The 70,973-nt window shown below is 44.8% G+C and overlaps 3 protein-coding genes across 3 annotated transcripts in view; all 3 read right to left on the minus strand.

Moving 5' to 3' along the window:
• Window positions 1–18,094: 18,094 nt before the first annotated feature.
• On the minus strand, window positions 18,095–21,328 carry LOC143497928 (zinc finger MYM-type protein 1). The gene is made up of 6 exons (XM_076993570.1): window positions 21,310–21,328; window positions 20,456–21,130; window positions 19,524–20,064; window positions 19,370–19,479; window positions 18,437–18,523; window positions 18,095–18,380 (listed from the first exon to the last, which is right to left on the minus strand). The coding sequence occupies exons 1-6, from the start codon at window positions 21,326–21,328 to the stop codon at window positions 18,148–18,150; spliced, it is 1,665 nt and encodes a 554-aa protein (XP_076849685.1). The 3' UTR covers window positions 18,095–18,147.
• Window positions 21,329–27,035: 5,707 nt separating this feature from the next.
• LOC143497914 (E3 ubiquitin-protein ligase TRIM35-like) lies at window positions 27,036–43,834 on the minus strand. Its single transcript, XM_076993547.1, has 7 exons — window positions 43,616–43,834; window positions 43,001–43,474; window positions 42,557–42,652; window positions 42,216–42,446; window positions 41,976–41,998; window positions 41,558–41,676; window positions 27,036–29,436 (listed from the first exon to the last, which is right to left on the minus strand). Exons 2-7 carry the CDS (start codon window positions 43,397–43,399, stop codon window positions 28,904–28,906), a joined length of 1,401 nt encoding a protein of 466 aa, XP_076849662.1. The 5' UTR covers window positions 43,400–43,474; window positions 43,616–43,834; the 3' UTR covers window positions 27,036–28,903.
• Window positions 43,835–55,025: 11,191 nt separating this feature from the next.
• LOC143497929 (uncharacterized) overlaps window positions 55,026–70,973 on the minus strand; it is an 18,323-nt gene continuing 2,375 nt past the window's right edge. Inside the window, exons 1-15 of the mRNA XM_076993571.1 lie at window positions 70,838–70,973; window positions 70,217–70,696; window positions 69,785–69,862; window positions 69,426–69,662; window positions 69,054–69,076; window positions 68,797–68,915; window positions 65,726–66,261; window positions 63,186–64,021; window positions 62,997–63,027; window positions 59,648–60,085; window positions 59,206–59,301; window positions 58,867–59,097; window positions 58,650–58,672; window positions 58,231–58,349; window positions 55,026–55,786 (exon numbers count right to left, since the gene is read on the minus strand). The exon at window positions 70,838–70,973 is cut by the window's right edge and continues 2,375 nt beyond it. Of these exons, the coding sequence (XP_076849686.1) occupies window positions 55,239–55,786; window positions 58,231–58,349; window positions 58,650–58,672; window positions 58,867–59,097; window positions 59,206–59,301; window positions 59,648–60,085; window positions 62,997–63,027; window positions 63,186–64,021; window positions 65,726–66,261; window positions 68,797–68,915; window positions 69,054–69,076; window positions 69,426–69,662; window positions 69,785–69,862; window positions 70,217–70,621 (3,720 nt within the window). The 5' untranslated portion in view covers window positions 70,622–70,696; window positions 70,838–70,973 and the 3' untranslated portion in view covers window positions 55,026–55,238. The remainder of the gene's footprint in view (window positions 55,787–58,230; window positions 58,350–58,649; window positions 58,673–58,866; window positions 59,098–59,205; window positions 59,302–59,647; window positions 60,086–62,996; window positions 63,028–63,185; window positions 64,022–65,725; window positions 66,262–68,796; window positions 68,916–69,053; window positions 69,077–69,425; window positions 69,663–69,784; window positions 69,863–70,216; window positions 70,697–70,837) is intronic.

Raw genomic sequence — 70,973 nt, forward strand, 5'->3', positions numbered from 1 at the left:
TTATTAATCACAAAGCATAATAGTTAAAAACATCACAAACAAAGGGGGCAACAGGGTAGGCTAGTGTGTGTGTGTGTGTGTGTGTGTGTGTGTGTGTGTGTGTGTGTGTGTGTGGATGTGTATTCGAGTGCGCGCGGATGCGCGTGCATGTGGACGTGCGTATGGGGGAGGAGATCCTTTGGACAAAGAGAAACTCGATGGCGCGAAAACCAAACCGAGCTCTCACTAGTCACGAACACAACGCAAATTTACTCCAACTGGCCCCTAGTGGAAATGGGCCATAAGGCACGGTTTCGTCAGTCACTATACAGCCCCAACGAGCGTATAGTGGGGCACACGTTTAACACGTTTTAAGTACACGAGGAATCAGTGTGAATAACCGAACAAGTTTAAACAGAATACCTATTTAAGCTTTGAACAGAATATCTCTTTAAGCCTTAAACAGAGTACGGTTTAACATGGACGTGATTATAAACACCACTGCAAACAAGCATTCACAAAATATCGATCTAAGCACACAGAAAAGAGTAAAACAAGATATTGTTCTAAGTCTGCCCAGATGCACAGTCTTACTTTGAGTTGTTCAGTCCGCGGCCCGCGCAGTAGGCCAGGTAGCCTCTTGAGGAGGACTCCTTCGTGCGCTTTTGAGGAGAAGGTTCCGCTGGATCGCGTTGCTCCGTCCAGGGGAAGATGCGGTGGCCGTTCGATCGGCGGTCCCTCGGTGGTCCGTTGCATGGTGTCCCGGGGTAGTTATCGCTGTCGACGTTAAGATGAACTATTATTTGAACTGTAACCTTCAGATTCATAGTTTGTTAATCAAACAATTTGGGCTACGGGAGTTGACCACAATTAGTAGCGACCTTAGTTAAATGAGTTTATATAAAATTTGGGTAAATTTAACACGGTCTGAACTCCCTCCATTTCGTAGGTAATTTTATGAGACTGATTACTAAATAAATTTGGCCAGCACCTACATAATTGGTGCCCCTGCGTGAGGGAGATTTCTGGCTCAACCATATTTGTTTGATATCAACCATATTTTCATATTGCAGGCTTTCAAGCCATTAGAATAAGACCATCTCCAAATTCGCCAGAAGAGGGCGCCAGAGCGCTTCTTAAGTCTTCCTATAGAGGAAAGCTAATTCTTGGTAACTTTAGTTTGGTAATACCTTATTCTAATTTGTTTACTACTATTCACATTCATTGAGCAAATCAACTGAAGATCAGTATATTTACTTTACTTTTAAAATCTCTGATTACTTCAATAGTAATTCAGTTGCTTTAACTTGTGTGCCATCCCACTGATTTCCCCTGTCCTGCAGAAGTATTGGGATAATTATTTAGCACCGTTATCAGACTTCACTGTCTTTGTATAACTTCACTGTTGCAGTCTTTGGTCCAGTGTGCTAGTGGTTAGTTCAGACCAAAATCATCTTTCGCACAACTTTTTTTTCCCAGTTTCAATTTGGCTTGTCTACTTAGGTAATTACCCTTTTTACCTGCACACACATGCTAGACACAAGGTCCTGGCACAATAGCTAAGCCAGATTGTACTGAAGCTGATTTGATTTGGTCCCTTTTGAACTAGTCTATAGGTACACTTAGACTAACCATGGCTTTCCTAAAGCAGAATACTTGTCCATCTCTGGTTGTTCAGCTCCTTCAGATGCTTGAACCAGCTAGAAAGGAAGTTAACAAACCTCTTGTTGTGATTTTCATCTTAATCCCTTCATAGTTTGTTTACATTACAGTATAGAATCAACAGCTTATCATAATTTATATATTTTGACAAGTCAAAGTATTAATCAAATCTCTAATATTAATCACTATATGTTTTGCTTACATTATATTATTGATCAAGTTGTTTATTAGTAAGAATGTCGGTATAAGCGCTTGTGTGCCTTCCAATACTCTATGCGTTTGCAGTAGGCTAAAAATGGGATGTGTGAGAGGAGGCTCACTGAGGCCTTATGTGGTAAGGCCAGGTAGTAAGACCTCGCTTCCAGAATAGAGACAGCTGTAGGTTAAACAATGGAATGTGCAGTTCCTATGTTTAGAAAGGAAAGCATATATAATGGTGAAGAGAGCAGACAGCTTCAGAGCTGCACATGGGGTGACATGATTAGGTAATGTGAGCTCTCCAGAGATCTCTGTATTTAATTAATTAATAGGCCTATGTGTATTTTTTAATAAAAGGATAAAGACAAGACTGGTAATGTTTTCTTTTGCAATCAACGAACACGCTGCGCTAAGGTAAGAGAAGGTTAAGCGCGACATTTTGGTGACCCCGACGTGATTGCAAAATAATTTGGAACTTTTTTCTTTTCATCTAATGACTGACAGTTTGACCGTGCCGGCACAACAATAGTGGTAAAGCAGAACCTGTTAAAACAAATCTGCAAAATTTGAATTGTAACTAAATTGTGGTGAACTGACAGTACTTGGATGATTCTAAATTAAATCCAGTCTTGTCTAAAAAGGTAAAAGTATACTATGGAAAATGGGTTTGAGTCCCATAAAGGTGATTTTAGGGTTCGAGTCCCTACCGGCAAAATGAAAGCTAACAAGTTTTTGTGTAATAATGAAAACTAACAAGTTTTTATTTAAGGTTTATTCCGTGGTGTGGCGGCCGATCCGTTCCTTTGACGAGAGGAACGAGACCTACGCAAGTTCGAGTCTTGCTAGCTAGGTATTGATATTAACCTTTGGATCTTGAGGAGTCCATAAATTAATATTATTTCGATAAAGCAAAAAGCCGGATAATGCACCTGAATTGATTGAGGATGGTAAAACCTCACGGTGTCAGAACGGAACTCTCGTTCTATATTTAGAACTTCTGGGTGAGTATCTGTTTTTATCAACGTATGTAACTGGTGAGGAAAATGCAAGTTTTATAAATGGTTTTAAGTAGAATTAATGTTAGTTTTAAGGGTATGGAATACCTTAGTGGAACAGATGAGTGTGACTAGTAAAGTGATTTATACTATTGAAGAATATCATAAGCAGTGTGATATTTGAAGGGCTGGCTGTTATGTGACAGTATGGGTGACCAACACAGAATCGTGTGTCCTCAGATGTAATTAATTATAAAACATTAGAGTCTCGTATGTAATATGTGACTCCTCCCTCATTCGTATTTAATTTATTCAGGTTTCCCCTTTGGTTTGGTCCTGCATATATTTAGTATCAGCTGTACCTTGTGTCTTTGGCGATTACGTTGAGTATTCATTTGCATAGTAAGTAAGGCGTGCTGTGAGTCATTTTGTATAATTAAGTATATTGCATTTGTTTCTGTTCCATGCATTGCTTGCATATTGTATATAAGTTCTCCTTGTGTCTGGTCGGTAAAGCTTAGTGATCGTGCGTGGATGTTTTCTCGTCCTGAGATTACTTGTGTTTTACTTCCGAGTTAAATTTCTCAATTTTGCACCCTCCCCTAGTCTCAGACTATACTTTGTAGGTTCATATATTGTCATTGTTTGAGTGTTGAATATGTTTCAGGCCAACCCATAGTCTAAAACTATACTTTAGGGATCATAAAACAAGTCCGGTTGTTAATAAGTTCGTGTGTCGTTTATTGTGTTGAATAAGTTGGGTTCGCTATGCTGACGGTCTTTTTTATACTTTAAATGGTTGCTGGGTTTGTCCTGTTAATGACAGTTGTTTCTCTGTATCCCATATATATATTGGCTATAAGTCATCGGATAAATTTCTTCCTTCGTTGTTTAACAAATAGCATAGTATGTGCTTTGTCTGAGGTGTTATAGTTTTGATTGTAAGTGGGTGTATTTAATTTCCTCATAATTTCTTATATCTTAACGCTAGGTTATGTCATTTAGTATTGAAATCAGGATTGTTTGTACACAGTATGGGTTTTGTCCCTCCTCTGTATTTAGTAACTAAGTAATTAATCTTAGTTGAACGTCTAGAGAAATGCCTCAGCGCGCGCACCTGTTGCGTAGGGACAGTGTGCCTAGACAAGCAGACAAGCGAGCAAAAAGTAAAATTTAATTCGTGTATTTGCCTCCGCCTCTTAACCGAGAATTGTTACATCGCCGCAAAATAGACCAACTGGCTAAAGTGCACACGTTTAACTCGTAAAATTATCAAACGCTGAGAAGATTTAGCTCTGTGACACATGTACAAATACTGTTTGCTGGGGGTTGTTCATAATCAACTAGAAGGAGTGGGGTCTACACAGCAGATATTCAGGAAGATACACCACCACCGTATGAGTTAAACTCGGTAATGCCCACTAACTAAGTTATCCAGGAATTAATGTAAAAACAGGAATCGTACAAATAGATAAAAACCGACGACGTGGAGTTTAAAACGCGCGAGTTACCCTTGACACTGGATATTAGTATTTAAAGCTAAAAAAGGGAACGCATGCCGTGGGGTGAAGTGTAAACTGCATTTTAAAAGAGACTTGGATGGAGTAGTTATAAATAGCACACACACACAGCGAAGTGACTGAGTGAGGTAGACATGTCAGTGAAACGGTGAGGTATTTGGATAGCTAAAACTGGACAAGCTGACAGCAGCTAGAGAGCTTGGCTCTGGGACACTTAGAGGAGTGGTGGTAATTATAATAATAATAAAAATAAATACTTGAAATCGTTTACACTGAGGGCCTTAAAAAGATAATCTAGGAAAGTAGCTTTTTGAATTATAATCAATGTTTCTATGTTTTTCTAATTTTGGAATAGGTCTGTATGTTGTCAGTTTAATATGAGAAACCTGATGCCAGTTAAAGTGACTAGGATAGCACCTTTCAAACATACATGCAACTCAAAGTGTTTTATAGAATAGACAAAAAAGAAAAATGTTAAAAGAAATTAAAAATAAAAAGAAATCAAACATAATAAAAGAATGTAATAGAGTGACAAATTATAAAATAATATTGCAATAAAGAAAGTAAGATGGCAATTAGAATAAAGTTGGAGTTTCTTAATTAAAAGCAGATCTAAACAGGAAGGTGTTGAGACTCTTCTTGAAGCTGGGCAGAGATAAAATGTCTCTGAGCAAGCTGTTGCACTCTAAAAGATCTCAGAGCACAGGGGATCTGCCCCAGAGACCTCAATATGTCCCCTAAGTGTATTATTTTATGCAGTAGTATTAACAGTATGGGTTTAACCTAAATTTTAGAAGAAGGGGTTTTGGGAAGGGGCAAGGAAGGTCACAGTGATCCTGGCAACTTCGTTGTGGCAGGTGGGGTGGATGCTTTCTCTTTGTGTTCAGGAGAGTCATTGGGTGAAAGAGAGTCCCCACAGAACCGTAGGATGAAGGAGGGCCAGAAGTCAGAGGTCCAGCACCAAACCCTTCTGCAGTACCAGGGCAATGGCGGGGCCCTGATGAGAACTTGGACAGCAAAGCTACGGCAAACCCTATGTTGTCCCTCACTGGCGGTACTCAAAGACTATCATTTCTGGCTGGAGAATATCAAAGTCTGCACAGAACTGTTCAAATGACTGTACAATGTGGCCAGCAGGCCACTAAACACAGGTTCCTGAGATCAAAGACTGTACCTGTTAACCTGTGGAAGAGACATTACAAATGCACTGTTTACAGACAGCAGACACCTGATGCACCTGAAGTCCACAGACTGGCCTCCACGGTTGCTATCTACAGGGGTTTCCTGAAGTCTCACTCATGAGCCGCGAGGGGCGTCCACTCCCAGTTCATTTCCTGGAAGCCAGATCACTTTGATTGAACCTTTGTCCTGCCACCCGACCCAGTTTATGTTATTTTGTCTTATGACATAGGAGGGGATCCAATTCATGGGAGGAATTTGAAGAACAGCTACAGGATCAGGTAAACTAGGTTACTGGGGCCTGAGGGGCGGCAACCCTGCAAAGCTGAGACATGCGCAACAGTGCTGGTAGATAATGGGAGATTCCGCCACTCCACAAATCTAATTATCTTCACACCCTGGTCACATGGGTAAGGAGTAGGTAAACATGATAGGAAACCAGTACAACAAGGCATCGGGTAACAACTAACTTTCTGAGTGGGAGCTAATTTAAATCTTGTAATAACTAGTGTATTAAAATAACTTCATTTGACTAGTATTTTCCATCTCAAAGAAGGACTTATTTTAAGTTTAAGGACTTAAAGTTTAATTTATTAAACAAAAACAGACATTGGCATAGGCTGTGGACTTAGCAAATTACTGATTAAAACTTATTACTCTTTTTAGAAGTTTCTGAAATACATTCCTGAATGATATTTCAGTAAAGGGGGAGATACACCTGTTAGACAACACCATGCACACAGCATAGGTTGTACGTACAGAGTGACAAGATAACAAAAGGGGGTAAGCTTAGAGACAGAGGCAAATAGGAGCACATTAGATGGTTTGCAAGGCAGACCACAGGACCTAGAGCTATGTAAAGTACAGGAAAATTGACCCCAGAGAAAAAAATTAAGAAATAGAGTACTTAAATAAAATTTTTATTATTAAAATAAAATAGCATTGCTGAGTAAATATGGTAAGAAATAAGGAACTCTGGAAAGGACCAAATGGGAAACTAATTATATAGAATCTATTGATCAAACCAGTGTTAACTGAGGCACACAGGGTAGCATGTGGGTAGAAATAAATTAAGAAAATTTTGGTTAACTGATGGCACCTATACTGACGTAATAGCAGTCTGGACAGAGTAATGTGATATTTGAAACATGCATAACAGCTGTCATGCTTTAAGGAAAGGTCTAAGCAGGCTCCCTGGACCAAAGGAGCTAAGATAGGATATGATAATTCTTTGTTAATCACTCAGTGGGGAAATTTGCATTGTTACAGCAGCAGAGAATTGTGTAAGGAAATACACATATGTGAGGTTCTGTACAAAATGCAATGAAAATAGGAGATGAAGTTCAGATTGACTACATGGGTATGGAAATACCAATACGGGGATTAAGCTATTTGTTAGTGGCTGAGGATAAATTCTCAGGTTGGGTAGAAGCATTTCCACCAGGGCAGATGACTCGAGGTCAGTCTGCAGAATGTTTATAAAAATTACTGGATACTGCACCATTGTATACTAAATTAAGTATGCTTAGATAATGAGATGCACTTTACTAGCTAGGAGCTAAAATTTGTGGAACAAAATTTGGGTTTGAGACACAAATGTGGGTTGGTTTATCATTCTCAATCTCAGGCTAAAATGGAGATTATAAATGGTAAGTATAATGGTAAAGGTAAAGGAAAAGGTATGTGCACAAAGGTATTTATATGGTTGGCCAGAAGATCTTCAGTGAATTTTGTTGCAGGATTCACTTCGTTTGAGCTCATGACAGTGAGAAGTTTTCGGGGGTCCCCCAATGCGCTTGCGAAACCTGACAGGTACACTCGGGGTCGTACAAGGAAGGTTACAGTGAACTAAAAAAGTAATTTGTGAAGCTTATTCTGTCCAGGTACCAGGAGAGGAGTTAGAACCAACGGACCTGCCGGTAACCAAATGGGTCCTGCTTAAGGTCATCAAAAGAAAGTGGTCAGAGCCCAGGTGGACCAGTTCATTCAAGGTCACTAAAGAGAACATCACACTCTGTCCGATTGAAGGGCAAAGGAGAAACGTGGTACCACCTCAGCCGGTGCTGAGCATCAGAACCAGCGCGCCGAGATACGGAGCTCTCAAACGACAGGTCAAAATAACACCTGAGAGCGGAGGTTCAACAATCAGGTAGTCCACCCTGACCTCCTTCGCGGGATAAGAAGATAATCTTGCCTCCAACAGGGCGGAAGAATAGATGATGCTGCAGTAAATGTTTTGTGATGTATTTGGATGTTCAGTAATATTGTCTAATGTTGTTTTACAGGCCTTGTGTAACATTGTTTTTTGTCTATATGTTTTTGTATTATCATTGAAAGTAGTAGCATTGTGATTGTTAGTATTTAACAACATGTTAAAGGACCTTACAGGGGACTGCCCCCTGTGCATATGGATCCATGGTGGGTCAAGGCCAATATTGTTGTAATAGTAGCTGCATAACTGAGATCCCTTGGAGAGTTTCACATAAAGCTTTAGGAGTTGATAATCATACTACTGGCCGGCTGGGACGGCCATTTAGCAATAATAAAGTTCAAAGGTAAGCATTATTGTTCAGAGAGACGCACATCGTACCAAGAACCTAGTTATTCTATCAATAGAATTGGGATGTTTTCATCTGGAGTACTGGCACATCTCTAGTACAGGTCATGTACCGTATATCTAGTAATAGGAGTGGGCCAATCGGGTTAAGACCCCTTAGGCCTAATTAGGATAAACATAGTATGGTTTAGACCTGCCCCAACACTGGGACCATCACTGGAAAATACGTCAGAAATTAAGATATAAGGCATTCATGGATCAGATTATACTAAATGGACACGACAGCAGATAATTGAATTGACTGTCTTATTATGTCTGTGTTAACTTCTGTGGGAATACTTTTGACTTATGATTACAGGTGAATGTTGTTGTCCAATGTAGAAGAAGCTTAGTGGGAAGCTTAATCAGCAGTAAGATTGAGAAGCAGGAACCACAAAGATGTTTGGGTATGATGTCATAGTTGGAGTCAGAAGATGAAAAGGTAGTTTTGGATTAACTTAAAGTTTGATCTATTTAGAGATCAAAAAGGGGGAATTGTTGTGATTTTCATCTTAATCCCTTCATAGTTTGTTTACATTACAGTATAGAATCAACAGCTTATCATAATTTATATATTTTGACAAGTCAAAGTATTAATCAAATCTCTAATATTAATCACTATATGTTTTGCTTACATTATATTATTGATCAAGTTGTTTATTAGTAAGAATGTCGGTATAAGCGCTTGTGTGCCTTCCAATACTCTATGCGTTTGCAGTAGGCTAAAAATGGGATGTGTAAGAGAAGGCTCACTGTGACCTTATGTGGTGAGGCCAGGTAGTAAGACCTCGCTTCCAGAATAGAGACAGCTGTAGGTTGAACAATGGAATGTGCAGTTCCTATGTTTAGGAAGGAAAGCATATATAATGGTGAAGAGAGCAGACAGCTTCAGAGCTGCACATGGGGTGACATGATTAGGTAATGTGAGCTCTCCAGAGATCTCTGTATTTAATTAATTAATAGGCCTATGTGTATTTTTTAATAAAAGGATAAAGACAAGACTGGTAATGTTTTCTTTTGCAATCAACGAACACGCTGCGCTAAGGTAAGAGAAGGTTAAGCGCGACACTCTAAAGGACTCCTTTGAGGAGACCCATACCGTTCCAGATCTAGTTTTTTAAATGTTCCTTCTATGTCAGCAGCAGGCTAGCCTAGAAGTAGAGGCACTACGTAAGGAAAATAGACTCCTCAAACAGGACACTGCTAAACTCAGTTCTGAGGTTGAGAGCCTTCGCCACAACCTTCAACTGACCACTCGTGCGCTGAATGACGTGCTCACCGAAAGTGAACGTCACACGGGCTTAACAGAAACTGCCCGCCTCCAAAGGGAGAGTGAGCTTGCCCGTGCGAGAGCGCAAGACTTCCTTGCAACTAGATCTGACACCTCTAGACCTTCATTAGTTACAGTAGAAAGCCAACATAGACCACACTCCACAGGTGATGATGCACCTGTCGTACACCCTAAGGCCCCGGCTCCAGTCCCCATGAGTCTTAGGTTAGATGTAACTAGTTCTTCGTCAGAGTATCCGTATGATACTACTGACTGTTCAGCTTCTGAAGCTCAAAGTGAAGCCTCTGTGGAGAATCACTCTCCTAGAGCAGATGCCCCGTCTGCATCCTCTTGCTACGAGCCAGCAGAGCCCTCTTATTCGTCCCTAGCTTCTGCCCCCTTACTCTCGAGTAACAAAAAGAGTAATACTAATCCTGCTATGTATTTTGGCCCTCCTTATCCTCTGCATGATGTCCAGACCAGGGACATCTCATTAGGTACCACAGTTAGGAAGCCTTGTATGAATGCTGAGCATCATTCCACTGACCCACGCACAGGCTGGCACGGTGACGTACATGCTCCAGCTATTTCCTCAAGAGGAAATGCAGAAATTTCCCAACTTGAGATGCACAAAGGCTCACTGTTGCCCCCTATGCACACACTCCCGCCTCCTCACACACGCACAAGCGCGCACACATTTACTCCTCCCCTTTTTACACACACACACACACACGCGCACTAGATGCAGAGTCTTCACTGTAAATATACTGATCCTTGTTGATGCTGTTTGTTTTAGAATAGTTGGTTTAAAATAAATGTATCATTTATTTTCACCAAATTGTCTGTGTTGATGTCATTCAAAGGTGGTTGTTGCCAAAACCTCCAAAGAATTCATAGTTAAATCCCTCAGATACCAAACCATTAATTACCTTTAGTTGATAACTAAACTTGTGGTTCTGGTATAATTAGAATATGAGAATGTTTAAGACCTCATCACCACTTTAAGTTGTAATCAGCAACAGATCTTTAACTCACAAAATTATTGTCATTTGCAATTTAATCTTTAAAACACAACCATACAATAGAACTCTGATACAGTATGAAGAAACAAAGGTCAAAAGAATAAATTGAACCAGGGATAGATATACTAAAATATAACTTTGGTCACGACAAGAAACAAGTAACTCTTAGCTATTCATCACCTGGGACAACTTGGTTAAACTGGTGATTAATAAATAACAGTAAACACGGTACTCATGACATGTGCCTCAATGAGTTTGTTTTGCATTCTAATGACTCTTCAGTTTGCATAAACTCTGATATTTTCTTTATGTATAGATCAGTATACATTATCTCATTAACGCTGTGACACTGCTTTTGTGACATTTATGTATAAATGGAGCATCTGTAGCCGCATGTGTAGTATGTTTGTTATTTCACAATAAAAGAGCATCTTCAGAGCGTCAACACCAGCGTCTGTGTCCGAGCTCCCCGCATCGCGGCTACACCGAAGCACCCACCCACTCACCCACTCAATCACCCACTCACTCACCCACTCACTCACTCACCCACCCACTCACTCACCCACTCACTCACCCACTCACTCACCCACTCACTTCTGGCTGTAGGCAGTGACCACCGTGTGTTACAGAACTAAATACTACAGTAGTGCAAGAGTGACTACTGGCTCCACGTTTTGATTCCATAATAAATTGTGGGCCTGATTTCTCCAGCATGGACACTATCCGTTCCAGCAGACTGCAGCTGCACACACACACTTGGGACACTCTCTCTTCAAGATGCTGCCATCTGTGGACCAGCACACACACCACACACAGACAAACTGTTTGAAAATCAGCTTCTTTCCAAAAGCTGTGGACTCATTAACACCTCATTGATAACACTCCACGAGACCTTCACCTCGCACTTTTAACACTACACTCTGCGCCTTTTTTACATCTACTACTACTACTGGGCTTTCTTGGCTGTAGAACTAGTGTTGGCTGGTGTTCTGCTGGTGTTCAGGGTCCAGGTGAGGTTCTCCGCTAAGTGGACACCAAGGAACTTGGTGCTCTTGACGATCTCCACAGAGGACCCGTCGATGTTGAGTGGAGAGTGAGAGTGACGTGCTCTCCTGAAGTCAACAACCGTTTCCTTGGTCTTGTCCACGTTCAGGTGAAGGTTGTTGTCTTTACACCAGTCTGTCAGCCGCTGCACCGCCTCTCTGTACGTTGACTCGTCACCTTTGCTGATGAGACCCAGCACTGTTGTATCATCAGTGAACATAATGATGTGGTTTGAACTGTGTTTTGCTACACAGTCATGAGTCAGCAGGGTGAACAGCAGAGGACTCAGAACACAGCCCTGGGGGACCCCGGTGTTCAGTGTGATGGTGCTGGAGGTGCTGTTCCCGATCCGGACTGACTGGGGCCTTCCAGTCAGGAAGTCCAGGATCCAGTTACAGAGGGGTGTGTTTAAGCCCAGCAGGCTTAGTTTCCCAATGAGTTTATGTGGGATGATGGTGTTGAATGCTGAACTGAAGTCTATGAACAGCATTCTGGCGTAGGTGTCCTTCTTCTCCAGGTGGGTGAGGGAGAGATGAAGGGTGGTGGTGATGGCATCGTCCTTGGAGCGGTTGGGACGATATGCAAATTGCAGGGGGTCTATTGAAGGGGGCAGCTGGGTCTTGATGTTCCTCATGACTAGCCTCTCGAAGCACTTCATGATGATGGGGGTGAGTGCAACGGGACGGTAGTCGTTGAGGCAGGACACTGTGGACTTCTGTGGCACGGGGACGATGGTGGTGGTCTTGAGACACGTTGGGACAGTAGAGCTGCTCAGGGAGATGTTGAAGATGTCCGTGAGAACATCCGTCAGTTGTTCTGCACATTCCCTGAGCACTCTGCTGGGGATGTGGTCTGGTCCTGCAGCTTTTCGTGGGTTGACTCTGCGCAGAGTTCTCCTCACATCCACTGCAGACAGACACAACACCTGTTCGTCTGGCTTGGGTGAGGTCTTCCTTGCCAACGTGTCGTTTTGTGCCTCGAACCGTGCATAGAAGTCATTCAGGGCATCAGGGAGGGAGGCATCACCGTCACAGGATGGTGGTGTTGTCCTGTAGTTGGTGATTGCCTGGATGCCCTGCCACATGCGCCGTGTGTCACCAGTATCTTTGAAGTGGCTGTGGATTCTCTGGGCATGTGCGCGCTTTGCCTCTCTGATGGCTCGTGACAATTTGCCCCTTGCTGTCCTCAGGGCCGCCTTGTCACCCGCTCTGAAGGCTGAGTCGCGGGTCCTCAGCAGTGCACGTACCTCAGCAGTCATCCACGGCTTCTGGTTTGGGTGTATAGTGATGGTCCTGGAGACTGTAACATCATCAATGCACTTGCTGATGTAGCCAGTGACTGATGCTGTGTACTCCTCCAGCTTAACTGTGTCGCCGTCAGTTGCAGCCTCCCTGAACATGTCCCACGCGGTGCGCTCGAAACAGTCCTGAAGGGCAGAGACGGCTCCTGCCGGCCAGGTTCTCACCTGCTTCTGAACTGGTCTGGAGCGTCTGGCGAGCGGTGTGTAGGCTGGAGTGAGCCACACACACATGCGGTCCGAGAACGCGAGGTGGGGGCGCTGCTCCGCCCGGTACGCGCTGGGGATGTTTGTGTAGACAAGATCCAGTGTGTTCACTCCTCTCGTTGCAAAGTCCACATGCTGATGGAATTGAGGGAGGACTGACTTGAGATTTGCATGGTTGAAATCTCCGGCAATAATGAACAGTCCGTCTGGGTGTTTGTGTTGCAGGTCGTTGATGGCTCCGTACAGTTCGCCTAGTGTCTCCTCAGCATCAGCACCAGCGCTGGGTGGCGTGTACACGGCGGCTATCAGCACGGAGGAGAGTTCTCGTGGTAAATAAAAAGGTCTACATCTGACTATCAGGAACTCCACCAGCGGAGAGCAGTGTCTGGCCACAGCCACAGCGTCGCTGCACCACTCCGTGTTGATGTAAACACACCATCGCGGGTCTTCCCGGACGGGGCCGCGCTCCTATCCGCTCTGAAGGCGGTGAGCCCCGCTAGCTGAACGGCGCTGTCCGGGATGTCGTCGCTCAGCCGCGACTCCACGAAAACTAAAACACAGCAGTCTCGGAACTCACGCCGGGTCGTCCGCTGGAGCCGAATGTGCTCCAGTTCGGTGTGGAGGGAGCAAACGTGTGCGAGGAACAGCGACGGTACAGCCGGGCGGCTGGGGTTAGCCTTTAGCCTCGCGCGGATCCCGGCTCTCTTACCGCGCTTTCGCTCGCACCGCTTGCGATGAGACTTCCGTTGGGCGCCGGAATCAGGCGACACCGCGGTCTGCGGGCCTGGGTCTCGTAGCAGGCTGAGCTCTCGTAGAGTCTGCAGAACTTCATCTTGGAGCTTTTCTGAGTGATTTCTCCACTGTAGCAGGGTCTGGCGGGGGTAGAACATGAGCACTGGTGTTCCCTTGCACTTAACAGCGGAAAAAAACTGGAAGTAGCGACAAACAGTAACACAGTTGGGAGACCGCTGACTTAAGAGGAGTTTGTGTGCTCAAACACTCAAGGACGAGCTCCTTGTTAAATTCTTCATTCTGCTTATCTGCATTGGCGCCCAAACAAATTTCTCCCAGAAGGTCGTCGTCTTGGTTACCTGCTCCTACCCCCACACAGAGACTGTCAGAGATGGCTCTCGCCTTCTAAACTTCTTTCTAAACAAAAGCACCATTTGTCGGACTCGGAGCGGCCGCTGCGTGTTACTGTGTTCATAATTTATTGAACAAAAGTAATTTCTCTCTCAAAAAACTGAAAACCTGCGAAGTGGAAAAGTATGTGAACTTTTTTAGATAGTACATTGTGGCATCTCCTTTCACAGCCATTACTTCAACCAAACGTCTTCTGTAAACACAAACGAGTGTCTCAAATCTACTTTTTGGGATTTTTGTCAACTCCTCTTTGCAGAACTCTGCCAGCTGATAGAGGCTGGAGGGGAAACCGGCATGTACCGCCCGTTTTATATATCGAATGACAAAATGTACGTTGTTCCCAGTCGTCAGACAATATTTTCACAGACTGGTCTTTAAAGTGTGGGGGGTAAATACGAGGTAAATGATACGACTGGCATAAAAACAAATATAAAGCACATAAAAATAAAACTCACCAGACGCACCGACGGATGTAATAGGGAAGAGAATCCCAATTTTTTTAATTTTCAAAATAAAACATCACTCAGACACTGATCATTGATAAAAACAATTCTGTGTGTCCCGGTACCAAATGACCCACCAACCGTTACCGGTCCACGACCCGGTGGTTGGTGACCGCTGCTCAAGAGGACCAAGACTCAGAGAGGAGAACCCATCTGCTGGTGAACACTGGGAAATCAGCTAATCACAAATAAAAAGACACCAAATGAACACATTCACACATCTCCCCCTGTGTGATACCCCCCACTGTGTTACACCTCCCCCTGTGTTGCACCTCCCACTGTGTTACAGCCCCACTGTGTTACAGCCCCACTGTGTCACACCCCCCACTGTGTCACACCCCCCACTGTGTCACACCCCCCACTGTGTCACACCTCCCCCTGTGTTACACCCCCCACTGTGTTACACCTCCCCCTGAATATCAGTTATTTTATGGGCTACTGGTATTTAGCATGTGGATACCCATAGAACTGAATGTGTGGCAGGCTATTCTTAGCTGTCTACATGGGTGTTTTGTGTTAACATTAAACTCCTGTTCCTTATACCTTCATGTGACCCAGTAGTATGGTTTATCCCATCCTGGACAGTATGCCACATACTACTATGATGACCATTATGCAGTATACGGTATATACTGAGTGCAGTATGCAGTATACAGTATGTAGTATGCCATTTCGAACATAGCTTTGGTCTGTTGAACATTATTAACATAATGGTAAGAGATATTGGTCAGTACCAGTATCAGTTCCACATTTCTCACATATATTCACAAACTGAACTCCACTCTATCAATCTCTCTGACAATTCAGGCATTAAAAATGTCATGACAAACTTGTTTAAAACAATAAAACTGTATCTTTTGGCTAAGTAAGGTTAGAATACTAATATAAAAAACATGTATGGAAGTATTCTAATATACACTGCTCAAAAAATAAAGGGAACATTTTAACAACACAATGTAACTCCAAATTAATCACACTTCTGTGAAACCAACTTGTTCATTTAGGAAGCAACACTGATTGTGAATAAATTTCACCTGCTGTTGTGCAAATGGAACTGAAAACAGGTAGAAATGAAAGGCAAATACCAAGACACCCCCTATAAAGGAGGTTCTGCAGGTGGAGACCACAGACCTTTTCTCTGGTCTCATCCTTTCTGGCTGATGTTTTGGTCACTTTGGCATTTTGTCAGTTCTCTCACCATAGATGTAGCATGATGTGGTGTCTACAACCCACAGAAGTTGCTCAGGTAGTGCAGCTCATCCAGGATGGCACATCAATGTGAGCTGTGGCAAGAAGGTTTGCTGTGTCTGTCATCACAGTGTCCAGAACATGGAGCAGATACCAGGAGACATGGAGGGGGCCGTAGGAGGGCAACAACCCAGCAGCAGGACCACTAACTCCTCCTTTGTGTAAGGAGGAACAGTGCCAGAGCCCTGCAAAATGATCTCCAGCAGGCCACTAATATCCATGTTTCTGCTCAAACTGTCAGAAACAGACACCATGAGGGTGGTATGAGGGCCTGACGTCCACATGTGGGGCTTGTGCTTACAGCCCAACACCGTGCAGGGTGATTGGCATTTGCCAGAGAACACCAAGACTGGCAGATTCACCATTGGCACCCTGTGCTCTTCACAGATGAGAGCAGGTTCACACTGAACACATGAGAGTCTGGAGACGCCGTGGAGAACGTTCTGCTGCCTGCAACATCCTCCAGCATGACCGGTTTGTCAGTGGGTCAGTAACGGTGTGGGGAGGCATTTCTTTGGAGGGCCACACAGACCTCCATGTGCTAGCAAGAGGTACCCTGACTGCCATTAGGTACCGGGAAGAGATTCTCAGACTCATTGTGAGACCATATGCTGGTGCAGTGGGCCCTGGGTTCCTTCTAATGCAGGACAATGCTAGGCCTCATGTGGCTGAAGTGTGTCAGCAGTTCCTGCATGATGAAGGCACTGATGTTATGGACTGACCTGCCCGTTCCCCAGACCTGAATCCAGTCAAGCACATCTGGGACATCATCCACCAACAGACTGTCCAGGAGTTGACTGACGCTTTAATCCAGGTCTGGGAGGAGATTCCTCAGGAGAACAGCCACCGTCTCATCAGGAGCATGTCCAGGTGTTGTAGGGAGGTCATACAGGCACGTGGAGGCCACACACACTACTGACTTTCGTCTATTGGTTTTTCCAGCTTAGAGTACCTTGTGTTCAGGATTATCTATACTACCTTGGAGATTCCAAGCAACTACTAGAGGTGGAAAAGGTTCAAAACAGATGGAGGAAAGAGATATTCAACCTGTCCGGTCTTCATTTAAGGCAAAAATATGGGTTCATTTTGGTTTTTACTGAATGCCGGGGAAGACCGAACTGGACACAATGTAGCTCGTGTGCAAGGATTGTGTAACGCGGTGAGCACGGGAGCATTAATATAGAGAAGGGTGGGCCCAAGTGCTGGCTCACAAGATCAAGACGTTTGACACTCGTCAAATGTATTAGCGAGAGGGAAACGCACACAGCGACCCAGAACAAACAAACAAAACAACACGGAAGACTCAACGCGCAAGACAATAGAAACCAAAACCGTGAGGGCACGGAGTAAATAGAAACAAAAAAACAACGTGGAAAATACAACGCGTGAAAAATAACACTCAACCGTAGTGAGACGAGAGGAAGAAACAAAATATCAACAGTAACTAAAAAACAGCACGGATAAATGCAACGTGAAAACGAAACCAAGGACACCAGCAGAAGTAACTGGCAAAAAACGCCGAAGCAAATTAAAACTCTTCCCAAAAATAAAGGCAAAACGGATAGGAAGAAATGCAGGAAGCAACGCAGGAGATAGATACTCGAATAAGTAAAGAGAAAGCATAACAGAGAGGTGGCGAGACCATTAAACGATAAGCAATCACAGAGAAAGCAGCAGGGGCAATTTTAGGATCTGGTCTTTAGGGGTGCCCAGCCCCCAGTGCTCACAGAGGCACATTTTTTCTCACCAATTGAGGCGAACTAGTACATTTATAAATTTTGGAGCCGTATTGGTTTTGCTTTGAGTTGTGTTTTCCCCTACAACATTCAATCTTGACTTCATTTCAAAAGACTGTAGCTTCACAGGGATAACAGAGAGCCTGAGACAAATATTGAAGATAACTCAACATTTATTTTGGGAGTAAAGAAAAACAAATGCAAAAGACAAAAGAAAAAATAATAAAAAAATAAAATGGTCACTAAAATAATGCAAACAAAAAAACCCACACTTTGTAATCACCCAAGGCTAATAATATCAATAATGCCTTAATAAATAAATAAATAAATAAAACACACAAATAAATAAAATAAATAAATATGGTCTCTTCCTGTGTGGATTAGGAAGGGCCCTAAACAGAACAAGGACAGGGGGGTCTCTAGTGGTCAGAAGGATAAACTGAAGATTTTAACACCTAATGGGGGTATAAAGATCCATCCATCCATCCACTTACATCCCATTCACTTCACACAAAAACAAAAAAGGTAACAACTACTAATTAAGCAACTTATTTTGGAAGAACTAAGCGGTGTCGCCTCACTTTAAGGTTGGCAAATCTGTCAATAACAATGTCAGGACTTATGCTGTCAAGAAGTTCTTTTTCAATTGACATCACAGCCAAATGATGGAGTCTATTTTGCCCCATGGTCCTCAGCCAGGTATGTAGGCGGCGCGATGCACCGAAGGACCTCTCACAGCTACAGCTGCTAACAGGGATAGTAAGAGCAGCCTGAACAGTAGCTTTCAGAGTAGGGAACATGTCAGCATCAACACGGCCAGCATGTCCTCAACATCACCTCCAGTCTCGTTCTTGCGCTTAAAAAAGTTGCTGGCCACCATCACCTCCGCTGGCTTAAGGTCAATGTTATAGTGCAATGCCAGTGCTGACAGGAGAGGCACAGACAAGAACTGCTCAGATTTTGGAGAGCATGTGTAGCGCCCCCTGGGGGTGGCTACTAGAATTTATTATACCTGGGTTACACATGCCTGAATCCCACAGAGAAGCTCCTCACTTACATCAGAAAACCTCTTTTCCAGTTCTGTAGCATTCTGTCTAAACATGTGATGTGTATTTCTTCTTTAGTAATGCTGTGATGATGAATGAAGAAGTCTCCGCCGACACTGTCTTAGTTGTCAATAATACGTTTATTACAAATAAGAACAGCATCAAATCAAGCACCCGGGTCTTGCTTGAGAGAGGTCTCGGGCCAATGTGAATCTCCTCTCTCGAACACTGCAAGTCTACCCATATTTATATGCGAGTTACACAAAGGAGGTCTGATGCCCCTCACATCTGTAAACTCTATCATACATAAAGAAAAAGAAAACCGAGTAGGGTGAGAAAGGGCCCACCAGACCTTTGACCCCTGAACTAGGGCCCCTTTCCCCTAAACCAAAAAACATATGTAAACCACATTCTTCAACTGCTTTGTTCAGCCCAACTCACCAGAAGCAAGAAGAGAAATTACTTTTAGACCGGTTACAATTTAAACTTAAACACTACATAATGTATTGCATAGGCACAGACACTAAACAAGGAAACAGTAGACTCTGTTTGAGGTCATCTGCGTTGGAAGAACTAGTTGCCTCACTGCCTGCCCCAGCCCCACAAGTAGACTCCACCACATAGTCCTCCATTCTCTTAGTTTTACGTCTCTGCTTAGACGACTCATCAGAGACGACCAGTTTGTTAGCATCACAAATTGCCAATGTTCTGGCATGCAGCTCACCAGCAGTGGAGTCACTGCGCTTCTCCTTAAGGGAGTCGGTGACTGCGTTTTTGTACTCCATGGCTCTGGCAAGGTCGATGTTCTCCTTCTGCAGATACAGAAGTGCAAACCTGCACATAATGACAGGAGAGTGTGGAACATGACAAGCAAGTACACAGAGGAGAATTTGCAGAGTTTCACTCTCAGTCCCACAGCCAAAGGTGTATTAATACCAAGGAGGCATTCAATGATGGCAGGGAAGTTGTCAAGAACACAATTTACTGAACGGAGTTGGCATGCCCAACGTGTGCTTGACAACTGGACAAGTTCAGTTTGCTGTAACCCTAGTCTTGTTTGTGTCTCTACAAACTTGTGGTGGTTCACCAGTGATGAACTGAAAAATGAGTAGACACTTTCCAATATTTCAAAAAACTCTCTGGCCTCAGAAATTGCCCTGCATGTGTGACATAAAACAAGGTTCAATTCGTGGGCATAACAATGTACATACACTGCTTCGGGGTGTTTCTTTCTGAAATGGGCCTGGACATCGCCCACAGCCCCACTCATCACTGCTGCACCATCGTACGTTTGAGCCACACATTTGAGATCTCCAATGCCATTTAGAGCTAACTGTTGCTCAGTGGTGTTGGCAATTGACTCAGCATCAAAGCCCATCAACTCTGTTAGGGCTAGAAATCTTTCTTTACTCATTCCGCCTGTGACATACCTCACACAGAGTGATAGCTGTGACGTACCTCACACAGAGTGATAGCTGTGACGTACCTCACACAGAGTGATAGCTGTGACGTACCTCACACAGAGTGATAGCTGTGACGTACCTCACACAGAGTGATAGCTGTGACGTACCTCACACAGAGTGATAGCTGTGACGTACCTCACACAGAGTGATAGCTGTGACGTACCTCACACAGAGTGATAGCTGTGACATACCTCACACAGAGTGATAGCTGTGACGTACCTCACACAGAGTGATAGCTGTTCCCTTTTTCCATCCCTGGCTTCATCAGCCATAATGGCAAACATCTGTGCTTCCCTCTCCTTCACAATAGTTGCAGTGACCTCCTCTGCACAACATTGTACCATTTCATTCTGACTGCAACTTAAAAGATATGTGGTGTTCAGTGGAGGAGTGTAACTTGAGAAATGGGTCAAATTTCTGCACCAGTTTGAAGCATTCTGCAAACATTCCTTTATCGTGGCTTTCACAAGACTCATCGTGACCCCTGAATGGAATTCCCTGTTTCCCCAACAGGGAGGTTACTGCTACAATGCGTTTTAAGTACTCCCTTCTCTCTTGCACTTCAGTGGAAGTAGCACTCTCAATTTGTTGTACGACACTACCCTTCAAAAGACTTGCGTTGTAGCTCTGCCAACGAATGACACGATCTTTATGGGACTGTGAGGATTCATGCTTGTGGTAGAAGCTGAGTGCCTTCCTCCAATTTTTCACACCACCACTAACAAATACGTCCTGTTTTAAATTTCGCCCAAACACCCTGTATGCATAGCAGAATGCAGCATCCCTTTTACAGGAGTATTCAAGCCAATTAAAGCTTTGAAACCAGTTGAACTGGAAGGCCCTTTTTTGTGTGCCAAACACACTTTGTGGGTATTGGGCTAGCTTTACTTGTTTAGGACCTGTGTTTCTGTCACCTAAATCTAAAGTCGTCTCTGTCGAAACTGATGCTGCTGCCTGTTCTTGTTCTGCTTCTCCACTGAACTCCCTGTCACCTTCACCAATATGCTCCTCCTCCTCTGTTCCTGTAGCAACATGATTCAGAAAAAATAAAATTTATATATATATATATATATATATATATATATATATATATATATATATATATATATATATATATATATATATATATATATATGTGTGTGTGTGTGTGCTAATAGACAAACAATTATATAACCCTATAATTGATGGGAGAAGCTCTTACGTTTGGGACGGGCAGGCATGACGCAATTGCCGAATTCAAAGGGGAGGTTTAATAAAGAGAATGACAAACACAACTACAACAGAGGGCAGAGGGAACAATACTAAACAATAGGGAGAGGACACCAACTAAACGGGTAAGCTAAACAACAGGGAAACGTTAATGTATAGACCATAACAAACCGAGAACTATGTAAGCATACGGAGGGGAAGAACATATGATACAGGGAGAACACAACAGTAAACCTTAACTAAGCAAACAATGCGACACGGAAGTACAAAAGATTACAGAAGACTAGGGGTATGCACCAGGAAAACATACGCGCTGAACATGGGAAAACAAAACAAACGAAGGCTAAGAACGAAGCAGGGAGGGAGAACAAGAACTATAACATGACCAGACTATGAAGCAGGGCAAAGGAAAAACGAGGGACTTACAGTAGTGATGGGACATCTGAAGCTAGGCTTCGAAGCGTGTACCGAGTAAAAAGGGGCGTGTCCGATGAAGCCCCGCTTCGGAGCTTGTGTCATATTGAGCAAAATCACGTGATCAGCAACAAACGAGGCCTCGCATTACATCGGCCATGTCATTGCTTCATTTTGCGTATCGTTTTTCTAAATAAAAGCGCTATGAACCCTGTTGCTTCGTGTTGTAGTAGGTGGTTAAATTTAAAATCTGGAACGTTCTAAATTCTTTTTGTTTGATCAGGATGTACATCAGATTCACACATCAAAAACAGACTAAAAACCATTGGAAGAGGCAAACCTTATTTGTAATGTTAAAAACATTTTACATTTGGCAGACGCTCTTATCTAGAGCGACTTACATTTTATCTCATTTTTATATAAGTGAACAATTGAGGGTTAAGGGGCACCTCAGTCATGGCCTCAGGCCTGGGGATAGAACCCACGACCCTCCGATTACAAGCTCAGTTCCCTAACCACTTCCCTTCCCTAACCACCAGGTCATGACTGCCAAACCAGATCTAGAAGCCCCAAGAAGCAATTATTTTAAACACATTCTGTTTTTTTAAAAAATCAGTTTCTAACTCCAAATATTCAGTCACTCAACAATCACTCAATTCCCAACATAGTAAAGTACAACATATCTTCATTGTCAAATACGTTCATGACGTACAAGAAAACCCAACACAATCACTAATGGTCAAGGATTAGATTGGCTACAAATCATTTTAATAATTAAAACATGACAATTATGATTTAAATGATTCTCCTGTTACTAAACATGAGTTTGATGGAAACTGTGACAATATTGCATTTACACATTTTTGAAAGTATGATCCAACTGAATGACGAGGCTGTTACAGTTTCACCAGCAGATGTCACTAGTGAGTGATGAATGAAGCGAGTAATGAACCTTTTTGCAAAGCAAAGGGTTGGAAAGCTTCATTGCTTCAAGAGGCTTCATTTGCCCATCACTAACTTACACACAAGGACAATAGCATGAACAGACCATAGGCAAAACAGCGAAGGACTCACGTACAAGGAATGAGCGACATGGGGGTAAAACACTAGGGGGTTTTTATACACTGAAAACAAGACGGTGAAACAAGAGTCAGGTGTGTGAGACTGACGACGAGGGCGTGACAGACAGACGGAGGGACGAATGGGAGCGGGAGCTAGGCGGGACCAGGGAGGAGGGAGGGGCTAGACGTGACACCAGAGTTGCGTCCGAAATCGCGTACTTAAGCAGTACGTTCTAGATTTCGGTGCAGTGCGTTCTTCCCAACCGTCAAAGCAGTACGTTATTTAAGTACGCGATTGGTCAGTATGCATCCAACTTCGGACATACTACGGGTCTCTCTGCTCATCTTTTTCTTCATTAAATTCCATCTTAAAATTCAATGAAAGAAGATAGCTACTGCAAGCCACATTAAGGGACTATTCTATTGACTGTTATAAACTGACAAAACTATTTCAGTCTTTTTCTCTCTCACCTGAAGTTGAGCGTTCACCTTTGTTCTTAAAAAAGAACGTATGTCCATCTATGGAAAGACAGACAATCGGTCAGATTTTCCCAATGTTCCATTAACTAAATGCAACTGACTTGGCCAACTACAGCTCTCCAAATGCACGGTCTAACGTTGGGGAAGTTCACTCGGCTGCACTCTTTACCCATATTTCATTCACAAGGTTTCAAAGTAGGCTAAATGCCCTCCAGCATTAGCCAGCTAACTTTAACTAAGCTACGAAAAGCTGCCGCATCAAGGCATTGCCACACACACATTCGCTTATAACCGGACCAATCTAGGATTGAATTATCAGTGAACAACAACGCCATGATTATAATCAGTCGACACACGTCTACTGAACACTGCAAAAAATCCGTTGGCAAAAAAATAGACAAAATATATGTAAAGACGTAAATGCTTATATTAAGCAAACTAATCTACCAATGGGGTAAGATTTTTTTTCTTATTAAGATTTCTTAAAATAACCAATCACAAAGTCCCAAAATGAGTGAAGTGAATCTTAAATCAAGTACAAATCATTGTGTTTTTAGCATGTAAACTGAAAAATTTAATTAACTTGAACGGTTAGTTTTTTTGTGCTTGTTTTGAGTTCAAATGACTTAAAACAGGGTAAAAATTCTAAGTAAGACTGATTAAGTTCATTATACTTAAAATAAGCAAAATACTAGGCATTGCAAGTTTTAGGATTAAGTCAAAAATTCTTATCAGAGAATAAAAGATTTATTGCCTTAAAATGAAGAAACATACCTTCTCACCCCAGCTCAGGTGCTGGCTGCCTCGCAGATCCAGAAATGTAGAATGTGAACAGCTAGCTTACGACCAGAACACAATGCCAAGCTGTAGACAATTCTAGCAGCAAGCAGTCGCGTGAATGTGCCAACCAATCAGAAGAGATATAGTTGATAAGTGGACTGGTCACAAGCCTCGTTTTGAAGCAGGGTTGCCAGATTGGCCAGTCGAACCAAAGTATTGCGCAGGTGCAGAACAAGTTTGAGCCAGGGGGTGCTGAGCAACCTCACGGTGGTGCTCTAGCACCACTAAAAATACCCTAGCCTCGCCCCTGTCTGAATGAATGAAATATTCTCATTGAATACTTTGTTCTGTACAAAGTTGAATGTGCTGACAACAAAATCACACAAAAATCATCAATGGAAATCAAATTTATTAACCAATGGAGGCCTGGATTTGGAGCCACACACAAAATTAAAGTGGAAAAACACACTACAGGCTGATTCAACTTTGATGTAATGTCCTTAAAACAAGTCAAAATGAGGCTCAGTATTGTGTGTGGCCTCCACGTGCCTGTATGACCTCCCTACAACGCCTGGGCATGCTCCTGATGAGGTGGCGGATGGTCTCCTGAGGGATCTCCTCCCAGACCTGGACTAAAGCATCCGCCAACTCCTGGACAGTCTGTGCTGCAACGTGACGTTGGTGGATGGAGCGAGACATGATGTCCCAGATGTGCTCAATCGGATTCAGGTCTGGGGAACGGGCGGGCCAGTCCATAGCTTCAATGCCTTCATCTTGCAGGAACTGCTGACACACTCCAGCAACATGAGGTCTAGCATTGTCCTGCATTAGGAGGAACCCAGGGCCAACCGCACCAGCATATGGTCTCACGAGGGGTCTGAGGATCTCATCTCGGTACCTAATGGCAGTCGGGCTACCTCTGGTGAGCACATGGAGGGCTGTGCGGCCCTCCAAAGAAATGCCACCCCACACCATTACTGACCCACTGCCAAACCGGTCATGCTGAAGGATGTTGCAGGCAGCAGATCGCTCTCCACGACGTCTCCAGACTCTGTCACGTCTGTCACATGTGCTCAGTGTGAACCTGCTTTCATCTGTGAAGAGCACAAGGCCTGGTGTTCTCTGGCAAATGCCAAGCGTCCTGCACGGTGTTGGGCTCTGAGCACAAGCCCCATCTGTGGACGTCGGGCCCTCATACCATCCTCATGGAGTCGGTTTCTAACCGTTTGTGCAGACACATGAACATTTGTGGCCTGCTGGAGGTCATTTTGCAGGGCTCTGGCAGTGCTCCTCCTGTTCCTTCTTGCACAAAGGCGGAGGTAGCGGTCCTGCTGCTGGGTTGTTGCCCTCCTACGGCCCCCTCCATGTCTCCTGGTGTACTGGCCTGTCTCCTGGTAGCGCCTCCAGCCTCTGGACACTACGCTGACAGACACAGCAAACCTTCTTGCCACAGCTCGCATTGATGTGCCATCCTGGATGAGCTGCACTACCTGAGCCACTTGTGTGGGTTGTAGAGTCCGTCTCATGCTACCACGAGTGTGAAAGGACCACCAACATTCAAAAGTGACCAAAACATCAGCCAGAAAGCATAGGTACTGAGAAGTGGTCTGTGGTCCCCACCTGCAGAACCACTCCTTTATAGGAGGGGTCTTGCTAATTGCCTCTCATTTCTACCTGTTGTCTATTCCATTTGCACAACAGCAGGTGAAATTGATTCACAATCAGTGTTGCTTCCTAACTGAACAGGTTGGTTTCACAGAAGTGTGGTTGACTTGGAGTTATATTGTGTTGTTTAAGTGTTCCCTTTATTTTTTTGAGCAGTGTATATGCGTAGGGGGTTTAGTTTTGAGATTTAACTAACCTACCTGTTTCCCTACAACCAAGAACGGAAATAGGTGCAGAAGAAGGATTGACGTGTATAAAACTTAAATATCTGACTCCAAATTATAGTTGGTAAGAATCTAAAAGAACTCACTTCTCAAATAGATCAGTGCAGGTTATACAATATACCTAACCAACTTTATAAAGTACCTTGCTATAAACAATAGCCTGCATGGTCAGAGGTTTATCATAAACATGCGTAGCAGATGTGATACTTTAGAGCAGTGGTTCCCAAAGTGGGGGGCGCGCCCCCTGGGTGGGGCGCGGAGCTGTTGCAGGGGGGGCGCGGAGCTTGAAAGTAAAACGTGCACATGTGTCAGGATGCACCGATTCCGATATTAATATCTGAAAATTTTCTAGATCGGGTATCGGTGACAATGTGACCGATCCATAAAAACATCTATTCAGTCAAATTCTATGCTTATATTGCTTGCTTTTCGGAGTTGGTTCAACCTTAATACTCGCGCTGGTGGTATTCCACTTAGTCCGTTTATTTGCTGGTTGACCAAAATAAACCTGGGCTCCAGCAATACTTCACTGTTCATACATGAACTGGTGAGTTGTCCAAATCTCATTTAATGCGTTACTTACAGAAATGAAATAAAGAGCAGTGGTCTGACTCGGCAGAAAGCTAAAAAAACAACAATATTCCATACGCGCACTCAACTCGCTCCCTTAAAGAGACAGTACACATATTTCTGGCCGTTACATGCTTTGTGCTCTGCGTGATGTCTGCGCTTGCAAACTAGCCGCATATGTATTGCTGTTTCTCTTATTTCATCTCCTTATTTGATTTAAATTATATTTAGAATTCTTGAACCATTTAAAAGGTTTCTTGCAGTTTATTTTTTTCATGTCTGACCAAAGTTGTGAACCTATTGTTTTTGTAAGTTTTCAACACATCCCTAGTCAATATGGGGAGGGGGGGGGGGGTGTAGGGGGGGCGCAAAAATATTCTCATCTACTAAAGGGGGGCACGGCAGAAAAAGTTTGGGAACCACTGCTTTAGAGTGAATTGGTGTTAGCATTGATTTACCTTTTAACTGATACTAATAATGAGCTCATCTGGCCCAGTACAGCTATAATCAAGGAAGACAGTGGCTACACAATTAGCCAGATTTATTCAATATCCAGCAAAATATAAAACAATAACATAACGAGATTAAAGTAACAGTAATACCTAATGGAAACAGAGATACCAACCGGTGCAGGCTGCCTCACGGAGAAGAACCCAGAAGAGGAAGAAGGACCGAAGTGAAGATCAAGAGACCCCTGCACCCACAAACCTCTCCTTTTATAAACCCCCCCAAGCATCTCAAAGGGACAGTCACAAAAACCAGGTTAACCAATGGGAATCAGGTTGCTGGTAAAGACAACAGAGTACATTTGCATATAGAGTGCATTTCCACACAGGACTGTCACCTTTGGGGTGAAGTCTACAAACCTTCTCAGTGAGTGATGGAACTCTTACCCTGTTAGCATCACCTTTCCCAGCACACAACAAGCTGCAAAATGAGACTAAACATGCCACACAAACACACTGATATAACTAAAATACAAATGGTCGGTTTTATCCCATTGCTATGGGAACCTCTTGAGGTATACAATGTATATATGTATAATCTAATGTTCATTCTTGTACAGTGGCGGCCTCTGACAAATATCTCAGGGGGGGCAACTGTTGTGATGACATCCAAGGTAACCATTTCAGTGGGTAAATTAAAAACAGTGACTTAACCAATGAAAATATAATCATAAATATATATTTCTCTTTACATTATAGACTGTACAGTATTTGTGCACCGATATATCTTGTAAATGGGGCAGTCATGGCCTGGTGGTAGGGAACTGGTCTTGTGACTGGAGGGTCATGGGTTCGATTCCCAGACCTGAGGCCATGACTGAGGTGCCCTTGAGCAAGGCACCTAACCCCAACTGCTCCCTGGGCGCCGGGCTAGGGCTGCCCACCGCTCTGGGCACGTGTGATCCACAGCCCCCTAGTAATCACTAGTGTGTGTGTGTTCTGACTGCACAGATGGGTTAAAAGTGGAGGACAAATTTCGATTGCGGTGTAAAAATCACAATTGACAAAATATGGCACATTTACATTTTTTTACATTTTAAATATCATCTTGGTAAAAACTCTACAATGACTGAACATTTAACTGATATTGTCATTTCTCAATTTGCCCTCACAAACAACTTTACACATGGAGAGAGGCCAGATTTACCATTAATTAATTAAAGTGGATCTTTCCCACTCACAATAATTTCTGTGTTCCTCAGACAGCATTTTATTGTAGGTGTTAGAATATAAATGGGCAACAGCATTAAGGATGGAACAGAATGCAGGGAGAGCAGAACAGGGCGCGCGCTACTTCACAGCCTGCTAGCCATGTTTCCCCTTCATACTAGTTTCGCCAAAATCCCCGGTTATATTCTTTACTCCCTTCACTTGTTTGATGTTTAAATTTGGTCTCGGTGGCCCTAATTCCTTAGTTGCTAGTTTATCTTGATTATTACGACGACAGAATGGCTCTTCTCTTAATGAAACGATTGAGTTGTTCTGAGTTGAAGGAACGCTGGCCGTGTTGAGCAGATTAATTTCCCTACCGTTACGTCTGACGTAAGCACGTAGGGGCGAGCCCTCCCAGAACCCATAGACATTGCAGCGCCTACACTTTAGAAAAAAAACATTTAACATGAGAGTCTACGAGAGCAGTCGGGGCGATTTACAGTTAGACTCAAATCGCCCCAAAAGGGGCGGTACTACAGGGAATGCACCTCAACGCTGATTGGACAATGGCATTCAGAGGCAAGAGACGCTGTCCAGAAGGTAGTTAAAATACCGTGATAGAATGTGAGAGGAAAAAACTTCCTTTTCGTCCTTTCGTGGTGCGTCGCTCAATCGCCCTAATGAACAAACCGCCCCTGTATATATATGAAGATTAATTCAAGGCAACACAAATTTTACTGTTCCACTGTTACTGATATCTTTGCTGGTAAGATCCTCATAGGAGAGTAACTGCAGAATAATGGGAAAACAGTGTGAGTAAAAGTGTGTTTTATAGTGCGCAGGTGTGAACTGGTTAGAAGATCAGTGAATGTCACTTTCCCCCTGTCCCAGTCCAGCTGAACTCTGACCCTCTGCAGTTCCTCTGTAGGTGTGAAGTCGTGAGGTGTCTGTCCTGGGCAGAGTGTGCAGTATTGACCAGTGTTTTTATTGTAGCCCAGACAACACACTGAACCCCAGACCCCCCATCCCTTTCTCCATTCAGACTCTCTAATTACACCCAGTATCCAGCCATCACTGTCTTCAACATCAACATCCCAGCAGTGTGTCCCTGAGTTAAAGCCCTCAGAGCCCAGGACACACACAGACTTATCAAATCTCTCTGGATTATCAGGAAGCAGTGAGTCCTGTGGTCTGCGTTCTACAGTAGTGAGATCATCAGACAGGTGGAGGTGTGGATGTGCAGTGTTGGGGTCCAGAGTAACAGGGTCTGAGGAGAGAGAACAGAATGAATCATCATGTTCTTCATGTGTTTATGTGATGAGGTCACATCTACAGACTGCAGGCCCTTTACTCTGAGTGAAATGCTGCAGTAGGTTGATAAGAGGAAGTGATGGTGATGTGAGTTGAATTGAATTAGAAGTTTATTTCAGTTATACAACATAATCAAAAAGAATAAACAGAAAAACACAACAGTGTGCTGTTAATAAAAATGTCAGCAAAATAAACCGAATAGTTATAGGCTGAACCTTTAGCTTATTTTGCCTACCTATTTATATTATCTCACATTACGTATTCCAAAGCAAAGTCAAGAAATAATAAAAACAATCAAACAAACAAAAAACACACATTGCACATATAATCACTGTTCAGGTTTATATGAGTTCACTACCTTACTCTTGTCATTTATTTCACAATTTCATTTCCTTGCTGCAACTATTCCACAACGTTAACCCCCTGACTCATACACACCTATTTTTATATTAGTTTATATATTATATTAGCTCTTATTTTTTTAAACATACTTGTTGCCCTAAGCTCATATTTATTGCCTAATTTCTGAATACAGTGTGGAAGTGAATTGTTTTGTACCCTCTACATCAGTGTTGGCCAACCCGTCAGAGACCAAGAGCCACTTTATTACTGTGTTACAGCAAAGAGCCACATTATACACATGGACACACTTGAACATCATCCAACCCTTCCTCTCTCTCTCTCTCTCACACACACACACACACACACACACACACACACAGAGAGAGAGAGAGAGAGAGAGAGAGAGAGAGAGAGAGGCCTCTGCTCAGATTAAATGTAAATGTCACACAAAAACAGTGTGTGGGCAGTCATGATCTGGTGGTAGGGAACTGGTCTTGTGACCAGAGGATTGTGGGTTTGATTCCCAGGCCTGAAGCCATGAGTGAGGTTTCCTTGAACAAGGCACCTAACCCCAACTGCTCCCCGGGTGCCGGGCTAGGGCTGCCTACTCTGTTAAAAACGTCCTCTGTTCATCTTCATATTTTTGTTTTGTTGTGCATTTTTTCCCTGCCATTTTGAGAGCAAATTATATTACTCCTACACTTTTAAAATTTATTTTTGTACCTCTTATATTTGTAGTCTGCTTCTTTTGTTCTTTGTTTTAAAAATCTATTATATAATAGGCTTTTTTCTTTTTGCATTTTTCTTTTTGCATGCATTTGCAATCCCCTTTGTTATCCATGGCTTACCCTCATATTTGTTCCTTATTTAGTTTTTTCTTAAAGGACAGTTTTCTTCATATAACCCTGTTAGTGTGGACAGAAACCCCATATGCCTTATCTGGATCATTATAACGTGAGGGAGGCAGGCACGACGAGGCGAGTGCGTTGGAACACACACACACATACACACACGTTTATTGAACACACACTATGTTAGCGCGAATAGCGCACATTAACTCACACATAGAACACAGAACGCAGCCAATAGCATCAAACAAAGACGAGCACGGGACGCTGCGTGAACGCACATGAAATAGACAAACCACATAAGCCCAGAGTGATCACAAGACGAGCCACAGGTGAGACCGATGAACACACTCAGACACAACCACAACCACAGAAATACATACACAGGCATAACTAGACGTAGACAACATAGAAGACACGCCCAAAAGGTCCGGAACTGTAGTGTGACACACAAACACAGTCTCAAAAATGATGACAGGGACAGAGACAGACACAAAGATATGAGACCCAGCTGACACGTTTGGTCCCTCAAGGATGGAGATCCATGGAGCTCAGACTCAGAGTACCGGACTTCCTATAGACCCCTAGTATCTTCATTTATACACGATGGAGGAGGAGGTGGAGGTGGTGATGTCCCAGGGAGAGTGGGTGGTGTGTAGAGGGGAGAGTGGGTGGTGTGTAGAGGTGGAGAGTGGGTGGTGTGTAGAGGGGGAGAGTGGGTGGTGTGTAGAGGTGGAGAGTGGGTGGTGTGTAGAGGGGGAGAGTGGGTGGTGTGTAGAGGTGGAGTGGGTGGTGTAGAGGGCAGAGTGGGTGGTGTAGAGGTGGAGAGTGGGTGGTGTGTAGAGGTGGAGAGTGGGTGGTGTGTAGAGGGGAGAGTGGGTGGTGTGTAGAGGTGGAGAGTGGGTGGTGTGTAGAGGGGGAGAGTGGGTGGTGTGTAGAGGTGGAGAGTGTGTGGTGTGTAGAGGTGGAGAGCGGGTGGTGTGTAGAGGGGGAGAGTGGGTGGTGTGGTGTAGAGGTGGAGTGTGGGTGGTGTGTAGAGGTGGAGAGTGGGTGGTGTGTAGAGGTGGAGAGTGGGTGGTGTGGTGTAGAGGTGGAGTGTGGGTGGTGTGTAGAGGGGGAGAGTGGGTGGTGTGGTGTAGAGGTGGAGAGTGGGTGGTGTGTAGAGGGCAGAGTGGGTGGTGTGTAGAGGGGGAGAGTGGGTGGTGTGTAGAGGTGGAGAATGGGTGGTGTGTAGAGGTGGAGAGTGGGTGGTGTGTAGAGGTGGAGAGTGGGTGGTGTGTAGAGGTGGAGAGTGGGTGGTGTGTAGAGGGGGAGAGTGGGTGGTGTGTAGAGGGCAGAGTGGGTGGTGTAGAGGGCAGAGTGGGTGGTGTAGAGGTGGAGAGTGGGTGGTGTGTAGAGGTGGAGAGTGGGTGGTGTGTAGAGGGGAGAGTGGGTGGTGTGTAGAGGTGGAGAGTGGGTGGTGTGTGAAGGTGGAGAGTGGGTGGTGTGTAGAGGTGGAGAGTGGGTGGTGTGTAGAGGTGGAGAGTGGGTGGTGTAGAGGGGGAGAGTGGGTGGTGTGTAGAGGTGGAGAGTGGGTGGTGTAGAGGTGGAGAGTGGGTGGTGTGTAGAGGTGGAGAGTGGGTGGTGTAGAGGTGGAGAGTGGGTGGTGTGTAGAGGTGGAGAGTGGGTGGTGTGTAGAGGTGGAGAGTGGGTGGTGTGTAGAGGGCAGAGTGGGTGGTGTAGAGGTGGAGAGTGGGTGGTGTGTAGAGGTGGAGAGTGGGTGGTGTGTAGAGGGCAGAGTGGGTGGTGTAGAGGTGAAGAGTGGGTGGTGTGTAGAGGGGAGAGTGGGTGGTGTATAGAGGTGGAGAGTGGGTGGTGTGTAGAGGGGGAGAGTGGGTGGTGTAGAGGTGGAGAGTGGGTGGTGTAGAGGTGGAGAGTGGGTGGTGTATAGAGGTGGAGAGTGGGTGGTGTGTAGAGGTGGAGAGTGGATGGTGTGTAGAGGTGGAGAGTGGGTGGTGTGTAGAGGGGGAGAGTGGGTGGTGTGTAGAGGTGGAGAGTGGGTGGTGTGTAGAGGTGGAGAGTGGGTGGTGTGTAGAGGGGGAGAGTGGGTGGTGTAGAGGTGGAGAGTGGGTGGTGTGTAGAGGGCAGAGTGGGTGGTGTGTAGAGGGGGAGAGTGGGTGGTGTGTAGAGGTGGAGAATGGGTGGTGTGTAGAGGTGGAGAGTGGGTGGTGTGTAGAGGTGGAGTGGGTGGTGTAGAGGGCAGAGTGGGTGGTGTAGAGGGCAGAGTGGGTGGTGTAGAGGTGGAGAGTGGGTGGTGTGTAGATGTGGAGAGTGGGTGGTGTGTAGAGGTGGAGAGTGGGTGGTGTGTAGAGGGGAGAGTGGGTGGTGTGTAGAGGGGGAGAGTGGGTGGTGTGTAGAGGTGGAGAGTGGGTGGTGTGTAGAGGTGGAGAGTGGGTGGTGTGTAGAGGTGGAGAGCGGGTGGTGTGTAGAGGGGGAGAGTGGGTGGTGTGGTGTAGAGGTGGAGTGTGGGTGGTGTGTAGAGGTGGAGAGTGGGTGGTGTGTAGAGGTGGAGAGTGGGTGGTGTGGTGTAGAGGTGGAGTGTGGGTGGTGTGTAGAGGGGGAGAGTGGGTGGTGTGGTGTAGAGGTGGAGTGTGGGTGGTGTGTAGAGGTGGAGAGTGGGTGGTGTGTAGAGGGGGAGAGTGGGTGGTGTGGTGTAGAGGTGGAGAGTGGGTGGTGTGTAGAGGGCAGAGTGGGTGGTGTGTAGAGGGGGAGAGTGGGTGGTGTGTAGAGGTGGAGAGTGGGTGGTGTGTAGAGGTGGAGAGTGGGTGGTGTGTAGAGGTGGAGAGTGGGTGGTGTGTAGAGGGGGAGAGTGGGTGGTGTAGAGGTGGAGTGGGTGGTGTAGAGGGCAGAGTGGGTGGTGTAGAGGTGGAGAGTGGGTGGTGTGTAGAGGTGGAGAGTGGGTGGTGTGTAGAGGGGAGAGTGGGTGGTGTGTAGAGGTGGAGAGTGGGTGGTGTGTAGAGGGGGAGAGTGGGTGGTGTGTAGAGGTGGAGAGTGTGTGGTGTGTAGAGGTGGAGAGCGGGTGGTGTGTAGAGGTGGAGAGCGGGTGGTGTGTAGAGGTGGAGAGTGGGTGGTGTGTAGAGGTGGAGAGTGGGTGGTGTGTAGAGGGCAGAGTGGGTGGTGTAGAGGTGGAGAGTGGGTGGTGTGTAGAGGTGGAGAGTGGGTGGTGTGTAGAGGTGGAGAGTGGGTGGTGTGGTGTAGAGGTGGAGAGTGGGTGGTGTGGTGTAGAGGTGGAGAGTGGGTGGTGTGGTGTAGAGGTGGAGAGTGGGTGGTGTGTAGAGGGGGAGAGTGGGTGGTGTGGTGTAGAGGTGGAGAGTGGGTGGTGTGTAGAGGGCAGAGTGGGTGGTGTGTAGAGGGGGAGAGTGGGTGGTGTGTAGAGGTGGAGAATGGGTGGTGTGTAGAGGTGGAGAGTGGGTGGTGTGTAGAGGGGGAGAGTGGGTGGTGTGTAGAGGTGGAGTGGGTGGTGTAGAGGGCAGAGTGGGTGGTGTAGAGGTGGAGAGTGGGTGGTGTGTAGAGGTGGAGAGTGGGTGGTGTGTAGAGGGGAGAGTGGGTGGTGTGTAGAGGGGGAGAGTGGGTGGTGTAGAGGTGGAGTGGGTGGTGTAGAGGGCAGAGTGGGTGGTGTAGAGGTGGAGAGTGGGTGGTGTGTAGAGGTGGAGAGTGGGTGGTGTGTAGAGGGGAGAGTGGGTGGTGTGTAGAGGTGGAGAGTGGGTGGTGTGTAGAGGGGGAGAGTGGGTGGTGTGTAGAGGTGGAGAGTGTGTGGTGTGTAGAGGTGGAGAGGGGGTGGTGTGTAGAGGTGGAGAGCGGGTGGTGTGTAGAGGTGGAGAGTGGGTGGTGTGTAGAGGTGGAGAGTGGGTGGTGTGTAGAGGGCAGAGTGGGTGGTGTAGAGGTGGAGAGTGGGTGGTGTGTAGAGGTGGAGAGTGGGTGGTGTGTAGAGGTGGAGAGTGGGTGGTGTGGTGTAGAGGTGGAGAGTGGGTGGTGTGGTGTAGAGGTGGAGAGTGGGTGGTGTGGTGTAGAGGTGGAGAGTGGGTGGTGTGTAGAGGGGGAGAGTGGGTGGTGTGGTGTAGAGGTGGAGAGTGGGTGGTGTGTAGAGGGCAGAGTGGGTGGTGTGTAGAGGGGGAGAGTGGGTGGTGTGTAGAGGTGGAGAATGGGTGGTGTGTAGAGGTGGAGAGTGGGTGGTGTGTAGAGGGGGAGAGTGGGTGGTGTGTAGAGGTGGAGTGGGTGGTGTAGAGGGCAGAGTGGGTGGTGTAGAGGTGGAGAGTGGGTGGTGTGTAGAGGTGGAGAGTGGGTGGTGTGTAGAGGGGAGAGTGGGTGGTGTGTAGAGGTGGAGAGTGGGTGGTGTGTAGAGGTGGAGAGTGGGTGGTGTGTAGAGGGGAGAGTGGGTGGTGTGTAGAGGTGGAGAGTGGGTGGTGTGTGAAGGTGGAGAGTGGGTGGTGTGTAGAGGTGGAGAGTGGGTGGTGTGTAGAGGTGGAGAGTGGGTGGTGTAGAGGGGGAGAGTGGGTGGTGTGTAGAGGTGGAGAGTGGGTGGTGTAGAGGTGGAGAGTGGGTGGTGTGTAGAGGTGGAGAGTGGGTGGTGTAGAGGTGGAGAGTGGGTGGTGTGTAGAGGTGGAGAGTGGGTGGTGTGTAGAGGTGGAGAGTGGGTGGTGTGTAGAGGGGAGAGTGGGTGGTGTAGAGGTGGAGAGTGGGTGGTGTGTAGAGGTGGAGAGTGGGTGGTGTGTAGAGGGGAGAGTGGGTGGTGTAGAGGTGAAGAGTGGGTGGTGTGTAGAGGGGAGAGTGGGTGGTGTATAGAGGTGGAGAGTGGGTGGTGTGTAGAGGGGGAGAGTGGGTGGTGTAGAGGTGGAGAGTGGGTGGTGTGTAGAGGTGGAGAGTGGGTGGTGTGTAGAGGTGGAGAGTGGGTGGTGTGTAGAGGTGGAGAGTGGATGGTGTGTAGAGGTGGAGAGTGGGTGGTGTGTAGAGGGGGAGAGTGGGTGGTGTGTAGAGGTGGAGAGTGGGTGGTGTGTAGAGGTGGAGAGTGGGTGGTGTGTAGAGGGGGAGAGTGGGTGGTGTAGAGGTGGAGAGTGGGTGGTGTGTAGAGGGCAGAGTGGGTGGTGTGTAGAGGGGGAGAGTGGGTGGTGTGTAGAGGTGGAGAGTGGGTGGTGTGTAGAGGTGGAGAGTGGGTGGTGTGTAGAGGTGGAGAGTGGGTGGTGTGTAGAGGTGGAGTGGGTGGGTGTAGAGGGGGAGAGTGGGTGGTGTGTAGTGTGGGAGAGTGGGTGGGTGTAGAGGTGGAGAGTGGGTGGTGTGTAGAGGTGGAGAGTGGGTGGTGTGTAGAGGTGGTGAGTGGGTGGTGGTGTGTAGAGGGGAGAGTGGGTGGTGGTGTAGAGGTGGGAGAGTGGGTGGTGTGTAGAGGTGGAGAGTGGGTGGTGTGTAGAGGTGGAGAGTGGGTGGTGTGTAGAGGTGGAGAGTGGTGTGGTGTGTAGAGGTGGAGAGTGGGTGGTGTGTAGAGGGGGAGAGTGGGTGGTGTGGTGTAGAGGTGGAGTGTGAGTGGTGTGTAGAGGTGGAGAGTGGGTGGTGTGTAGAGGTGGAGAGTGGGTGGTGGTGTAGAGGTGGAGTGTGGGTGGTGTGTAGAAGGGGAGAGTGGGTGGTGTGGTGTAGAGGTGGAGTGAGGGGGTGTGTGTAGAGGTGGAGAGTGGGTGGTGTGTAGAGGGGGAGAGTGGGTGGTGTGGTGTAGAGGTGGAGGTGGTGTGTAGAGGGCAGAGTGGGTGGTGTGTAGAGGGGGAGAGTGGGTGGTGTGTAGAGGTGGAGAGTGGGTGGTGTGTAGAGGTGGAGAGTGGGTGGTGTGTAGAGGTGGAGAGTGGGTGGTGTAGAGGTGGAGTGGGTGGTGTAGAGGGCAGAGTGGGTGGTGTAGAGGTGGAGAGTGGGTGGTGTGTAGAGGTGGAGAGTGGGTGGTGTGTAGAGGGGAGAGTGGGTGGTGTGTAGAGGTGGAGAGTGGGGTGGTGTGTAGAGGGGGAGAGTGGGTGGTGTGTAGAGGTGGAGAGTGTGTGGTGTGTAGAGGTGGAGAGCGGGTGGTGTGTAGAGGTGGAGAGCGGGTGGTGTGTAGAGGTGGAGAGTGGGTGGGGGTGTGTAGAGGTGGAGAGTGGGTGGTGTAGAGGTGGAGAGTGGGTGGTGTGTAGAGGTGGAGAGTGGGTGGTGTGTAGAGGTGGAGAGTGGGTGGTGTGTAGAGGTGGAGAGTGGGTGGTGTGGTGTAGAGGTGGAGAGTGGGTGGTGTGGTGTAGAGGTGGAGAGTGGGTGGTGTGGTGTAGAGGTGGAGAGTGGGTGGTGTGTAGAGGGGGAGAGTGGGTGGTGTGGTGTAGAGGTGGAGAGTGGGTGGTGTGGTGTAGAGGTGGAGAGTGGGTGGTGTGGTGTAGAGGTGGAGAGTGGGTGGTGTGTAGAGGGGGAGAGTGGGTGGTGTGGTGTAGAGGTGGAGAGTGGGTGGTGTGTAGAGGGCAGAGTGGGTGGTGTGTAGAGGGGGAGAGTGGGTGGTGGTGTGTAGAGGTGGAGAGTGGGTGGTGTGTAGAGGTGGAGAGTGGGTGGTGTGTAGAGGGGGAGAGTGGGTGGTGTGTAGAGGTGAGAGTGGGTGGGTGTAGAGGGCAGAGTGGGTGGTGTAGAGGTGGAGAGTGGGTGGTGTGTAGAGGTGGAGAGTGGGTGGTGTGTAGAGGGGAGAGTGGGTGGTGTGTAGAGGTGGAGAGTGGGTGGTGTGTAGAGGGGGAGAGTGGGTGGTGTGTAGAGGTGGAGAGTGTGTGGTGTGTAGAGGTGGAGAGGGGTGGTGTGTAGAGGGGGAGAGTGGGTGGTGTGGTGTAGAGGTGGAGTGTGGGTGGTGTGTAGAGGTGGAGAGTGGGTGGTGTGTAGAGGTGGAGAGTGGGTGGTGTGGTGTAGAGGTGGAGTGTGGGTGGTGTGTAGAGGGGGAGAGTGGGTGGTGTGGTGTAGAGGTGGAGTGTGGGTGGTGTGTAGAGGTGGAGAGTGGGTGGTGTGTAGAGGGGGAGAGTGGGTGGTGTGGTGTAGAGGTGGAGTGTGGGTGGTGTGTAGAGGTGGAGAGTGGGTGGTGTGTAGAGGGCAGAGTGGGTGGTGTGTAGAGGGGGAGAGTGGGTGGTGTGTAGAGGTGGAGAGTGGGTGGTGTGTAGAGGGGGAGAGTGTGTGGTGTGTAGAGGTGGAGAGTGGGTGGTGTGTAGAGGGGAGAGTGGGTGGTGTAGAGGTGGAGAGTGGGTGGTGTGTAGAGGTGGAGAGTGGGTGGTGTGTAGAGGTGGAGAGTGGGTGGTGTGTAGAGGGGGAGAGTGGGTGGTGTAGAGGTGGAGTGGGTGGTGTAGAGGGCAGAGTGGGTGGTGTAGAGGTGGAGAGTGGGTGGTGTGTAGAGGTGGAGAGTGGGTGGTGTGTAGAGGGGAGAGTGGGTGGTGTGTAGAGGTGGAGAGTGGGTGGTGTGTAGAGGGGGAGAGTGGGTGGTGTGTAGAGGTGGAGAGTGTGTGGTGTGTAGAGGTGGAGAGCGGGTGGTGTGTAGAGGTGGAGAGTGGGTGGTGTGTAGAGGTGGAGAGTGGGTGGTGTGTAGAGGTGGAGAGTGGGTGGTGTGTAGAGGGCAGAGTGGGTGGTGTAGAGGTGGAGAGTGTGGGTGGTGTGTAGAGGTGGAGAGTGGGTGGTGTGTAGAGGTGGAGAGTGGGTGGTGTGGTGTAGAGGTGGAGAGTGGGTGGTGTGGTGTAGAGGTGGAGAGTGGGTGGTGTGGTGTAGAGGTGGAGAGTGGGTGGTGTGTAGAGGGGGAGAGTGAGTGGTGTGGTGTAGAGGTGGAGAGTGGGTGGTGTGTAGAGGGCAGAGTGGGTGGTGTGTAGAGGGGGAGAGTGGGTGGTGTGTAGAGGTGGAGAATGGGTGGTGTGTAGAGGTGGAGAGTGGGTGGTGTGTAGAGGTGGAGAGTGGGTGGTGTGTAGAGGGGGAGAGTGGGTGGTGTGTAGAGGTGGAGTGGGTGGTGTAGAGGGCAGAGTGGGTGGTGTAGAGGTGGAGAGTGGGTGGTGTGTAGAGGTGGAGAGTGGGTGGTGTGTAGAGGGGAGAGTGGGTGGTGTGTAGAGGTGGAGAGTGGGTGGTGTGTAGAGGGGGAGAGTGGGTGGTGTGTAGAGGTGGAGAGTGTGTGGTGTGTAGAGGTGGAGAGCGGGTGGTGTGTAGAGGGGGAGAGTGGGTGGTGTGGTGTAGAGGTGGAGTGTGGGTGGTGTGTAGAGGTGGAGAGTGGGTGGTGTGTAGAGGTGGAGAGTGGGTGGTGTGGTGTAGAGGTGGAGTGTGGGTGGTGTGTAGAGGGGGAGAGTGGGTGGTGTGGTGTAGAGGTGGAGTGTGGGTGGTGTGTAGAGGTGGAGAGTGGGTGGTGTGTAGAGGGGGAGAGTGGGTGGTGTGGTGTAGAGGTGGAGTGTGGGTGGTGTGTAGAGGTGGAGAGTGGGTGGTGTGTAGAGGGCAGAGTGGGTGGTGTGTAGAGGGGGAGAGTGGGTGGTGTGTAGAGGTGGAGAGTGGGTGGTGTGTAGAGGGGGAGAGTGTGTGGTGTGTAGAGGTGGAGAGTGGGTGGTGTGTAGAGGGGAGAGTGGGTGGTGTAGAGGTGGAGAGTGGGTGGTGTGTAGAGGTGGAGTGGGTGGTGTGTAGAGGGGGAGAGTGGGTGGTGTAGAGGTGGAGAGTGGGTGGTGTGTAGAGGGGAGAGTGGGTGGTGTGTAGAGGTGGAGAGTGGGTGGTGTGTAGAGGTGGAGAGTGGGTGGTGTAGAGGTGGAGAGTGGGTGGTGTGTAGAGGTGGAGAGTGGGTGGTGTGTAGAGGGGGAGAGTGGGTGGTGTAGAGGTGGAGAGTGGGGTGGTGTGTAGAGGTGGAGAGTGGGTGGTGTGTAGAGGTGGAGAGTGGATGGTGTGTAGAGGTGGAGAGTGGGTGGTGTGTAGAGGGGGAGAGTGGGTGGTGTGTAGAGGTGGAGAGTGGGTGGTGTGTAGAGGTGGAGAGTGGGTGGTGTGTAGAGGGGGAGAGTGGGTGGTGTAGAGGTGGAGAGTGGGTGGTGTAGAGGTGGAGAGTGGGTGGTGTATAGAGGTGGAGAGTGGGTGGTGTGTAGAGGTGGAGAGTGGATGGTGTGTAGAGGTGGAGAGTGGGTGGTGTGTAGAGGGGGAGAGTGGGTGGTGTGTAGAGGTGGAGAGTGGGTGGTGTGTAGAGGTGGAGAGTGGGTGGTGTGTAGAGGGGGAGAGTGGGTGGTGTAGAGGTGGAGAGTGGGTGGTGTAGAGGTGGAGAGTGGGTGGTGTGTAGAGTGGAGAGTGGGTGGTGTGTAGAGGGCAGAGTGGGTGGTGTGTAGAGGGGAGAATGGGTGGTGTGTAGAGGTGGAGAGTGGGTGGTGTGTAGAGGTGGAGAGTGGGTGGTGTGTAGAGGTGGAGTGGGTGGTGTAGAGGGCAGAGTGGGTGGTGTAGAGGTGGAGAGTGGGTGGTGTGTAGATGTGGAGAGTGGGTGGTGTGTAGAGGTGGAGAGTGGGTGGTGTGTAGAGGGGAGAGTGGGTGTTGTAGAGGGGAGAGTGGGTGGTGTGTAGAGGGGGAGAGTGGGTGGTGTGTAGAGGTGGAGAGTGGGTGGTGTGTAGAGGTGGAGAGTGGGTGGTGTGTAGAGGGGGAGAATGGGTGGTGTGTAGAGGGGGAGAGTGGGTGGTGTGTAGAGGGGGAGAGTGGGTGGTGTGTAGAGGTGGAGAGTGGGTGGTGTGTAGAGGTGGAGAGTGGGTGGGTGTGGGTAGAGGTGGAGTGTGTGGGTGGTGTGTAGAGGGGGAGAGTGGGTGGTGTGGTGTAGAGGTGGAGTGTGGGTGGTGTGTAGAGGTGGAGAGTGGGTGGTGTGTAGAGGGGGAGAGTGGGTGGTGTGTAGAGGAGGAGAGTGGGTGGTGTGTAGAGGTGGAGAATGGGTGGTGTGGTGTAGAGGTGGAGTGTGGGTGGTGTGGTGTAGAGGTGGAGTGTGGGTGGTGTGTAGAGGTTGAGAGTGGGTGGTGTGTAGAGGGGGAGAGTGGGGTGGTGTGTAGAGGTGGAGAGTGGGTGGTGTGTAGAGGGGGAGAGTGGGGTGGTGTGTAGAGGGGGAGAGTGGGTGGTGTAGAGGTGGAGAGTGGGTGGTGTGTAGAGGGCAGAGTGGGTGGTGTGTAGAGGTGGAGAATGGGTGGTGTGTAGAGGTGGAGAGTGGGTGGTGTGTAGAGGTGGAGAGTGGGTGGTGTGTAGAGGTGGAGTGGGTGGTGTAGAGGGCAGAGTGGGTGGTGTAGAGGTGGAGAGTGGGTGGTGTGTAGATGTGGAGAGTGGGTGGTGTGTAGAGGTGGAGAGTGGGTGGTGTGTAGAGGGGAGAGTGGGTGTTGTAGAGGGGAGAGTGGGTGGTGTGTAGAGGGGGAGAGTGGGTGGTGTGTAGAGGTGGAGAGTGGGTGGTGTGTAGAGGTGGAGAGTGGGTGGTGTGTAGAGGGGGAGAATGGGTGGTGTGTAGAGGGGGAGAGTGGGTGGTGTGTAGAGGGGGAGAGTGGGTGGTGTGTAGAGGTGTAGAGTGGGTGGTGTGTAGAGGTGTAGAGTGGGTGGTGTGTAGAGGTGGAGAGTGGGTGGTGTGTAGAGGTGGAGAGAGTGGGTGGTGTGTAGAGGTGGAGAGAGTGGGTGGTGTAGAGGTGGAGAGTGGGTGGTGTGTAGAGGTGGAGAGTGGGTGGTGTAGATCTCCTCATGGACTGACTGTCTCTCCTCAGACCAGCAGTCAACTGGTCGTCCCCCTCACTGTTTATACTAATACAGCCTTTAATACTGGAATAGTTCATTTACCAAACACACAATGTTAATGTTTCTCTCTCTATAGAGTTCTAATTGTGAGGAGAACAGAATTACTCTAATTAATCAAAGAACACCAAAACTCACAGTACTGGAGAATCTTCTGCATTCTCTCCCAGACTCTGAACTTCAGGTTGGAAAGATGTTTTGCTACATTGATCAGAGCTCCTGACACCATCTCATGTTCCTTTAGGATGTGATGAACTCTGGAAATATATAAAGCCATTATATTATTAAAATATATAATAGATTATTATTTATCTTATTCAAAGTATTTAACATTAAAAGTAACATGTGAAATATCTTTAATTAAATCCATCAATATGTCTTTGAAATGTTTGCACATCGTCAATATCAATATATATTTTTTATTTCTGAATACCATATTCATATATCATATTTTTGAAATAACAGAGACCACATACTGAAGATCTGAATGTATCAGAATAATTTCGCAAACACAATGTGTAACACAATATATCAAACTGAAATAATAATCACTTACTGTTTCAATGTGGACGACACATTCTGAGAAGGAAACAGAGGGACAAACATAGAAAATGAAATACAATTTTTGTCATTTTCTTTATGAGGGTCAAATATACCTTTTCATTATATGTTAATAAAATCAATGTGTCTAAAGACCCTTACACACACACACACACACACAAACTAAAACAAATGTCAAAACATTTTACTTTTTTGTGTGCATAAGTGAGAGAGAGACAGACTGAGTGATTCTTACTAGTAAGAACGGGATGTTCTCAGCTTCCATCTCCTTCTCTGTGTTTCTGATTTGATCTGAAAGAGATGCTATTTCTCCACTCATCTCCTCAATCTTCCTCCTCATCATGTGACTCTTCTGCTCCTCTTCCTCCTTCAGTGCAGCTATTCTTGCTGCTTCTTCATCTCTTAGAAACTGGTGGATCTTCTCAAACTCCTCCTTTATCTGCCTCTCTGTGTGCTGGGCCTGATACTGGAATGGGAGATGATGAGGAAATATAAACTGTCCAAATGTGTGTGTTTCATTATGGTGTACGTGGACAGTGATCACCGCACCATTCAGAACTCAGTGTGACCTTTCACCTTAATGTGTGCTGCTGTTTTCTCACAGACTTGTTTATGTTCCTCTAAGACCTTCAGATGCTGCTGTAGAGACTCCATTGAGGTCTTGAGTTTGTTCTGTAAAATACGGGTTTAGTAGAGGACAGTGTGAGTCTTACAGGACTCATCACTGTATCTATATAAATGTGCTGGAGATTACAGTGATTATAACGACTGAACACAATGGCATGATTACTATTATTGCTTTTCATCCTTTTACTATCAAATTGAGATGTATGATATATTGTAGCAGATTGTATATCAATATTTTTATTTATATTAAGTTTCACGGTGAATGATGGTCTGATTTAGCTGTCTGAAATCTCATCATCTGACAAATTTAATCTAGACTGTCTAACATATTTTTTCAAGATAATTGTAAACACCGGAAAAACATTAGTTAAAAAATTAGTGTACATTTCATACCTTAAAGTCACACACAGCTTCCTCTACTGGACAACAGTCGTGAGTTTTATGTGCCTTTGAAATCTGACACACCACACACACAGGCTGTTGGTCCTCCAGACAGAAGACTTTGAGTTTCTCATTGTGCAGACTGCAGAGAACCTCAGACCCTGCTGAAGATCTCCTGCTCTCTAGAAAAGCCTCACACAAGTTCTTTAGTGCAAGATTACAGGGAGGGCTGGATTTAGAAGATCTTCTCCTACAAACTGGACATTCTTGAGATCCCTTGGTTTCCCAGAACTGCTGCAGACAGGTTTTACACACACTGTGGCTACATGACAGTATAACAGGATCCCTGAAGATGTCACAGCACACAGGACATGAAAACTCTTCTTCTGACAGAGGGATTGTAGCAGCCATTTCCTCCAACAGCTGCTGTGCTGTTTCTCTGTAATGTCTCCTTCTGTACAAACTTCACTTTCACTTTTAGATCTTCTGTAATAAACACAGTAGCACAGGAGAGAATCAGTCACTGTAGTCCTTTATCCAGCTGAGGGAGTTTAGACTCCTTTCAGAAATAAGGCAGAAAGAAGTAAATACCAGAGTTAAGAGGTTCTCATAATATTTATAACTCACCTGAACGCAGAATTAATAAAGACTAGTGTGTCACTCCCAGATTTACTTCCTCAAACAGGCAGGTGTGTACAGGGAGGCGGAGCTTTTGTAAAGAAATAAAGGAGCTGAAAAACTATTATTGTTCCACCAGATGGAGCCAGTTTACTATCAAGTAGCTGAATCAGGCAAACGTCCACTAACTCAATTTCAGGTTTTATATTTACTCATTACATAGTGCAACAAAACATTTTAAAGTAAATATTTATGTAACGGAAGCACCTAATTGTGGATTGTGGGGTATCCGCGGGGCTTTAGGACCCGGTACTAGTTTTTGGTATCCATCCATCCATCCATCCATCCATCCATCCATCCATCCATTCATTTTTCTCTGCGTCATGGGTCATGGGGGCAGTAGCCTAATCAAAGAGGCCCAGGTTTCCCTCCCCTCAGCCACCTCTTCTAGCTCTTATGGGGGATACAGAGGCGTTCCCAGGAGGAATATAATCTCTCCAGCTTGTCCTGGGTCTTGGGGGGGGGGGGGTCTCCTCCTAGTTGGACATGCCCAAGTGGCATCTGGACCAGATGCCCAAACCACATCAACTGGTTCCTCTCTACATGGAGGAGCAGTGATTCTACTCCTAGTCTCTCCCAGATGACCGCGCTCCGTATCTTATCTCTAAGACAGAGCCAAACTAAACCCCCTCCACCACTTGGCTACGCTGAGAAATTCTGTCCATAAAGGTTCTGAACAGAATCAGTGACAAAGGGCAGAGTCCAACTCCCACCGGGAACCAGTCTGACTTACTGCCAGCCATGTGAACCAAGCTCCTGCTCCGTTTGTACAGGGACTGGATAGGGTAGGGCCCCGTACCCTATACTCCCACAACACCCCCCAGAGGAATCACAGAGGAACACATATGATCATCAGCCCCATGACCAAATGTCCCTCCTGGATGCAATGGATCCCAGCAGCAGAGACATTTCAGCTGAAGACTGCCAGGGGTGAATAAGGCATACCAAGCTTTTCTATCCCAGGTGCATGGCAAGGGCCAACATCAGATGTGATGTGGATGAAAACATGTTGCCAACTGCTGAAGACCGTTTAGATTACACATAACAAGACTGTTCGGTTTTGTATCCTGTTTTTTCCCCTTTGTGTGGCTTTTTTTGTATATGTGTATTTTTACACATATGGGACCATGGCTAATTATGTTTAAATTACGGTAATTGTTTTTTGGGTTAGGCCATAATTTACAGCAATGTCCCTAATACAGTAAAATATAACCTTTACTGCAAAACTGTTACTGTAGGGTGTGTATGAGAGAGATGTATGCATGTGTGTGTGTGTGTGGAGTGGGTATGAGAGATGTATGTATGTGTGTCTGTGTAGTGTATACGTGTGTATGTGGAGTGGGTATGAGAGAGATGTATGTATGTGTGGTGTATATGTGTGTATGTGTAGTGGGTATGAGAGAGATGTATGTGTGTGTCTGTGTGGTGTATATGTGTGTGACTGTGTGGAGTAGGTATGGTTGTGTATCAATGTTATATTTATATTGTTTCACTGTGAAATTCTAATCTTTCTAACATATATTTCAAGATAATCATAAATATGGGAAAACATTAGTTAAACCAAAACAGTAGTGTACATTTCATACCTTAAAGTCACACACAGCTTCATCTACTGGACAGCAGTGTAACGCTTGTCAAAGGCAGGGGTGACGAAAATGCAAGATAATGAATATTTATTAAAAAGAATACAACAAAATGCTAGACTGAAACACAGAATGCAGATTGGAATTATACTGTACAATGAAGGGATAATACTATGGAGCGGGACTACAAGACAACTATAGTCCTCCTACAAGGCGTTCAGAGCAGAGAAAAATGGCTGAAGGTAACGAGTCGGTTGTTTACTAATATAAGTGAGATACAACAGTGTATATGCAGAAATACTGAAAATAAATTCAATACCCTTCTAAGACTTTTTAAAAAACTTCCAAAAATGTTTAAGGCCTCATCACCACTTTAAGTTGTAATCAGCAACAGATCTTTAACTCACAAAATTATTGTCATTTGCAATTTAATCTTTAAAACACAACCATACAATAGAACTCTGATACAGTATGAAAAAACAAAGGTCAAAAGAATAAATTGAAACAGGGATAGATATACTAAAATATAACTTTGGTCACGACAAGAAACAAATAACTCTTAGCTATTCATCACCTGGGACAACTTGGTTAAACTGGTGATTAATAAATAACAGTAAACACGGTACTCATGACATGTGCCTCAATGCGTTTGTTTTGCATTCTAATGACTCTTGTTTGCATAAACTCTGATCTTTTCTTTATGTATAGATCAGTATACATTATCTCATTAACGCTGCGCTGCTTTTGTGACGTTTATGTATAAATGGAGCATCTGTAGCCCCATGTGTAGTATGTTCGTTATTTCACAATAAACGAGCACCTTCAGAGCGTCAACACCAGCGTCTGTGTCCGAGCTCCAAGCATCGCGGCTACACTGAAGCACGCAAACACGCACTCGCTCACTCACTCACTCACCCACTCACTCACTCACTCACCCACTCACTCACCCACTCACCCACTCACTCACCCACCCACTCACCCACCCACTCACTCACCCACCCACCCACTCACTCACTCACTCACCCACCCACTCACCCACCCACTCACTCACCCACTCACTCACCCACCCACTCACTCACCCACCCACTCACTCACCCACTCACTCACTCACTCACCCACTTACTCACCCACTCACCCACCCACTCACTCACCCACTCACTCACTCACTCACCCACCCACTCACTCACCCACCCACTCACTCACCCACCCACTCACTCAACCCACTCACTCACTCACTCACCCAACCCACTCACTCACTCACTCACCCACTCACTCACTCACTCACCCACTCACCCACCCGCTCACTCACTCACCCGCTCACTCACTCACACACTCACTCACACACTCACTCACTCACTCACCCACCCACCCACCCACTCACTCACCCACCCACCCACTCACTCACCCACCCACTCACTCACTCACCCACTCACTCACTCACCCACTCACTCACTCACCCACCCACTCACTCACCCAGTAAAATTTTAGTTTCCTAAAATCCCACAAGAGGTTTTATTCCAGGTAAAGATCCCCACGTAATCCAACAATATAGTCATCAGTTCCCAGTAAAATAAAGAATGCAGACTCTAGTTTCATGTACAGAGGAGGGAGGAGAGGTATATTGGTAGGAGGGTCTTGAGGATGGAACTTCCAGGCAAGAGGAGAAGTAGACCTAAGAGGAGGTTTATGGATGCAGTGGTAGAGGATATGAGAGTGGCTGGTGTGTCAGTGGAGGACACTCATGACGGGGCCAGATGGAGGAGTTTGATCCACTGTGGCAACCCCTAAACAGAAATTTGAAGACTATAGTACATTTCCGCCTCAAATAATGCATGTTTGTTATGTTACTATTTATTTAAACATTCTCATTCTCCAACACACTAATATATAAAGTGCTGCTTGAAACTTTATGAACCACCCAAGTGTGCTCGGTTTTCTAAAAGAAAAAAAAAGAATCTTATGGAATTAATATCCAAATCTCAATTTGTAAAGCAAACCTTCCAAATAAGGGACACAGAAAATGACATTTTCATAATTTTTTAAACAAAAGTAATTTCTCTCTCAAAAAACTGAAAATCTGCGAAGTGGAAAAGTATGTGAACTTTTTTAGATAGTACATTGTGGCATCTCCTTTCACAGCCATTACTTCAACCAAACGTATTCTGTAAACACAAACGAGTGTCTCAAATCTACTTTTCGGGATTTTTGTCAACTCCTTTGAATGACAAAATGTACGTTGTTCCCAGTCGTCAGACAATATTTTCACAGACCGGCCTTTAAAGTGTGGGGGGTAAATACGACGTAAATTATACGACTGGCATAAAAACAAATATAAAGCACATAAAAATATAACTCACCAGATGCACGGATGTAATAGGGAAGAGAATCCCAATTTTTTAAATTTCTAAATAAAACATCACTCAGACACTGATCATCGTTAAAAAAAAATTGTGTGTGTCCCGGTGCCAAATGACCCACCGACCGTTACCGGTCCGCGGCCCGGTGGTTGGTGACCGCTGCTCAAGAGGACCATGACTCAGAGAGGAGAACCCATCTGCTGGTGAACACTGGGACATAAGCTAATCATAAATAAAAAGACACCAAATGAACACATTCACACACCTCCCCCTGTGTCACACCCCTTATTGCGTTACACCCCCCACTGTGTTACACCTCCCCCTGAATATCAGTTATTTTATGGGCTACTGGTATTTAGCATGTGGATACCCATAGAACTGAATGTGTGGCAGGCTATTCTTAGATGTCTACATGGGTGATTTGTGTTAACATTAAACTCCTGTTCCTTATACCTTCATGTAACCCAGTAGTATGGTTTATCCCATCCTGGATAGTATGCCACATACTACTATGATGACCAGTATGCAGTATGCAGTATCCAGTATATACTGAGTGCAGTATGCAGTATACAGTATATAGTATGTCATTTCGAACATAGCTTTGGTCTGCTGAACATTATTAACATAATGGTAAGAGATATTGGTCAGTACCAGTATCGGTTCCACATTCTCACATATATTCACAAACTGTGAACTCCACTCCATCAATCTCTCTGACAATTCAGGCATTAAAAATGTCATGACAAACTGTTGTTTAAAACAATAAAACGGCATCTTGTGGATAAGTAAGGTTAGGATACTAATATAAAAAACATGTATGGAAGTATTCTAATATACACTGCTCAAAAAATAAAGGGAACATATTAACAACACAATGTAACTCCAAATTAATCACACTTCTGTGAAACCAACTTGTTCATTTAGGAAGCAACACTGATTGTGAATAAATTTTACCTGCTGTTGTGCAAATGGAACTGAAAACAGGTAAAAATGAGAGGCAATTAGCAAGACACCCCCTATAAAGGAGGTTCTGCAGGTGGAGACCACAGACCTTTTCTCTGTTCTCATCCTTTCTGGCTGATGTTTTGGTCACTTTGGCATTTTGTCAGTTCTCTCACCATAGATGTAGCATGATGTGGTGTCTACAACCCACAGAAGTTGCTCAGGTAGTGCAGCTCATCCAGGATGGCACATCAATGTGAGCTGTGGCAAGAAGGTTTGCTGTGTCTGTCAACACAGTGTCCAGAGCATGGAGCATTTGCCAGAGAACACCAAGACTGGCAGATTCACCATTGGCACCCTGTGCTCTTCACAGAACACATGACAGAGTCTGGAGACGCTGTAGAGAACATTCTGCTGTCTGCAACATCCTCCAGCATGACTGTTTTGGTAGTGGGTCAGTAACGGTGTGGGGAGGCATTTCTTTGGAGGGCCACACAGACCTCCATGTGCTAGCCAGAGGTACTCTGACTGTCATTGGGTACCAGGATGAGATCCTCAGACACATTGTGAGACCATATGCTGGTGCAGTGGGCCCTGGGTTCCTTCTGATGCATGACGATGCTAGGCCTCATGTGGCTGAAGTGTGTCAGCAGTTTCTGCATGATGAAGGCATTGATGTTATGGACTGGCCTGCCCGTTCCCCAGACCTGAATCCAATCAAGAACATCTGGGACATCATCCACCAACAGACTGTCCGGGAGTTGACTGACGTTTTAATCCAGGTCTGGGAGGAGATTCCTCAGGAGAACATCTACCGTCTCATCAGGAGCATGTCCAGGTGTTGTAGGGAGGTCATACAGGCACATGGAGGCCACACACACTACTGAGCCTCATTTTAACTTGTCTAGAGCAAGGGTCGGCAACCCGCGGCTCTAGAGCCGCATGCGGCTCTTTGGCGCTGCCCTAGAGGCTCCCTGGAGCTTTTTCAAAAATGTTTGAAAATGTAAAAAGATGGGGGAGAGAAATATATATATATTTTTTATATAGTTTTTGTAGGAGACAAACATGACACCAACATTCTTAACGTTTTCCAATGCTGTAAGAATGTGTAGAATAAATTAAATTTAATTTCAACATTTATGTCAACGAAGATTTGCGTCATAGCCTGAGACACACGTTTCTATTAGCAGGGCGAGATGAGGCAGGTGGCTGTTGTAAACACACGTGCGTAACTTCGCGCGCCGCGCTGCAGTGCAATGAACGTTTGCAGGGTTCATACACCTTTATAAGGTGGAATTAAAGCACTTGTACGGCACTTTCAAGGTCCATTTCAATATTTCCCAGCACGTTAAACTTAATTAAGTAAAATATTTATTAGTGGTGGGCCGTTATCGGCGTTAACAGTGTTCGTTAATTTGATACTCTTATCGGGCGATATAAAAATTATCGCCGTTAATCTATTCTTAAAGTTGGGTTGGGAACTGGGTCAAAATAGGTAAGCAAACTATGATGACTTTCAACTTGATAGTTTAGCTCGGCTGTATTCCTAACCAGATTACACAGTAGGGACGAGAACGAGTTTTCAAACCTGTGAATTACAAATCGTACATGTGTTTACATGGATGCAGCCACGAACTCGCCAGGTTTGTTTCATGGAAAATTCATTTTTAGGAAGCTTCCTAATGGAGACATTGACGAGACTAAAGTTGTTTGCACCTTATGCAACGCGGAATTAGTTTATTGTAGGAGTTCTACCAGTCTGAAGTACCATTTAAACACAAAGCACCCGTTTGCTAATGCTGCTGACGCTGGGTCAAGCACTGATGCAGCCCAGGGGAAAAAAACAGGTTAAATGTACTAAATGTTGGCTTACATTTCAAATATCATGTTTAGCTTAATAAACATGATATCAACAGATTATATGGACGCACAATAAGATGAGCATGATGGAGATGAGTGAAGACGCTACGCTGGTGGATGGGAAATATAAATATAAGAAACGTCCAGATGGAAGTAAAATAAATATAGTGTTATTTGCATTTTATGTAGGAAGGAGTTCGCTTATCACACGAGCACTTCCACCCTTCGTTACCGCCTCAACGCAAAACATGTTGGTACTAATGCGCAGGTCAGTAATGATCGCTTAGCTGATAAATGTATTCCTAGTACGATAGGGTGAACAAACGTCCGTATTTCACATCCTGTCCCGGGGTTTTTTTAAGTGAGGAAATGTCCTGGTTTTTAAATTACCTTCATTGGACCATTAAGACTGATTAAACCTAATCAAGACTGGATTAAACTTTCGCTAGTGACGCGCGCGACTCCGCACACCTCGCACGAGCGGCGGAGGCGTTTATACTGTAACGTTGGTTAAATACCAGGACAGTTTACTGTTGACAACTCGTCTCTTTTATTTAAACATTAATACAAGCGAACTCACTCAAGAAAAATAACCGAATCCTCTCTCTCTCTCACTCTCGCTCCTCGCGCACTTTTCCACTCGCACACACAACTTAACTTAAAGAAACAGTAACCCAATAAATAATCCCTTAAGGATCATTACAATACTTTACGCATCACATTATTTGGTTATTGTGAAGAGTGCCCTAAATGTAGCTCTGACTGGGGATCACTGGACCTCTGTTAGCAACAAGAATTATCTTGGTGTGACAGCTCATATTATAGATGATGAATGAAAGATCCAGTCATTTGCTTTGAGCATGCAGAAGATCACTAGGCACTATGGAGATGCCTGTGTAAGAGGCCTGGGAAATTAAAGAAAGTCTACCATCTAAAATGGTATTAAAAAACATCTGATTTACTTCACTTCTTCTTATTCTTCCAATATCATGAGCAAAGCTCCCAAAATTAAACATTTTTGGTCAGAATTTCCAGTGTTCTGAAAACTGTTTGCTTTGTTTTCTGCACTCATCTATTGGTCTGTGTAGTAGACTGGTGGAAAAATAAACAAGATGTTGAAGTTTATGCTTATGTTCATTGATTCATTCATCATTCAAACTTAAATTAATATTTCTCACGTTAAATATTGAAATGCGATTAAAATGCGATTAATTTCGATTAATTAATTACAACGCTTGTAATTAATTCGATTAATTTTTTTGATCGCGTCCCACCCCTAATTTATACATATACTCGTAATGATTCGAAATAATGTGCTTTTTTGTCACATTATTTAATGATTGTTTATTTTCAAAATGCCCAATCTTAACGTCTTCACGTTCTTTCATGTTTCGTCCTGGAATTACAAGAGGTTCGTATTTGTTAATGTAATACAAAGAGAACTGTTCAGTCAGACAGATATTTGTTGTGAAACGAAGTAGTTACAAGTTCAAGCATTTTCAAGTCCTAAATTCCAGCACTTTTCAAACCTGAAACACAAAGCAACATTAAAATTCATCAGGTAAATGTTCCTTCCCCTGTTTTTGAGGGGTGTTTCTTTATACTACCACATATCGTTTAGGATGACACTGCACAGAATGTGAGTCGTGCGCGCTACGGTCACTCGCGAAAGTATCTTAATCTTAAAACTAAAATGTTGCCCTCCCTGTATGAAGACACTAAAGAAATAGTTTTTAAAGAAATTTTGTAGGATAGAGTTTAGTTTGTTAAGACTCTATTTGTTCTATTATTTTGTAAATTCGTGACACGAGTTCCAGACATACAGATTAGGCCTATATGGTAGTGTTGTCAAAAAAATCTATATATCGATACGTATCGATACTGAACATTCTGAAACGGTACAATACTCGTTTCCCTTAAGTATCGTTTCTTTTTACATAAAATGCGCTTTCGTTTGACCCACCCAAGCTGCCTTAATGCACAGGACAGTTTGTAATGCTAATATGGCAGCTAAAGCAAACGCAGTGCTGTTGGATTCGAAGCAGATACAGATGGAAAACCGAAGGACATGAACAAGCCCGTTTGCAAGCGGTGCTTTTGGAACATTTCAACGAAGGGCGCTAAAGCCCGGTTGAGTGACCATAGCGCGAACCTCCGCGAGCGGTGGAGGCTTTATACTTTCCGCTTTGCAGTGTTGTCCGAAACTATATGTGGTAGTATAAAAGAAACACCCCTCAAAACAGGGGAATGAACACTTACCTGACGAATTTTAATGCTGCTTTGTGTTTCAATGTGTTTCAGGTTTGAAAAGTGCTGCAATTTAGGCTAAAATACTTGAAAATGTTGAAATTGTAACTACTTCGTTTCACAACAAATATCTGTCTGACTGAACAGTTTTCTTGTATTATATCTTGTAATTCCAGGATGAAACATGAGAGAGCGTGAAGACGTTAAGATTGGGCATTTTGAAAATAAACAACCATTAAATAATGTGATTAAATGCGCAATATTTCGAATCATTTCGAGTATATGTATAAATATTTAACTTAATTAAGTTTAACGTGCTGGGAAATATTGGTACAGGCGCTTGAATTGAACCCTGCAAACATGACTTTGTTCATTGCGCTGAGGCGCGTCGCGCGCGAAGTTACAAAATTCGAGAGGTGCACGACCTCGCGTGCGCCGCTACAGTGCGATGAACAAAGTCATGTTTGCAGGGTTCATACACCTTGTGGAATTCAAACACTTGTATGTCACTTTCAAGGTCCATTTCAATATTTCCCAGCACGAGCAAAGACACTTTGTCAGACGTTCAAAAAACGTCCACTGAAAAGCCAGAATGAAAGTTTTAGCGACGTCTTTTTTAAACGTCTATTACTGCCGTTCAGTTGCAGTTTTTGCACGTCCTGACATCCAATAAAGGTCCTAGTCAGACGTTCAGATAGAAAACTCATAGACGTCATAGACGTTCATGTTAAGTTAAAAGGTTAAGGTCCTAGTCACACTGTCAGATTTTGAACCAGTTTTGAACGTCCACCAGACATGCAAAAATGGGTCTGGACTAACCGACGTGATACAGACTTGATTTTAACGTCTTTCTGACGTCGCATGTTTGTTGGGATAAGTTAAATATTTATACATATACTCGAAATTATTCGCTTTTTTATCACATTATTTAATGGTTGTTCATTTTCAAAACGCCCAATCGTAACATCTTCACGTTCTCATGTTTCATCCTGGAATTACAAGATGCTCGTAATACAAAAGAACTGTTCAGTCAGACAGATATTTGTTGTGAAATGAAGTTACAATTTCAAGCATTTTCAAACACAAAGCAACATTCATTTGTTTGTTTATAAAAAAAAATAAAAAGGCTTTAAAACGGAAATTAGCACCGTATCTGACTTTGGTATCGAAAATTGTATCAAATTTCAATATTTTTTAAGTATCGTATCGAAGTTGTAATTCTTAGTATCGTGACAAGCCTACTATATGGACCGCACAATAAGATGATGAGCATGATGGAGATGACTGAAGAGGCTACGCTGGTGGATGGGAAATTTAAATATAAGAAACTTCCAGATGAAAGTACAAACACAAATAGTGTTATTTGCACTTTATGTAGGAAGGGGTTCGCTTATCACAGGAGCACTTCCACCCTTCGTTACCACCTCAACGCAAAACATGTTGGGGCTAACGCGCAGGTCAGTAATGATAACTTAGCTGCTAAATGTATTCCTAGTACGAGCAAACAGTGTCGCCAGTCAACACTAGACCACATGTCGGGGTTCAAATTAAGAAATAAAATGTCAAAGTCCACGTCAGACAAATTGACAAATTCACTGGCGAGATGGATTGCTATGGACTGTAGACCGCTCTCTGTGGTAAGACGCGGCAAGTATGAACGCGGAGTCGCGCGCTACGGTTTTACAAGCGCTGCTGCGTCAACTGATGCATGTTACGAACTGCTGTCCAGAAAGACAATCTCGAAGAAAATCCAGCAGCTGTATCATGAGGAAAGGGAAGTAAAACAGGTTATTGTGAAGAGCGCCACAAATGTGGCTCTGACTGGGGATCACTGGACCTCTGTTCGCAACAAGAATTATCTTGGTGTGACAGCTCATATTATAGATGATGAATGGAAGATCCAGTCATTTGCTTTGAGCATGCAGAAGACCACTTCTAGGCACTATGGAGATGCATGTGGCAGAGGCCTTGGAAATTAAAGAAAGCTCACCATCTAAAATAGTATTAAAAACATCTTCTAATTTACTTCAGTTCTTCTTATTCTTCCAATATCCTGAGCAAAACTCCCAAAATTAAACATTTTTGGTCAGAATTTCCAGTGTTCTGAAAACTGTTTGCTCTGTTTTCTGCACTCATCTATTGGTCTGTGTAGTAGACTGGTTGAAAAATAAACTATTCAAACTTAAATTAATATTTCTCATGTTAAATACTGAAATGCGATTAAAATCCGATTAATTTCGATCAATTAATCACAAAGCTTCTAATTAATTAGATTAATTTTTTTTTATCGCGTCCCACCCCAAATATATATATACACTGCTCAAAAAAATAAAGGGAACACTTAAACAACACAATGTAACTCCCAAGTCATTCACACTTCGTGTTCAGATAGGAAGCAACACTGATTGTGAATCAATTTCAACAGCTCTTGTGCAAATGGAACAGACAACAGGTAGAAATGAGAGATTTTCAACTGATTTCAAAGGTTTTTATTAATTGAGATCTAGGATGTGTTATTTTAGTGTTCCCTTTATTTATATATATATATATATAATGTTCATTCTTATATATATGAAGAATAATTCAAGGCAACATTAATTTTACTGTTACTGATATCTTTGCTGGTAAGATCCTCATAGGAGAGGAACTGTTATTGCAGAATAATGGGAAAACAGTGTCAGTAAAAGTGTGTGTTATGGTGCACAGGTGTGAACTGGTTAGAAGATCAGTGAATGTCAATTTCCCCCTGTCCCAGTCCAGCTGAACTCTGACCCTCTGCAGTTTCTCTGTAAGTGTGAAGTAGTGACCTTGTTGTCCTGGGCAGCGTGTCCAGTATTGACCAGTGATTTTACTGTAGCCCAGACTCCACACTGAATCCCAGATACTCTCTCCCTTTCTACATTCAGACTCTCTAGATACACCCAGTACCCAGTCATCACGGTCTCCAACATCAACATCCCAGCAGTGTGTCCCTGAGTTAAAGCCCTCAGAGCCCAGGACACACGCATACTTATCAAATCTCTCTGGATTATCAGGAAGCAGTAATTGCTGTGATCTGCATTTTACAGTAGTGAGATCACCAGACAGGTGGAGGCGTGGATATGCAGTGTTGGGGTCCAGAGTAACAGGGTCTGAGGAGAGAGAACAGAATGAATCATCATGTTCTTCATGTGTTTATGTGATGAGGTCACATCTACAGACTGCAGGCCCTTTACTCTGAGTGAAATGCTGCAGTAGGTTGATAAGAGGGAAGTGATGGTGATGTTGTGTGTTCACCACACACCCCTGCAGTACTTGTGTGCTTGTTGTTTTGACACTTGAAGTTGTGTCTGTTCTATTCATTAATATATTTCTACATACCTTGGATTCATTATTTGAGTATCACATGTGAGTGTTACTGTTACACTGAGTGTCACACTGCATGTGTGTATTATTAGTGTCGGTGTACTGAAGTGTGTGTGTGTCCTCATTAGTGGGTAGATACCGTTACAGTTCCCCCACTAAAGGGCGCTACTCCCAGAGTAACTAACACCAGTGGTGTAGGAGACAAAACATAAGGACCTTCTTTGCATTGTGTGTAAATGTGTTTAGTTAATTACTTTTTTATGAAGAGGTACATATGTTTATATATTGCTGTATATAGTACTTAGATGCTATAGTATTTAGATGCCAGAGGTGATATTTGTACTGATTATGTAAATATAAATGTCTACAGGCACCATTTGTTTATGTGAAGAAATTAGGTCACTGTCGCTTTTTCTTACTGTGTTTAACGTTTGTGCTGCATCATATATTTGGACCTAACCATGGTTTGAAAGTTTTGTTTTAAATTTATTTAATCGCATGTACAGCCTGGAATGAACAACCGTTTTGTTTTGTTCATCACAGAGATTTGGGGAAGTTTCCTTTAAATATGGGAATGAATTCATTAATTAATGTTTCAACTTATATAGCGCCTTTCTAGATACCCAAGGTCGCTTTTTACAATTTTAATACAGGTACAAACCGGCGAGAAGCGGCAGCCAATTGCGCACAGCGTACTCTCTACCGGGATCCACAGCCCCCTGAGGGACTGAATGGGGTGCAGGAAGGGGAGAGAGAGGACAGACCCTAGTGACAGAGCACCATCCACCACTGGGCCCACAAGCACACACACATTCATGCACACACACTCAGACAACTGCTTTTTTTATTGGACATGAAGAGACACAGACACACACCCAGGGAGAAGTTGTCAGGGAATCAGGGAATGCCAATTTACCTAACCTCCATGTCTTTGGACTGTGGGAGGAAACCAGAGACACCTGAGGAAACCCACGCACACACACGGGGAGAACATGGAAACTCCACTCAGATAGGGACTTGAACCCAAGACCCCAGTGCTGAGAGGCAAACGTGCTAACCACCAAGCCACCATGCTGCCCAGACACCAGGAATAACGCAGACACGAGTAAAGAAAGTTGCTTCAGTCACCACTTGAGGGGGTGGGACAACAACTCAAAGGACAACACTGGGACAGACACAAAGATGGAGACAGGGACAAAGACAGAAACAAAGACTGACAGGGGGACAGACAGAGACAGACACAGAGACAAGGGAGAGTCCCAGCTGACACGCTTGGTCCCTCAGAGATGGAGATCCATGGAGCTCAGACTCAGAGTACCGGACTTCCTATAGACCCCTAGTATCTTCATTTATACAGGATGGAGGAGGAGGCAGGATGGAGGAGCAGGTGGAGGTGGTGATGTCCCAGGGAGAGTGGGTGGTGTGTAGAGGTGGAGAGTGGGTGGTGTGTAGAGGTGGAGAGTGGGTGGTGTGTAGAGGTGTAGAGTGGGTGGTGTGTAGAGGTGGAGAGTGGGTGGTGTAGAGGTGGAGAGTGTGTGGTGTGTAGAGGTGGAGAGTGTGTGGTGTGTAGAGGGGAGAGTGGGTGGTGTAGAGGTGGAGAGTGGGTGGTGTGTAGAGGTGGAGAGTGTGTGGTGTGTAGAGGGGAGAGTGGGTGGTGTAGAGGTGGAGAGTGGGTGGTGTGTAGAGGGGGAGAGTGGGTGGTGTAGAGGTGGAGAGTGGGTGGTGTAGAGGTGGAGAGTGGGTGGTGTGTAGAGGTGGAGAGTGTGTGGTGTGTAGAGGTGGAGAGTGTGTGGTGTGTAGAGGGGAGAGTGGGTGGTGTAGAGGTGGAGAGTGGGTGGTGTGTAGAGGGGGAGAGTGGGTGGTGTAGAGGTGGAGAGTGGGTGGTGTGTAGAGGTGGAGAGTGGGTGGTGTGTAGAGGTGGAGAGTGGGTGGTGTGTAGAGGGGGAGAGTGGGTGGTGTGTGTAGAGGTGGAAAGTGGGTGGTGTGTAGAGGTGGAGAGTGGGTGGTGTGTAGAGGTGGAGAGTGGGTGGTGTAGATCTCCTAATGGACTGACTGTCTCTCCTCAGACCAGCAGCCAACTGGTCGTCCCTCTCACTGTTTATACTAATACAGCCTTTAATACTGGAATAGTTCATTTACCAAACACACAATGTTAATGTTTCTCTCTCTATAGTTCTAATTGTGAGGAGAACAGAATTACTCTAATTAATCAAAGAACACCAAAACTCACAGTACTGGAGAATCTTCTGCATTCTCTCCCAGACTCTGAACTTCAGGTTGGAAAGATGTTTTGCTACATTGATCAGAGCTCCTGACACCTTCTCATGTTCCTTTGGGGTGTGATGAACTCTGGAAATATATAAAGCTATTATATTATTAAAATATAAAATAGATTATTATTTATCTTATTCAAAGTATTTAACATTAAAAGTAACATGTGAAATATATTTAATTAAATCCATCAATATGTCTTTGAAATGTTTGCACATCGTCAATATCTATATATTTTAATTCCTAAATACCATATTCATATATCATATTTTTGAAATAACAGAGACCACATAGTGAAGATCTGAATGTATCAGAATAATTTCACAAAGACAATGTGTAACACAATATGGAGATCAAACTGAAATAATAATCACTTACTGTTTCAATGTGGACAACACATTCTGAGAAGGAAACAGAGGGACAAACACAGAAATTGAAATACAATTGTCATTTTCTTTCAAATATGCCTTTTCATTATATGATAATAAAATCAATGTGTCTAAAGACACTAAATTCTTTTTCTTCTACATTGGTGGATTTAACATGTTTTATACGTGTGTTTAAGTGAGAGAGATACAGACTGAGTGATTCTTACTAGTAAGAACGGGATGTTCTCAGCTTCCATCTTCTTCTCTGTGTTTCTGATTTGATCTGAAAGAGTTGCTATTTCTCCACTCATCTCCTCAATTTTCCTCCTCATCATGTGACTCTTCTGCTCCTCTTCCTCCTTCAGTGCAGCTATTCTTGCTGCTTCTTCAACTCTTAGAAACTGGTGGATCTTCTCAAACTCCTCCTTTATCTGCCTCTCTGTGTGCCGGGCCTGATACTGGAATGGGAGATGATGAGGAAATATAAACTGTCCAAATGTGTGTGTTTCATTATGGTGTACGTGGACAGTGATCACAGCACCATTTAGAACTCAGTGACCTTTCACCTTAATGTGTGCTGCTGTTTTCTCACAGACTTGTTTATGTTCCTCTAAGACCTTCAGATGCTGCTGTAGAGACTCCAGTGAGGTCTTGAGTTTGTTCTGTAAAATACGGGTTTAGTAGAGGACAGTGTGAGTATTACAGGACTCATCACTGTATCTGTATAGATGTGCTGGAGATTACAGAGATTATAATGACTGAACACAATGGCATGATTTACTGTGATTCCTTTTCATCCTTTTACCATCAAATTGAGATGTATGATATATTGTAGCAGATTGTATATCAATATTTTTATTTATATTTTCACAGTGACTGAAGGTCTGATTTAGCTGTCTGAAATGTCATCGTCTGACAAATTTAATCTAGACTGTCTAACATATGTTTCAAGATAATTGTAAACACTGGAAAAAAACATTAGTTAAAACATTAGTGTATATTTCATACCTTAAAGTCACACACAGCTTCCTCTACTGGACAGCAGTCGTGAGTTTTATGTGCCTTTGAAATCTGACACACCAAACACACAGGCTGTTGGTCCTCCAGACAGAAGACTTTGAGTTTCTCATTGTGCAGACTGCAGAGAACCTCAAACCCTGCTGAAGATCTCTGGATCCTGCTCGCTAGAAAAGACTCACACAGGTTCTTTAGTGCACGATTAAGAGGAGGATCATCTCTTGAAGATCTTTTCCTACAAACTGGACATTCTTGAGATCCCTTGGTTTCCCAGAACTGCTGCAGACAGGTTTTACACACACTGTGGCTACATGACAGTATAACAGGATCTCTGAAGATGTCACAGCACACAGGACATGAAAAATCTTCTTCTGACAGAGTGTTTGTAGCAGCCATTTCCTCCAACAGCTGCTGTGCTGTTTCTCTGTAATGTCTCCTTCTGTACAAACTTCACTTTCACTTTTAGATATTCTGGAATAAACACAGTAGCACAGGAGAGAATCAGTCACTTTAGTCCTTTATCCAGCTGAGGGAGTTTAGACTCCTTTCAGAAATGAGGCAAAAAGAAGCAAATACCAGAGTTAAGAGGTTCTCATAATATTTATAACTCACCTGAACGCAGAATTAATAAAGACTCGTGTGTCACTCCCAGATTTACTTCCTCAAACAGGCAGGTGTGTACAGGGAGGCGGAGCTTTTGTAAAGAAATAAAGGAGCTGAAAAACTATTATTGCTCCACCAGATGGCGCCAGTTTACTATCAAGTACTTGAATCAGGGAAACGTCCACTAACTCAATTTCAGGTTTTATATTTACTCATTACATAGGAGTGCAACACAACATGTTAAAGTAAATATTTATGTAACGGAAGCACCTAATTGTGGATTGTGGGGTATCTGCAGGGCTTTAGGACCCGGTGCTAGTTTTTGGTATCAATCCATCCATCTATCCATCCATCCATCCATCCATCCATCCATTTTCATCTGCTTATCTGGGTCTGGGTCGTGGGGGCAGTAGCCTAATCAAAGAGGTCCAGGTTTCCCTCTCCCCAGCCACCTCTTCTAGCTCTTCTGGGGGGATACAGAGGTGTTTCCAGGAGGAATATAATCTCTCCAGCTTGTCCTGGGTCTTGAGGGGGGGGGGGTCTCCTCCTAGCTGGACATGCCCAAGTGGCATCTGGACCAGATGCCCAAACCACATCAACTGGTTCCTCTCCACATGGAGGAGCAGTGATTCTACTCCTAGTCTCTCCCAGATGACCGCGCTCCGTATCTTATCTCTAAGACAGAGCCAAACTGAACCCCCTCCGCCACTTGGCTACACAGAGAAATTCTGTACATAAAAGTTATGAACAGAATCGGTGACAAAGGGCAGAGTCCAACTCCCACCGGGAACCAGTCTGACTTACTGCCAGCCATGTGAACCAAGCTCCTGCTCCGTTTGTACAGGGACTGGATAGGGTAGGGCCCCGTACCCTATACTCCCACAACACCCCCCAGAGGAATCACAGAGGAACACGTATGATCATCAGCCCCATGACCAAATGTCCCTCCTGGATGCAATGGATCCCAGCTGCAGAGACATTTCAGCTGAAGACAGCCAGGGGTGAATAAGGCATACCAAGCTTTTCTATCCCAGGTGCATGGCAAGGGCCAACATCAGATGTGATGTAGATGAAAACATGTGGCCAACTGCTGAAGACCGTTTAGATTACACGTAACAAGACTGTTCAGTTTTGTATCCTGTTTTTTCCCCTTTGTGTGGCTTTTTTGTATTTGTGTATTTTTACACATATGGGACCATGGCTAATTATGTTTAAATTACGGTAATTGTTTTTTGGGTTAGGCCATAATTTACAGCAATGTCCCTAATACAGTAAAATATAACCTTTACTGCAAAACTGTTACTGTAGGGTGTGTATGAGAGAGATGTATGCATGTGTGTGTCTGTGTGGTGTATATGTGTGTATGTGTAGTGGGTATTAGAGAGATGTATGTGTGTGTCTGTGTGGTGAATGTGTGTGTGACTGTGTGGAGTTGGTATGGTTGTGTATCAATGTTTTATTTATATTGTTTCACTGTGAAATTCTAATCTTTCTAACATATATTTCAAGATAATCATAAATATGGGAAAACATTAGTTAAACCAAAACAGTAGTGTACATTTCATACCTTAAAGTCACACACTGCTTCATCTACTGGACAGCAGTGTAACGCTTGTCAAAGGCAGGGGTGACGCAAATGCAAGATAATGAATATTTATTAAAAAGAAGACAATGAAATGCTAGACTGAAACACAGAATGCAGATAGGAATTACACTGTACAATGAAGGAATAATACTATGGAGCGGGACTACAAGACAACTATAGTCCCGCTACAAGGCGTTCAGAGCAGAGAAAAATGGCTGAAGGTAACGAGTCGGTTGTTTACTAATATAAGTGAGATACAACAGTGTATATGCAGAAATACTGAAATTAAATTCAATACCCTTCTAAGACTTTTTAAAGACCTTCCAAAAATGTTTAAGACCTTATCACCACTTTAAGTTGTAATCAGCAATAAATGATTAACTTACAAAATTATTGTCATTTGTAATTTAATCTTTAAAACACAACCATACAATAGAAATCTGATACAGTATGGTTGTTGTAGAGATTAAATTGAACCACAGTTAGATATACTAAAATATAACTTTGGTCACGACAAGAAACAAGTAACTCTTATAGCTATTCATCACCTGGGACAACTTGGTTAAACTGGTGAATAATACATAACAGTAAACACGGTACTCATGACGTGCCACAATGAGCTCGTTTTGCATTCTGGTGACTCTTCAGTTTGCATAAATTCTGATCTTTTCTTTATGTATAGATCAGTATACATTATCTCATTAATGCTGTGACGCTGCTTTTGTAATGTTTACGTATAAATAAATCTGTTGGGCCATTAATGATTCTGTAGCGCCAATTACGACTTTAATTGTCTCTAGATGCTTAACAGGTGACGGCATCATGTTATTAACACAACAACACAGCTCCTTACTGGACTCAGATCCCAGAACAGATGTTTAACAATATATTTGGATGACAGACCATGTTCAGTTCAGCAGTAACAAATGTTAGTACTCCAAATATCAGAGGTACCATGTCTTGTTCCGGCAGGATCCAGTCCATGTTAAGCTCTGGCTGGCGGCAGTGACCACCGTGTGTGACAGAACTAAATACTACAGTAGTGCAAGAGTGACTACTGGTTCCACGTTTTGATTCCATAATAAATTGTGGGCCTGATTTCTCCAACATGGACAGTATCCGTTCCAGCAGACTGCAGCTGCACACTCACACTTGGGACACTCTCTCTTCAAAATGCTGCCATCTGTGGACCAGCACACACACACGGACAAACAGTTTGAAAATCAGCTTCTTTCCAAAAGCTGTGTACTCATTAACACCTTGTTGATAACACTCCACGAGACCTTCACCTCACACTTTTAACACTACACTCTATGCCTTTTTTACATCTACTACTACTACTGGGCTTTCTTGGCTGTAGAACTGGTGTTGGCTGGTGTTCTGCTGGTGTTTAGGGTCCAGGTGAGGTTCTCCGCTAAGTGGACACCAAGGAACTTGGTGCTCTTGACGATCTCCACAGAGGACCCGTCGGTGTTGAGTGGAGAGTGAGTGTGACGCGCTCTCCTGAAGTCAACAACCATTTCCTTGGACTTGTCCACGTTCAGGTGAAGGTTGTTGTCTTTACACCAGTCTATCAGCCGCTGCACCTCCTCTCTGTACGCTGACTCGTCACCTTTGCTGATGAGACCCACCACTGTTGTATCATTGGCGAACTTAATGATGTGGTTTGAACTGTGTTTTGCTACACAGTCATGAGTCAGCAGGGTGAACAGCAGAGGACTCAGAACACAGCCCTGGGGGACCCCGGTGTTCAGTGTGATGGTTCTGGAGGTGCTGTTCCCTATCCGGACTGACTGGGGCCTCCCAGTCAGGAAGTCCAGGATCCAGTTACAGAGGTGTGTGTTTAAGCCCAGTAAGCTTAGTTTCCCGATGAGTGTACGTGGGACGATGGTGTTGAATGCTGAACAGAAGTCTATGAACAGCATTCTGGCGTAGGTGTCCTTCTTCTTCAGGTGGGTGAGGGAGAGATGAAGGGTGGTGGTGATGGCATCGTCCTTGGAGCGGTTGGGACGATATGCAAATTGCAGGGGGTCTAGTGAAGGGGGCAGCTGGGTCTTGATGTTCCTCATGACTAGCCTCTCGAAGCACTTCATGATAATGGGGGTGAGTGTGACGGGACGGTAGTCGTTGAGGCAGGACACTGTGGACTTCTTTGGCACGGGGACGATGGTGGTGGTCTTGAGGCACGTTGGGACAGTGGAGCTGCTCAGGGAGATGTTGAAGATGTCCGTGAGAACATCCGTCAGTTGTTCTACAGTTGTTCTTCATCAGGAGCATGCACAGGTGTTGTAAGGAGGTCATACAGGCACGTGGAGGCCACACACACTACTGAGACTCATTTGAACTTGTCTAGAGGAATTTCCACTGATGTTGAATGTCATTTGATTTTCCACTTTGATATTGAGTATTCCAAAATCCAGACCTCCATGGGATAATATTGATTATTTATTATTATTATTCATCATTTTATGTTATTTTGTTCTCATCGCATTCCACTATGTAATAAATAAAGATTTGCAACTGGAATATTTTATTAATTGAGATCTAGGATGTTATTTTAGTGTTCCCTTAATTTTTTTGAGCAGTATATATATACAGTCCCTGACATAAGTTCTGTTGCTTATCCATGTTGTGGAAACAAAAGCTTATAACCTGACTTTAAATTCATCGATTGGTTTTAGAAATGACTCATATGAAGATTTAAAGAGACTGGAGATGTTTTTGACAAGCCCAGGTCCGGCAGACCCCACAAGACAACTGCTTGGGAGGAACATTTGTTGGGTAGAAAATCCAAAGCCAGTCCCTCTTCCACTGCAGCAGAGCTCCACCAGGCCTGGTCACCTCAAGTCCCTGTGTCAACTAGAACAGTTTGTAGGATTCTGTCTCAAAATGGCCTCCATGGTCAAATCAGTGCCCAGAAGCCAGCACTAAACAAAAGGCAGGTAAAAAACCATGTGGCATTTGCCAAGGTTTCACAGCCTGCTAAATGGATGGACGCTGGAAAAGTGTCAGAAGGTGGATTTCTCAGATGAATCTTCAGTATGTATCCAAGATTCACCCAGAAAACAGTCAAGTTTGGTGGTGGAAAGATCATGGTCTTGGGTTACATTCATTATGGGTGTGTGCGAAACATTTGCAAGGTGGAAGGCAATATCAATAGTCTAAAAATATCAAGAAGTATTAGCTACATCTTACATTCCCAATCATAAAAGGGGCCAAATTTTTCAGCAGGATAGTGATCCATCTCATACATCCATCTCTACATCAAAGTTCCTCAAGGCGAAGAAGATCAAGGTGCTCCAGGACTGGCCAGCCCAGTCACCAGACATGAACATCAATGAGCATGTTTGGGGTAGGATGAAAGAGGAAGCTTGGAAGACAAAACCAAAGAATTTTGATGAACTCTGGGAGGCATGTAAGACTGCGTTCTTTGCTATTGTATGAATCATTGTCGAACCGCATGTATGAGGTCCTTCAAGCTCGTGGAAGTCACACAAAATATTAAATGTGGCTCTAATAGCACCACAACGTCATTCACCAGTGTTATGAAGCATATATTTGTATATGAAGTGAATTATTTGTTTGATTTTCACCTTACTTTCTGTGGGCGACAACTTTTGTCTTGCCAAAATCTGACCTTTCTGTGTTCATTAAATGATCAATATTTCTGCAGTGAAGCAAATTTATTTTCGTAAATTAAATCTCATTTGGGAGGGTTTCAGCTCTCATATGAGTCATTTCTAAAACGAATAGATGAATTTAAAGTCAGGTTATAAGCTTTTGTTTCAAAAACATGGATAAGCGACAGAACTTATGTCAGGGACTATATATTATACAATGTTCATTATTACATGTATGCAGATTAATTCAAGGCAACATTAATTTTGCTGTTCCACTGTTACTGATATCTTTGCTGGTAAGATCCTCATAGGAGAGGAACTTTTATTATAGAATAATGGGAAAACAGTGTGAGTAAAAGTGTGTGTTATAGTGCGCAGGTATGAACTGGTTAGAAGATCAGTGAATGTCACTTTCCCCCTGTCCCAGTCCAGCTGAACTCTGACCCTCTGCAGTTCCTCTGTAGGTGTGAGGAGGTGACGTGTCTGTCCTGGGCACTGTGTCCAGTAATTGCCCATAAGGGAGCCCAGACCCCACACTGAACCCCAGACCCTCCCTCCCCTTCTCCTTTCAGACTCTATAATTACACCCAGTACCCATATTTCACTGTCTCCAACATCAACATCCCAGCAGTGGGTCCCTGAGTTAAAGCCCTCAGAGCCCAGGACACACGCACACACATCAAATCTCTCTGTATTATCAGGAAGCAGTGAGTTCTGTGGTCTCCATTCTACAGTAGTGAGATCATCAGACAGGTGGAGGTCTGGATGTGCAGTGTTGGGGTCCAGAGTAACAGGGTCTGAGGAGAGAGAACAGAATGAATCATCATGTTCTTCATGTGTTTATGTGATGAGGTCACATCTACAGACTGCAGGCCCTTTACTCTGAGTGAAATGCTGCAGTAGGTTGATAAGAGGGAAGTGATGGTGATGATGTGTGTTGAATTGAATTAGAAGTTTATTTTGGTTATACAACATAAACAAACATCACATCATACACATGGGCACGCTTGAACATCAACCATCCCTTTCACACACACACACACACACACACACACACACACACACACACACACACACACACACACACACACACACAGAGAGAGAGAGAGGCCTCTGCTCAGATTTATTGTAAATGTCACACAAAAACAGTGTGTGGGCAGTCATGATCTGGTGGTAGGGAACTGGTCTTGTGACCAGAGGGTTGTGGGTTTGATTCCCAGGCCTGAGGCCATGACTGAGGTTCCCTTGAACAAGGCACATAACCCCAACTGCTCCCCGGGTGCCGGGCTAGGGCTGCCTACTCTGTTAAAAACGTCCTCTGTTCATCTTCATATTTTTGTTTTGTTGTGCATTTTTTCCCTGCCATTTTGAGAGCAAATTATATTACTCCTACACTGCTCCAGTACTTTCTCATAGTAATACTTCTTACTAAGTCTCATAATAGTCTGACAACAGACAGACAGACGGTTAAGGACAACATCACCCAAAAATGGAAAAAAAAAAAAAATGGTTTCCAACGGCCATTCTTTAGTAGAACTTACTTCCCTACCTACCAAACCATTGAGACTGTGTCTGTTAACCGTGTCAGATATAGGAATAACAGGGCGATATGTTTTAAAAATCTAATTTAAATTAAATTAAATAATCAACATGAAGTGAGATCATTACAACCCAGCACGTTCACTTCGTTCGCAGGACGCAGGGTTATTAACTGTTCCTAGGATCAAAAAGATCACAGCAGGTGGAAGAGCCTTTTCTTTTAAAGCTCCACAACTGTGGAATAATCTTCCTGCCTCTATTCGGGACTCAGACACGGTCTCAATGTTTAAATCGCTACTAAAGACTCATATGTTTACTTTGGCCCAGAACTTTCATTCTAGTTTAAGTTATACTTAGCCTGATTGTGTGATTTGTTTGTAACTTGTGTATTCATCTGTATAATTTGTTTTTGTGTAATTTGTGTGTTAACGGGCCGCCCAATGGAGGATGGGTTCCCTTTTGAGTCTTGGTCCTCCCAAGGTTTCTTCCTAATCCCCACCATCATAGGGAGTTTTTCCTTGCCACTGTCGCCTTTGGCTTGCTCATTAGGGATTTGGACCATAGTATTGTTAACCTTGTAAATCCTGTAAAGCGCTTTGTGACAACATGTGTTGTGAAAAGCGCAATACAAATATATTTGATTTGATTTGATAATACTTATTAATTTATTTTTTTACCTCTTATATTTGTATTCTGCTTCTTTTGTTCTTTGTTTTTAAAATCTATTATATAATAGGCTATTTTTCTTTTTGCATGCATTTGCAATCCCCTTTGTTTTTTCTTAAAGGACAGTTTTTTTTTCATATAACCCTGTTAGTATGGACAGAAACCCCATATGTCTTATCTAGATCATTATGACGTGGGTGGTGTGTAGAGGGGAGAGTGGGTGGTGTGTAGAGGTGGAGAGTGGGTGGTGTGTAGAGGTGGAGAGTGGGTGGTGTGTAGAGGGGAGAGTGGGTGGTGTGTAGAGGTGGAGAGTGGGTGGTGTGTAGAGGTGGAGAGTGGGTGGTGTGTAGAGGTGGAGAGTGGGTGGTGTGTAGAGGTGGAGAGTGGGTGGTGTGTAGAGGTGGATACACAGACGGACATAACTAGACGTAGACAACATAAACACACGCCCAAAAGGAGGGGTCCAGAACTGTAGCGTGACAATTTTTATATACGTCTGTCCAATCAGACAAACGCAGACTCAAAAATGATGACAGGGACATAGACAGGGACAGAGACAGACACAATGATATGGGAGGATCTCAGCCGACACGCTTGGTCCCCCAAGGACAGAGAACCATGGAACTCAGACTCAGAGTACCGGACTTCCTATAGACCCCTAGTATCTTCATTATTTACAGGATGGAGGAGGAGACAGGATGGAGGAGCAGGTGGAGGTGGTGATGTCCCAGGGAGAGTGGGTGGTGTGTAGAGGTGGAGAGTGGGTGGTGTAGAGTGGGTGGTGTAGAGGTGGAGAGTGGGTGGTGTAGAGGTGGAGAGTGGGTGGTGTGTAGAGGGGAGAGTGGGTGGTGTGTAGAGGTGGAGAGTGGGTGGTGTGGAGTGGGTAGTGTAGAGGTGGAGAGTGGGTGGTGTAGAGGTGGAGAGTGGGTGGTGTAGATCTCCTCATGGACTGACTCCTCAGACCAGCAGTCAACTGGTCATCCCCCTCATTGTTTATACTAATACAGCCTTTAATACTGGAATAGTTCATGTACCAAACACACAATGTTAATGTTTCTTTCTCTATAGAGTTCTAATTATGAGGAGAACAGAATTACTCTAATTAATCAAAGAACACCAAAACTCACAGTACTGGAGAATCTGCTGCATTCTCTCCCAGACTCTGATCTTCAGGTTGGAAAGATGTTTTGCTACATTGATCAGAGTTCCTGACACCTTCTCATGTTGTTTTGGGGTGTGATGAACTCTGGAAATGTATAAAGATATTATATTATTAAAATACCATATTATTAAAAAACCACATACTGAAGATCTGATCAGAATAATTTCACAAACACAATGTGTAACACAATATGGAGATCAAACAGAAATAATAATCACGTACTGTTTCAATGTGGACGACACGTTCTGAGAAGGAAACAGAGGGACAAACACAGAAAGTGAAATCAGATTTTAGTTATTTTGTTTATATGAGGGTCAAACATGCATCTTCCTTATATGATAATAACATCAATGTGTCTAAAGACCCTTACACACACACACACACACACACACACACACACACACAAAACAAATGTCAAAACATTTTACTTTTTGTGTGCATTTGTGTGTGTGTGTGAGAGAGAGAGAGAGAGAGAGAGAGAGAGATAGTGAAAGATGGTGGTCAGAGTGATATATTTTCTTTTTCTTCTACATTGGTGTATTTAACATGTTTTGAGCGTATGTCTAAGTGAGAGACAGACTGAGTGATTCTTACTAGTAAGAACGGGATGTTCTCAGCTTCCATCTCCTTCTCTGTGTTTCTGATTTGATCTGAAAGAGATGCTATTTCTCCACTCATCTCCTCAATCTTCCTCCTCATCATGTGACTCTTCTGCTCCTCTTCCTCCTTCAGTGCAGCTATTCTTGCTGCTTCTTCATCTCGTAGAAACTGATGGATCTTCTCAAACTCCTCCTTTATCTGCCTCTCTGTGTGCTGGGCCTGATACTGGAATGGGAGATGATGAGGAAATATAAACTGTCCAAATGTGTGTGTTTCATTATGGTGTACGTGGACAGTGATCACGGCACCATTCAGAACTCAGAGTGACCTTTCACCTTAATGTGTGCTGCTGTTTTCTCACAGACTTGTTTATGTTCCTCTAAGACCTTCAGATGCTGCTGTAGAGACTCCAGTGAGGTCTTGAGTTTGTTCTGTAAAATACGGGTTTAGTAGAGGACAGTGTGAGTCTTACAGGACTCATCACTGTATCTGTATAGATGTGCTGGAGATTACAGAGATTATAACGACAACAAAATGGTGTGATTACTTTGATTCCTTTTCATCCTTTTACTATCAAATGGAGATGTTTGATAAATTGTAGCAGGTTGTATATAAATATTTTTATTTATATTAAGTTTCACAGTGAATGAAGGTCTGATTTAGCTGTCTGAAATCTTATCATCTGACAAATTTAATCTAGCCTGTCTAACATATATTTCAAGATAATTGTAAACACTGGAAAAACATTACAGTTGTAAAAACATTAAAGTGTGACTTTTTCATACCTTAAAGTCACACACAGCTTCCTCTACTGGACAGCAGTCGTGAGTTTTATGTGCCTTTGAAATCTGACACACCACACACACAGGCTGTTGGTCCTCCAGACAGAAGACTTTGAGTTTCTCATTGTGCAGACTGCAGAGAACCTCAGACCCTGCTGAAGATCTCTGACTCCTGCTCGCTAGAAAAGCCTCACACAGGTTCTTTAGTGCAAGATTACAAGGAGGATCATCTCTTGAAGATCTTCTCCTACAAACTGGACATTCTTGAGATCCCTTGGTTTCCCAGTACTGCTGCAGACAGGTTTTACACACACTGTGGCTACATGACAGTATAACAGGATCCCTGAAGATGTCACAGCACACAGGACATGAAAACTCTTCTTCTGACAGAATGTTTGTAGCAGCCATTTCCTCCAACAGCTGCTGTGCTGTTTCTCTGTAATGTCTCCTTCTGTACAAACTTCACTTTGACTTTTAGATCTTCTGTAATAAACACAGTAGCACAGGAGAGAATCAGTCACTGTAGTCCTTTATCCAGCTGAGGGAGTTTAGACTCCTTTCAGAAATAAGGCAGAAAGAAGTAAATACCAGAGTTAAGAGGTTCTCATAATATTTATAACTCACCTGAACGCAGAATTAATAAAGACTCGTGTGGCATTCCCAGATTTACTTCCTCATACAGGCAGGCGTGTACAGGGAGGAGGAGCTTTAGTAAAGAAATAAAGGAGGTGAAAAACTATTATTGTTCCACCAGATGGCG

This window comes from Brachyhypopomus gauderio, unplaced genomic scaffold, assembly GCF_052324685.1.
Source record: "Brachyhypopomus gauderio isolate BG-103 unplaced genomic scaffold, BGAUD_0.2 sc116, whole genome shotgun sequence".
NCBI classification, from domain to species: Eukaryota; Metazoa; Chordata; class Actinopteri; order Gymnotiformes; family Hypopomidae; genus Brachyhypopomus; species Brachyhypopomus gauderio.

Coding starts and splice junctions, on each gene's coding strand:
- LOC143497914 (XM_076993547.1), bottom strand. CDS start 43,399: ATGGCTGCTACAATCCCTCTGTCAGAAGAAGAGTTTTCATGTCCTGTG. Junction 41,999..42,215: donor AGAACATCCCGTTCTTACTA/GTAAGAATCACT, acceptor TTTCCTTCTCAG/AATGTGTCGTCCACATTGAA. Junction 29,437..41,557: donor GCAGAAGATTCTCCAGTACT/GTGAGTTTTGGT, acceptor CTCTCTCCTCAG/ACCCTGTTACTCTGGACCCC.
- LOC143497928 (XM_076993570.1), bottom strand. Junction 19,480..19,523: donor CTCTGCAAATTCTCCTCTGT/GTACTTGCTTGT, acceptor CATTATGTGCAG/GTTTGCACTTCTGTATCTGC. Junction 18,524..19,369: donor GCGCAGTGACTCCACTGCTG/GTGAGCTGCATG, acceptor CTCTCCTGTCAG/CACTGGCATTGCACTATAAC.